The 72,089-nt window shown below is 44.8% G+C and overlaps 1 long non-coding RNA gene and 2 pseudogenes across 1 annotated transcript; 2 read left to right on the forward strand and 1 right to left on the reverse strand.

Moving 5' to 3' along the window:
• The first annotated feature begins 7,958 nt into the window (after positions 1–7,958).
• Positions 7,959–9,854, forward strand: LOC141041492 (ATP synthase subunit a-like; annotated as a pseudogene).
• Positions 9,855–20,936: 11,082 nt separating this feature from the next.
• LOC141041924 (small ribosomal subunit protein uS4m-like) lies at positions 20,937–23,182 on the reverse strand (annotated as a pseudogene).
• A 28,288-nt stretch (positions 23,183–51,470) lies between these two features.
• LOC109785881 (uncharacterized) lies at positions 51,471–54,812 on the forward strand. The gene is made up of 3 exons (XR_002238194.4): positions 51,471–53,200; positions 53,298–54,306; positions 54,394–54,812. It is a non-coding gene; the product is annotated as an uncharacterized lncRNA (long non-coding RNA).
• Positions 54,813–72,089: the final 17,277 nt, after the last annotated feature.

A 72,089-nucleotide genomic window follows, 5' to 3' on the forward strand; every position in this document is an offset into this window, starting at 1 on the left:
AGGAGTACGCAAGAAAGGCAAAAGCACTACGAATTATTGATTTAGGAATGGGAATGGGCTAGAACCCTGGGTTCTTCCTTATATAATTAATGGTCTATTCATTCTAATACTCTATCCGAGAGTTCTCAGTATTTAGCAAAGCTGTTCCTATCTAACGGATAAAAACTGGATCAAATGACAAAGTCATTGTTTGTGGAGAAAGAGGTGGCTTTTCCCGGATGAAATGAAACATTTGATTTGTGTAACAGGAGAAAGATTTCCCACTCCTTAGCCATAAAGATATGTGGCCATGAAAAAGGGAGGGGATTCAGTGGAACAGGATTGGCCGGGCGGTAGAGTCGTGGAAACACTTGTTGATTCCTATTTTGGACCCTAGCTCCATGGAACAATATGCTACTGCGGAAACATGGAAGAATTGCAATCTTAGATCAAAACACTATGTGTGGAAAGCTTGATAAGGGTCAGTTACTTGTACATTTGATTAGTATGAGCCACTCACATCGTTTTTTAAGGATAGGTGGGAGTAGGACCCTACAATAAAGAGAAGATAGCCCACATGAATCATGGGAATAACAATACAAGGCCTTTGATGAGTAAAGGAGAAATGCAAGATTTGGATCCGCGATTTCAACAAGTAGTTCATGCTTCGTCGGCAGGGGAGACTATAGGCCATGAAAACCCACCCCTGTTATCTCCACCTGTGGATTGAGAGTCAAAAAGTGAATTTCGTATGTCACGCTGGCACACGATTTCGATTACTTTTCTTGTTTCCCGTTTCGGAGATCCGATAATGGAATGCTAAATCAATATCTGGGGTCGAGCCAGGGTACTTATCCTCCCGTCTATAAATCAATGACCAATAAAAGACCAAAGCGGTGATAAATCAAGGGGCGGACAGGAGTAGCATCGTAGCTAGGAACAGGTGCTGCACCGTAGCTAGTAGGAAGAAGTACAGCATAGCTACATTCCCCATTGGGTTGGCGCCCCTCTTCTCCAATACAAATTGAATCATAGCAAGGGCTAAGCTATCTTAAAACCTACTATCAGTCTGTTTATAGAACTCAATACTACTATCCATGAGATCATCATAACAAAAACTAGAATTGCCCAGCGAAATAGGAATAGAAAGAAATCCAGGGTAACTTGTATCATGAGATGGGTCCATTCCAATTGGAATTCCGTACGGCTACAACTCTTTTTAAACGAGTCGAAGTCCAGTCTTGTCACTTTCCCATCATCCCTTTCCGCATCGTCCTTCTCTATTGGGGGCTCCCAACACCTCAGCCACACATCTTTTTCGTTCGCTCCCCATTTTATTCTCTAAGGAACCCTCTCCGTAATGAGCGTAGATTGATGGAGATGGCTTTTGTACCGGTCAATCTTTATATCCTTTCTGGCATAGTTTTGTAAAAGATCGGCAGGTGATCCGTCCTTTCTCCTCTGCCGTGGTTCATGCATTCTTCCTTTTTGGAAAGCGGATAGGGATCGGGTGAATTAGAGAATAGACAGACGTCCGTTGGCATTTCAGCCTTTCTTCTCCTTTCAGGGCCTATCCGAAAGAGAATCCAGTCCCGGTCTTGCACCACTCTCATATCCATCAATCAATTTCATAGATAGTTACTATGGTTGTTTCTTCCTCCATTCACTAAAGCAAATGGAGCCTTTCCCTCCTCGAGTCAGCAAGCCAACTCGAGCGTTTTACCCTCGTGTCACTAGCGCAACACGAGCCATTCAAAAAAAAAGTCTTGGAACTAAAGAGAAATCCATCTCTATACAAACTCTTTATGTTCTTGATATTGATTGAGTTACGAGAATGAAGAAGCATAGCACACCTTTTCTCTCAATTCAAGTTTCCATTCAATAAGTGCATCAAGTATTTCATATAGAAAGAAAAGGAACCACTTCTCTTCTCTTAAGTATATGAAAAATAGCTTTTTGGTCCCTTTCGTCCAGAGGTTAGGACATCGTCTTTTCATGTCGAAGACACGGGTTCAATTCCCGTAAGGGATAGGTACTTATTCCCGACCGGCGGTATCAAGAACCCGGATAGTTAGTAGGAAACTCCAATCTGCAAGCAGAACAACGAGTTTAGAAGGCACGTTCTTGAAAGAGCAGGCTGACTATGAAACTCATATAAGGCTCGCGATCGGGTGCATTGTTGACTCGGGGGCGGTTCCATAGGCGGCTACTCTAAGACGGATCAAGTTGGGCTATATATTATGGCAAGTTGACCCTACTTTCCAATTTCGTAGATAGAACAGTTCTAGTAGAAGGTTAACCCAGCCTTCCTAAGAGTACTAGGTTAAAGGGGAGACCTCTAAAGCCCAGAAAGAACTATCCTATCCCTTTAGGAATCCAAAAGCGCCGTATCTGTGGATCACTGACGGCTATACCCAATGAGCAAAGTAGAAAGAGCCTAGGAAAATGCATCTTCTCCCTATTCAGTCAGCAGTTGTCCATCGACTAGTCTTACTTACCGCACCGCCCGACGAAAAGGGATTTCTCAGTGATAGACCCACGAGAGCGTGTGCGCCAGTGACAAAAGAAGTGCGAGACGATCTGGGAAGTGAGGGATGCCCTTCCTGGGTATCACGAGCGGCGAGGCAGGTACGGCTGGAGGAAAAGCAAGGCAACAGGGTGCTAGGTTTAAGCAAGTATTGTCCGTCCGATCATTGGAATCGGCTTAGCCGAAAAAGGCAGATCTGGTTTCACTAGTAGGAAGAACACCCTTGTAAGGTGAAGGTATTCCATTTCTAAGAAGGAAGTTCTATATATTCGAACTAGAGAGAAGCTCTAAAATGGAAATCGAAAAGGAACCCCTTGTCCGTCCAGGTACTCACCCCGCCGGAACTCGCAATCAAACATAGGGTTGGCAAACTAGGAAGGCACAGAAAAGAAGGCAGTTGCGAAGGCGAGCAAGGTATTTTTGAATTTCCTCAAATTGATTCATCAATGAAGTAGTTAAATTGAAGTAAATGTGCCGAAAAAGAAGAGTTTTCGATATGGATATGCGAACAGGAAGAAAGCAAGCATATATTACTATTGCATTGGCAACGAACACCGTCAAACAAAGATAGCTGTTGAGGAGGAAGACCTGGATAGGGAGCTGGTTACGAATAAACCTGGGACTAGGAAACCCCGAACTACGAATGGAAACACTTTTTCAAGCAGGGGTAAACGGATCTGGTTAAGAAGTCGGAGATGGAAGAGAGGGTGTCGTGTCGGATCTTCAATCGGGGCAAACAACGGATGCTCGGGATAAAGCTGGACTTCGATTGGTTTTTGATGGATATGAGCTTTCCCTGAATAAGGATCAAAATATGCTTCCTAAAACAGCATGCGCAATGGTGGGCCGAGTACATAGCATAGCGTATATGAAGTATCCAACGCCTTCCGAATAAGGAATGGAAGCCGACTTAATAAAACTACATCTTGCTGATGTAGGTGTAGACAGGCATTCTAAAAGGAGTGACAATATTGGGTGTAAGGATTCTTCTATGCAAACATTGACCACTCGTATGGTAGCCTCACAACCATCTACAAGGGAGACTTCCACCTCAACCTGAAGTTCACCCACGTGGAGCCTTTACTAGTCGGAGTGGTAAGACTACAACCCACTACTAGGAAAAGGCCTACTAGTGGCGCACCAGTTTTGCCTACTAATGGCGCACTACTGGTGCGCCACTAGTACCACGCCACTAGTATTAAATACTAATGGCGCACCACTGGTGCGCCATTAGTATCTGGTATACTAATGGCGCATTACGCTGTGCGCCATTAGTATGGACCAACATGCGCCATTAGTGTGCCTCCCAGGGGCGATATTTACACATGTGCTTTGCCATACTAATGGCGCACTGCGGGGTGATGCGCCATTAGTATCCTTTGGCATACTAATGGCGCACGTTGGGGTGATGCGCCATTAGTATGTATATTAGGGATTTTTTTCTTTTCTGATATTTGCACAGATTACAAAATATATTATTGGACAGAATATAGACAGCACCACACAGCAACAACAGATTCATCGAATACAATAGAAGATTAGTCTCCGAATACAATTCATCATATTAGTCTCCGAATTCAAAAGACCGAACAAAGATAGAACATTACAAGTCTCGAGACCGCGAGTAGCGAGTTTGTCTTCACATTACAAGTCGATATCGATCATCTAAACTACCATCACATAGAAGAGAGCTGCGGTCATCACGATGAGCATCATCGCGATGAAACTGGTCTTCACCCGGTTCCTCCAACGCTCCCTCCTCTCTCCCGCTAGATAGCGCGCGTATCTAGATTCCGCCTCCGCCCTAGTGGTGTACCCTTTGTAACTGTTACCACTGAAACGGTGAACCTGTCTCCGACACTCCTCCTAGTCGTTGTAGACTCCGGGAACCTTACCCTTGTACACGACATACGACGACATCTCTATGCACTAGCCAAACAACAGACAATACATAAGCAATATATAAGTATGCAACAAAAGGATCGGAAGAGAAAAGCAAGACATTAATAGCACGATTCATGGTCCTACTAATAAATAGCATCGATTACATCTAAGTTGAACGACTGTCCAAACCAAAGAGACATACAAGTTCATTAAAGTTTAGTTACAACATGAGCTAATCGATGTTTCAGAACTACACATAGCATCACTACTTTCGACTCGACTCATGGGACCGGAGCGTGGATGAAGCCGCCATCTATCGTGATGGTCATGAAGTCGCGGGCGTTGTCAGCCTGCATTTGTAGCGTTGTGTCTATCTCACTGTTGGACGGTTGATATTTGAGGTAGAACTGCCCCGAGGTACGAAGGACATCTTGATGGATGATTTCTGCAAACTCCGACTGGATGCGAAAGAATTCTTGTCGGATGTCCGCGTCCTGGATTGCCGCCAAGCTTGCGGCCCAATCTTTGAGATTATTTGGTAGCAGAAGGTGATTATGGTCCCGTACGATCCCCCGCATGTTTAGACCCTCTCTATTGGTATTGGCATTGGCTCAAGATAAAGGACCTTATTTGATCGCTTAGAACTTGATGGAGGGAAACTCACTCGCTCGAGATATGCTTAAGCTAGCTCAGGAAGAGTACTAATTTTATATGCCTTAAAGAGGGGATTCAAAGAGTAGCCTTTTACTAGGGCTTAAGTGACTCGTTTCATATTGCTTACTATGGTCTGGACAGTGAGGAAGGTGAGTTGGAAGATATACCTAGTGTCAAATGAGACTTTCTCCTCACCAAATTGAAGCGTGAGCTTAGCATCTTTCACATCGATGACAGCCCCTGCAGTAGCTAGAAAAGGTCTCCCCAAAAAAATAGGAAAGCTCTTATCCTACATCTCCAAGACAAAAAAATCAACTGGAAATGCGAAGTTACCAACTATCGCAGGGATATCACCCAAAATGTCTGCCGGATCCTGATCAGCAAGGTGGAGAGTGATGCTAGTCGGCCATACATCACCCAATGGTAGTGGCTCGTAGACAGTGAAGGGAATCACAGTAGACCCAAGACCACATAAAGCATGGAAATTTTGACTTCCTATCAAGCATGGAATACTAAAACTGGCAGGCTCATCTAAGTTGAGAGGTAGCTTATTTGAACGAGTGCACTACATTCCTTAGTAAGAGTAACCAGTTCTGGCTCGTTAATGTTTCGCTTCTTTGCGAGCTGGTCCTTAAAGAACTGTGTATACATCGGCACCTGTAAGACACCATCAAGGATGGGGGTGGTAATCTGCATATCTGTCATCATATCCAGAAACTTTGCAATCTGCTTGTCTTCAGTTGACTTCACAAACCGTTCTGGAAATGGCAGCTTCGGGTTGACAGGTGAAGCTGATTGATGATGGATCATTAGGAGCAATAGCTGTTGGTGTAGAAGAACTAGGCTGTGTAGCAGAAGTAGTGGACTGTTGAGGTCCCATGCGGAGAAGGTATTGGGCTGGCTAGGGTAGAAGGCAGGTGGTACATACAACGCTGGCATTGTGTCGTTACAAATTCAGTGGTTGCACCCTTGTGAGCAAGTTGTTGCCGGATTGGATAGGAGAAGTGAAACAAAGCTACGAAGGATAAAAATTAGCTGAAGAAGTTAAGAAGAGCATTAGTGAAGAGAGAGGACGACAAGATGGTTGGGAAGAGGAGGAAGGGGTATTAAGGAAAAAAGGGAGGCTTTATGTGGGGACCGCTGGAAATGCAAGAGCCAGGATAGCGCAAGAACTGCATGGGACAGCTACCGGAGGCCATTCAGGTATACTAGCTTCCTATAAGAGAACTAATAGGAACTTTGTCTGGCCAGGAATGGATGCCTCTCTTGAGGATAGACTGTGACGGTAAAGCAACAACATCAACTCGCAATGGCCCTCGTGCCATGAGACATGGATTTTAGTCGACGTAGATTGGATCGAAAGATCGCACTTCCGCTCTTCTCCTATCGGACTAGTCACTTCCCACTCTCCTCAAGTGAACAGTTTAGCCACTATCCTCCCATATACTCTGCTTTTTCATTGCTTATGAACTGGAACTTGTTGGTGCATGGATTTCACGTTTCAGCAGCACTTTGGTTTGTGCATGGTTGTGAAAAGAAGGCTTTCTATACACTTATATGAACTTCATTGGCGAAAGAAAGAGAAGCTTGCCTTGATAAAGCACAGCCTTTCGCACTCCAATAGGCATATATTGTTACAAGGTTATGCCCAATGGTCTCAAAAACGCCGGTGCTACATATCAACGTGCCATGACTAAGATCTTCGATGAGATAATACATAAGATTGTCGAGTGCTATGTAGATGATCTCGTTGTAAAGGCGGTATCCTATGAAGAAAATCTTCAACATCTCAGAATCGTATTCGACCGCCTAAGGCAACATGCACTCAAGTTAAACCCGTTGAAGTGCGCCTTCATGGTCTCGTCAGGCAAATTCCTATGGTTTGTCATTCGACATCGGGGAATAGAAATCGACCCGAGTAAAATCAAGGCCATACTCGAAATGCCTCCTCCTCAAAACCTTAAGGAGCTGCGTTCGCTTCAAGGGCGCCTGGCATACATTAGGCGATTCATAGCCAATTTTGCAGGAAGAATCCAACCTTTTAAAGAAAAACCAAAAAAGACATTCCATTCTTTTGGGATGAAAACTGCCAACAAGCCCTAGATGGCATCAAAAGCTATCTCGTCAATCCGCCAGTCCTGGCTGCGCCAATACCAGGGAAGGAGCTTATACTCTACACCACGTCCTTGGATGAATCTCTTGGGGCTCTATTGGCACAAGAAAATGAGCGGGAAAGAGAATGCCCTCTATTACCTCAGTTGTGTGCTCGTAGGAGCTGAACATGCATACTCTCCTATCGAAAAACATTGCCTTGCACTGTTGTTCGCTGTCAAGAAGCTACCGCACTACATGATAGCACATTGGGTCACCCTCATCTCCAAAGTTCACCCACTTAAATATCTCATGACAAGACCAATGCTTACAGGAAGATTGGCAAGATGGGGCCATCATCCTTACTGAGTTCGACATTGTGTATGCGCCGCAGAAGGCCATTAGAGGGCAAGCGATGGCGGATTTCCTAGCAGCACTCATACATATTTCTATAGTAAATAAAATATTTCCATGGATGGGATTGCACGTAGTCCATTCCAACTTTATCTATCTAGGTTATCCTTCTTTCTTAACAAAGCAGAATGTGATGATCGATCCCTCTATTATGGGATTTATGTTTATACCAAAGCCTCTACTTTAGATATTTACGCTGATGAAGGAAAGCCTTGTTAAAGACTACTACTTTTGGCTTCCTTTTTCGTACTCTTATTTCATCCTCCTTACCAGAACGCTTTTCCTGGTTCAGAAGAATAAGATACTGAAATTGTGGCTTACATATGGAAAATGCCTTAGTCTTGAAGCTACCAATGCACATCACGGTGAAATCATATTCAATTAATTGTTAGATTCCCCATATCACCCATAGCCACCCAAATCTTTTTTTTGCCTCAAACTCTGCTGCCCTATCACTCCTCGATAAGTGTACTTACTCAGGTTGTGCACTTGGCTGAGCGAGATCTTCCCCTTTGGCATGAGAACCACCTACCTACGCTAACGTAACTAATGCAGATGGCGGAAGTTAGTAGTTCTCCTATGCCAACATGAACACAAACGAAATCGTCGAATTTCGTATAGAAAGAAAAGGAACCACTTCTATTCTTTTTTCTTAAGTATAAGAGGGATAAGTACTTATTCCTGGCCGGCGGTATCATTGCTGCTCCCCGCCTAATGCGGATCATTGTGCAATGCTTATGTGAAATCTCAATCCAAAACTTCTTCGTTTCGTTGGAAAAACCAACGCCGACGTCAAGATCAGTCTCCTTTCCTTTCAAAAGTGAGTGAGCAGAGCTGAAAAAGATGGAGTTACCTGGAGATGAACAAATTCGATTTAATAACATAAACAGTACAAAGCGTCTCTCACGTCCATTCTTTTATTTTTGATTTTTCCCAGCCTGCGTTGGATCCGCAGCTTGTGAACCGGCTTTTGGAAGGGGTGGAGGCACCTACCTCGAAAGACAGGGACCTCCTTTTAAAAATGTATGGAATTGCGCCCGGAAATACACAGGCTTTGCTTTTTGAAATCACAAAAATGGTAGAATCATACATGCGGCAGGCAAAATTGGTTTTGCCACCTGCATACGATGTTACCTGGTTTTGTAACTAGTTTCTGTGCGTGGATTCTTTCCCGGATCTAAGGGATACTTTCGTAGATTTACATTTCAAGGGGCGTGAAAGCTTAACTTGGAACACAGGCTTTGTTAATTTTTATAACGAAATATGGAGGGCCGAAGACTCCCCGCCGGGTAGCGCTGTAAGTGCTCCAAATCAGCTTTTTTTGGAAAACCCATTGGATCAATTTGCCATTTACCCAATAATTGATCTTCATGTGGGCAACTTTTATTTTACATTTACAAATGCAGTCTTGTATATGCTGCTCACTGTCGTTTTGGTCGTTTTTCTGTTTTTTGTTGTTACGAAAAAGGGAGGTGGAAAGTCAGTGCCAAATGCATGGCAATCCTTGGTCGAGCTTATTTATGATTTTGTGCTGAACTTGGTAAACGAACAAATAGGTGGTCTTTCCGGAAATGTGAAACAAAAGTTTTTCCCTCGCATCTCGGTCACATTTACTTTTTCGTTATTTCGTAATCCCCAGGGTATGATACCCTTTAGCTTCACAGTGACAAGTCATTTTCTCATTACTTTGGCTCTTTCATTTTCCATTTTTATAGGCATTACGATCGTTGGATTTCAAAGACATGGGCTTCATTTTTTTAGCTTCTTATTACCTGCGGGAGTCCCACTGCCATTAGCACCTTTCTTAGTACTCCTTGAGCTAATCTCTTATTGTTTTCGTGCATTAAGCTTAGGAATATGTTTATTTGCTAAGATGGCCGGTCATAGTTTAGTAAAGATTTTAAGTGAGTTTGCTTGGACTATGCTATTTCTGAATAATATTTTCTATTTCATAGGAGATCTTGGTCCCTTATTTATAGTTCTAGCATTAACCGGTCTGGAATTAGGTGTAGCTATATCACAAGCTCATGTTTCTACGATCTCAATTTGTATTTACTTGAATGATGCTACAAATCTCCATCAAAATGAGTCATTTCATAATTGAATAAAAACGAGGAGCCGAAGATTCTAGGGGGCTACAGCTGCGCTTTTGCAGCACTGAACATGGTTCCGGGTACTCAAGATATTGCGTTTGTGTTTGGAGAGGTGTAGATTGTAGATTCCAGCCGAGAAGACCAGGAAAAGATAAGGATAAAGAATGTCATATATCTCAGGAGCTAGATCACTTCCCGATGAACAAGTCAGAATTGCCTCAACAAAAATGGATGGAATTGGACCGAAAAAAGCCATTCAGCTTCGTTATCGATTAGGTATCAGTGGGAACATCAAGAGGAATGAGTTAACTAAGTATCAGATCGACCAAATTGAACAAATGATAGCTCAAGATCATGTTGTTCATTGGGAATTGAAGAGGGGAGAACGAGCAGACATCGAACGATTAATTTCTATTTCTCGTTATCGTGGAATTCGTCATCAAGATGGATCACCCTTACGCGGTCAACGAACTCATACTAATGCAAGGACTGCTCGCAAGCAAATTCGGAAATGAAAGAAGGCTACCGAAAGAACAAGCAACGGATTTCGCGCTCATCCCTTGCTAAAGCACGTACGTTTTCTTGCTCCTTGGTACTTGTCTGATCAATCACACTGTTCATTAGTTCACTTGATTTTTCGTTCGATGTCTTGAACCGCTTACTAATCACGTATACGTATAGTAGGCCCCCTTCGCCACTCCACGTCTGGCCCGTCTTGGTCTCGCTCACTTCGCCCGCCTATCGTATCGGCTCGGCTTCGTCCGTCAAGCGACAACTTCTGCCTCTGATGGCTTCACTATCACTCATGACTGGTAGTAGTTGTCTCTATGTAGTAGTCGGCCTTTGTTAAGCTTCGCCAGAAGCGACTAGTCGCTTCCCGAATGCCTCTTTCTTGTACTAATTAATGTGTATGGTCTAGTCTTTCCAATGCCTCCTTCCTTGCCGCCAACGCACGCTAGATGGAGAGTAAGCAAGCTACCTTGCTTGCATTGCATTCGTTAAACGGTAGCTTCCGCGCCCTTCCTGCCTGCTTCCTTCTTCGACATCAATTTCAGTCTGATTAGATATGTCATTGAAACAAATCTATTTTGTCTCTGTTTTCTTTTCGGATGATGAGGATGAGCCAGCCGATCCTAACATAATTTTGAAGGAGCCGGACGACGAAGCCTCAAAATAAGATAAAGATGTCTCCGACGCGACCGGACTTCCACTAGATTTTTATAGGGGCCAGGAGGGAAAAGATATGCTGTTTTCTATCAGTCCCAAGCGGATACTCCCCAGCTTCCACGATCCGCTTACCGAGGAAGAGATGCGGGAGGACCCAGGGCCAGAGCAAGTTGGGTTGGGGTATAGAGCCGTAAGCGCGGTGGGGGTGACAGAGGATGTGCTCGTACGGCTCATAGTTGGGTATGATATTCTCGTGGATTGTTGGGAACGTCCTCTATATTCGAAATATGCCTTTCTAGGAGCATTACGATCTGCAGCTCAAATGGTCCCTTATGAAGTCTCTATTGCCTTGTGAGCACGTTTGGATCCGCGAAGGCAATCGCTCGGATCTTCCCTTAACCCAACCCGGGAACGGACCGGAGGGAACCGCAGCATGAGGAATGTCCGCGTCTCGTCGCAAGGCTCATTTTGAGTTTTGGGTCATAGGGCGGGCAGTGCAGTCCGGGGCACAAGGGTCCTGGTACTACCCAGGTGCGAAGAACCCCGGAGGCGACTGCAATGAGCAAAAATGTAACTCACCGGCCTAAACGACGAGCAAATACTCGAACGTGAGAGCAAGGGATCACCCAACGAATGGACGAGCTCCAAGGAGGGAGGAGAGAGGGAGGCAAGAACCATGCTTTCAGAGAAGTGGCTGTCCGAATCCACTCTGACAAAAGAAAATAACAGACTAAGCCGTGCCGTAAGGGGGGCATTCTCCACACGGGACGGGGCCAAGGCCTTCATGTATGGGTGACAGATCGGCCATAGGAGTACTCCGGGATATACACCAGGGCAACTAATGTCGAGCATACGATGATGCCGCCCGTTTTCATTTCGTGAAAGTCCCCGGCAGAGGAAAGGGCTGTAGGTGATGGCGCGTTCTGCTTCTTAGGGCGATTAAATCGTTCCTATGGGATCATGCGTGGCAGCTGGTATAGATGATGATGAAAGGCGGGCCGCTTGAACCGGGACCTATTCTCATAATAGGCAGCAAGCAAAGCTAAATAGGAAAGGGGGCGACTGATGACTGCCTTTTTCGTCAGAAATCCAAAAGGGTGGAATGTGGAGCTAATATGGCTGGCTACAAGTATAGCCAAAGAAAGATGAGACGAGACGGACTGTCAGAGGACGTAGTGGGACTACCAGGGGAAAGCCCGCCCTCGCTAGCTAACATGGATATCTATTCTCGGTGCGCATATTCGAGATTTAGAATCTCTTTCCGACCAGGCCAGGCCGAATCGGGCCACCACTTGGGATGGGAATGGCTCAGCCCACATGCATCATTTGATGAAAGCACTCAAGTCCAGTCGCCTCCGATCAGTGGCTTGTCAACCACCGGACCGTAGCTCCTCACCAAATGCCCCTGCGTTGGGGCAACACAGCACATGACTAGTTCGCTCAAGGACCACACCCTCTCGAGAGCAGGATGCCGGCCGAGATGGAGCGCCAACCTAGACTTTCCTTGGGCTTGCCTTGCCCCAACATCTAAATAAAGGGCGGGCGCCGAAAAGGAAGCAGTGACGCCTTTTCGACGAAAGCTTAGCTTGGTAGGCGCAGCTTACTCACCCTACTCCCTTAGACAATGCAATGCTCTGAACACAAAAGTTTGCAGTTCAGCCCTCTTCTCCCATGCAGAGTCGCAGGCAGCGCCTCGGATAAAAGCACGGACGAGCCACATGCAGGGAAACTTGCACGTGTGGTTCTGGCCGGGGACCCTGGTATACTGTACTAATATGTGTAGGTCCCTGTAATTCGAGTGAGATTGTCATGGCGCAAAAGCAAACAGGGTCCGGTATTCCCTTGTTCCCCATATTGGTTATGTTCCTTATTCCTCGTCTAGCAGAAACTAATCGAGCTCCGTCTGATCTCCCAGAAGCGGAAGCTGAATTAGTTGCAGGCTATAATGTAGAATATGCGCGGGATGCGATCCTTAATAGTTCACTGTTGGCGGATGCCAATGTCTCGGGGACTCATTCTGACTTAAACAAGGGGTGGGTCTTTACCAACTTCCAAATCCAAGATTTAGGAAAAAAAGAGGGGCAGGGCACTCTTCATTCTTCATTCGAAACTCATGAATGTCAGGTCGGAGGTTTTTGCCTTGTTATCAAAAAGGGGAGTTGGGTAGAGCAAACTCCCTCCTTGGACGAGCACGGGGCTTAGTCAAGTAGAACCGGGTTGCGCTGTTTGATGCTCCGATCGAAAACAAATCAGTGGGGCCATGCCGGTACGACAGAATATGCGTTAGAAAGGTCAATCCCTCCCCCCCTTTTTGATTTTTTAATGAAAAACCGGGCCGAACTTCTAAAAAGCAGCCCACCCGCTTCCATAGAACAATATCGCGACAACGTAGACCTAAGTGGATTTATTGGATCCTGGGGAACCATCACAAGTACGGCCGGCCTATAGAAGGAGAATGTCGTGTCGTCCAGCGGAGCTTAGAAGAAGGTGACTCGGAGCATAAGGAAGGTGACTCGCGTAGACAGCTGACTCCTTTTCAATAGAAAGGAATAGCCAAACCATCAATCTCAGTGATCTTATCGGCCGGCAAAGTGGAGACGGACGACCACGGTCCCGACCTTACCAGCACCGTAGGTTTACTAATCAATGAAGCCCCTGAACCTACTATCTTTTCTTACAAACTCAACCAAGCCTAACCAAACCCCATGCTCACGACATGTTCTTGATATTGATTGAGTTGGAGGGAGTCAGAGACTACCACGGAATCCTTCCATAGTCACCCCGGTGACCTTCGTCACCAAAGCGTCACGGCAGTTTCCAAGACCCCTCATATAATCTCCAGTGGGGATCAGTCGGAGCACGTAGGAATGCCGACCACTACATAAGCCACGTCTGGCTGAGGCGAGCAGCAAGCGGGGGAGAGTATTTTGAAGTACAAGAACGTTGGGGTGGGACGCTAGTACTTAAACTAGGGTTGCTTCTTAGCGCTAATCTTGCGTTTTTCAGCAATTAGTTGTAGCGCGCCTTCCCTCCTTCTCTCATTTTGGAAAGATTTGGCAGTATTTTCTTATGATGACCTGGTCGAGATAGTACGAAACATCGGTGTAAAAGATTGAGTGGGATGGTTATAGTAAGGGGCGAACCAAGTGCTTGCATGAAGAAGCGAATCAATCAGAATGGAGACAAGGAAAGGAATCGAGGCCCGGCCCGGTAGCGATGCCTCTCACGCGGATGGGAGTTACTTTTCTTTATCACCGTAAGCGTTACGAAAGGGACCCGCATTCCCCTTTGCTTTTCTTTTGCAACTAAGCTTAAAAGAAACACAGTAGTCTTTCAAGCCATTAGAAAACTCATTAAGTGCTCTGTTGAGTGGATGCCTGTTGAGAAGCTTAGGTCATACATTTCCAGCTAATTAGAATGCAACCATGAAGGTGGGGTTCGAATGCCATACAACTATTTATTCTGGTAAGTAGGATTGGAATGTAGTCCCTTTTTATTGGATCCGCCGCTCCGTTAAGTTAAATTCAAAGTAGGTGTGGGTCTAGGTAGAGGAAGTCATAAATCAAGTATCAAGTATTGTTATAAATATCATATATAGTAGTTGCCAAACTCACAAGCATCACACACTTCGATCTACTTTATTGAATAACTTAGCTAGATAGAACCGACTCAAGCTTTTAAATGAAAGAAGCAATAATGGCATAATTTCTGTCTCAAGACCTCTTGCAGCTACAGCCAATGCAGCACCTCCTTGATCAACATACCACACAGCCCATTACGCCTTGTTCCAGTCGCAGTATAAAGAGAGACTAGAACCTACCGGGGAGCCCTCGGCAGAGTCCCTATCATTGTTGCAACAATTACACACAGAGTTCCAGAATTTCACATTTGTGAGAAGAAAGGGTATGTGTGTTTGAAAGGAGTGGTGCAAGAACATATTCTGAGCCTCAGTCAACACAACTTGTTTCGCCTTTTCCGAACAACATTCTTATCAGGACCCTCCTTTATATAAACACCTGCCTGTGGCCTCTGATGAATACATCGATAGATAAGAAGGGAAATGCATCATCTAGAAAGGCTTACTGAGGTTTAGGGACGTTCGTGTGATGGATCCTACGCTTACTCATGACGACTTGGCTATTCAATAAAGGACGGAGTCAACATGAGCCTTAGGGTCCAAAAATATTCCATTGGTGTCAGCTATTAGCGATTATTCAAAGTCGTAATGGTATAAATTATTGGTCAATTCCACTGATTCTTCTTTCCCCTTCCTTCACTGGCTGTAGCGCCTTACCTCTTCTGTGACTTGTCCTGAGATGAGAAGTATCAAAAGTGCCGGGGTTTGGGTTTATGTCATGCTAGACTCACGTTTCTCGTTCTTACGCCGGGTCCGCGACCTTACAAGGATACACAAGCTGGTGAAGGTTTCGGAGAAGCAGCAAGCTATTCGGATTCAAGTTAGCTTTGAGCAGGCCTCGGGCGAGGAAATGCTTTGGCTGTGCCAAGAGATAGTCGGCTCAGGGGCTTTTGGGCGGAGCCAAAGTGGTCCACATACGTACCATTTCCATCATCACAAGATCCCCTTTTTCTGTGTGCATAGAGATAAAGCGTGCTCTTATATTTAGATAAGAGAGAGATTTTTCTCAGTGCTTCCCCTTATCGGCTTGATCTTCTTCTGCCCCTCGGTATAGTGAGTCTACTTAGCGAACTGGCAGGACACGGAGATCAATTGATCAATATGCATATCGAGCATCTATAGTTATTTTCTCTTCCCAAAAGATATCTCAAGTCGCTTCCAACGTTTTGATGAGTAAGGGAGGGTATTTTCAACAAGATAACTATGGACGATCATCTTCCAATTTCCAATCTATATCTTTCATTGGGTAAGTAAGGGGAATAAGCAAGAACGGTGGAAAGCTTAAGAAAGTGCTAGTTCCTTTGCTGCGAATGGGTGGAATTGGTATCCCCAGAAGGTTGTTCTCTTAAAACCTCTGGCAAGGGGGTGTGGAAGAGTTCAAGTCTATCCCTTTGGTTAAGCTACTGTTGTTATACATCTCTACTATTATGGGCCACCACTTACTTAAAGGAAGTCGAGTACACATCTCCTTCAACCTGAAGGGCGAGGACCTGCAACGACGTAATGTTTGAAAGAAAAGTAACCAGCATAGGAGAGTGATTAGAAAGCATACGACTCGAGGGAGGGTTGGCTAATCAAATTAGAATGAAGATTCCACTCTATATGATAAACGTTGGTTGACTTTGATATGAAGTGTTGATTGTGTTTTCTATTCGTTCAGACCCTGATAGTGCTTCTCGTTGTGACTGAAGGAAGGTTCATTTTGTGCAAGATATATGCTAGTTTACAAGCATGAGACCCTCCTTTCGGGCCGATAGACAGAGGCCTCAGTTCCAACGAAATGGGGAGCAAAAAGAGGTCGTGTCATACCATACAGATGAAATGAATGAAAGATATTCCTGATGTTTCTGTGCCTATTAGTACTTCGCTCTGACCACATCAAGAGGAGTTGTTTGTTTTTCTTTTGTAAAGCGAGCCCAAGGAAATATATAGGAGAACATAGCTTGTTTTGTAGTAAGTAAATTCAAAGGCTCAAATCGTCTATATCAATGCAAGTATAGCTGGATGGAGTGACTCGTGCTTTCGAACCATAAACTAATGCTGCCTCTAAGGAGCGCGTGTTACTATTCCATTCTCTGGAGCACAATCCAACGGAAAAAAGTATGTTTCCAACCTACACCTTTAGTTGCTCGTGAGGAAGACGACTATGGAATTCAGATTTCCTTTCTCTCGAAGCAAGCCAGTCCTTAATTAATGATAGGGAAGGAAGGAATTGCTCTTAGGCTTGTGAGTCTTTTTATCATATGGATGGGTCGTACAACCCTTACATGGTCTCTTGGCATGAAATTGGGTACTTTTCGTCTATGGCGAGATGGAAGTTATCTGCAAAGAATGCCAACTTAGGACCGTCAAAGTGGAAATCGTATCAACCCACCGAAAGCGCTCTTTGGAATGGAATGCATAGTATTGTGCATTGGAATGGAAAAGTCGAATAATCAAGACATGGATCTAGTATCAACATGACCCAACTTCCATTCTCATGACCCAACTTATTCAATCACTTCCATTATCTTTCTATTGCTACAAATCGACAACAAAAAACATCCCTCGGAATTCCTGTTCGATAGGAAAAAATAGCTCTTCAACCAGAAATAGCAAGCAACATGTTTTTCTTCTCTATTCCGGGCACACACCTTATCGGGTGACGCCACTGACAAACACCCTAAAGGGGAACGCAACACTTCCTATAACAGAAAAAGCAATATCTGAAATCTTTAAGCAACTAAAAAAGACGTATACTAAAAGATATGTGTTGAAAAGGGATGGTCAATAACAAGATGAACCCAATGCCCAATCTTCCCAATAGTATTCCTTAACTCTTGAATTGATACACTTGTTCATGGCATCTATTCTCTATCTTCACTTTTCACCTTCTCATCCTTAACCTCAGTGATCTGTTCCTCCTAGACGTCCTTCTGCGTACAAAAACAGAAGAAGAAGCACGGGCATAAATCAATAGAATAGTTTAGTTTCAGAAGTCTTTTTTGATTGGTATATCAATCATGGTTTATAGGGAAATAGTTAGAATAGGAAAGCTCTGTTAGTTACTAATGTTTGGGTTTTTGTTTACGGCAATAGTAGGTTTCTTGCTTGTCATATTTAGAATATAAGCATCAGTTACATTTGACGTCCAGCCTTTTTATAGAAGAGAAAGGAAGGTTAAGGGCAAGGACGCAGCATAATATATAAGAAAAACTTGATCTTTGAGGGGAAATTTTTCCAACTAGACCGATAAATGAGAAAAAGTACCAGTCATACCAAGAACCAAAGGCGCCAACTTTCATTGATATATATACCATATCTTTTAGCTGAAAAATCTATGGACAAGAACCGGCTCTAGGAGGAGGCGTGGCGCGACAGAGCAATGAAAAGCTGGGATCTTTCCTTATCTTCGGTCGTGACGCCTTTTCCTTTTGTATGAGAAAGCGCTACAAAACATCCTTCTCGCGGGTTGTCTTCTACTCAAGCAAGCTCTCTCCTATTCTTCATCCACCAACTAGCAGGAATGTAGGAGCACAAGAGGGTCATCATCTTCTGAAATGACTGGCTTTTGATCTTCTTTCCAAGAGGTGGTTTCTGACATGACCAGAAAGAGTGGAATTCTTGTTAGGATTGGCATGTCAAGTTGCTTTCTCGGACCCTAACATAAACCACCTTATCCTCACTCAGATTGTTCTTTTGGACTGAGCAGAAGCACGACCTCTATCTGACGTTTTCTCTATCCCTTCTAATCTCTCAATGGCATTTCCATCTCTCGATTCAATCAATCAAGTACCGGATGACACTTGTCTTTATTTAGTGTTTCCCCGGCTATTCAGCCATTACTTGCATCTCCGGTTCTTTGTACCCATTTTTAGTGCCATGCACACTGAGGTTTCTGGCATGACCGAATCTTTTGAGAATATCGCTTATTACGTTAATTTCTTCATCTTGATGTACTCAATCCATTCAAATTCCATAATTCCAATGCTATAATCCCTATATTAAGATGAAGTAAGAAAGCATCAGTCCTCTTATTTTCTGTCTTCTATGAAAGAATGTAGCTCGCTCTTTCAACCCGGGGCCCCCTCTGGGGAACTGTTTGAGTTTTAGCATCGACCCCATTTCCTTTTGATCGTATTACGCTTGACTCGCTGCAAAACATTTCGCTTTCTGCGCCACGCTCGTACGTGGTTTACACTCCTAGCCTTACATCTAACTTTGCCATCGAGCAATTGTTTGTTTTCAACTGGATTGGATTCCGAACCAAGAAAGATAGGCAACTTTCACTTGAAAGAAAGGAGCTTCAGAACTCTTGTATTCCACCGAATAAGAATAAGAATAAGAATAAGAGCAAGAAGGGGCTATCTTTGTGAAGGGACCGGCACCAGAAAGTAGATCATATGGCCTTTCTTTTGCCAAAATCAAGTAAAGCCCCGGCCCAAGAAATGCAGCAAAGCAAGTCGTCTTTGGTTTGGAGCTAAATTCCCGGATGTATAGGATTGATCGAGTGCCTTACCTGAAATCGACGATATAAAGTGGGCTCTTTAGCTTGCTCTGACAGAGGTCTCCTTCTCCCTTAGCAGCGAGACCAGTCCCTACCTCTTTTCAATCAATCTTTCATACCGTATGCCTTTTCTACGCCTAAAACAAGTTCATGTCTCTCCTCTCTGAAGTCGGACCTTATTGAAAAGTAGTACGCTTTCTTTCGTGGTGTTCAGGATCCCATGCTTTGTAGTTCACGCATGGCTTTCTCTAACGAAGCTAATGCCGAAAATTAAAGACCTTAAACGGAAAGACACAGGAGGTGGCGAAAAACGAAAAAAGAGAAAGATCTTACAAACTTCTCTGAACTCGGTAGCCAGCGGAGCCCTTATTCATGGGTTAGGGACTAGCATTGAACAAAGTTGGTGACAGCCGAAGACAAAGTGAAAGGGCAAGTAAATAATCTAAACATGCGGGTAAGCAGCAAAAAAAGAATAAAAGTAACGCGCCCTACCTGTTAGTAAAGTAAGGCCTTCCAGAGCCTATCTAACACAGACATACACGCGGATGAGGACACAGAAATAAATGGACGTCGATCCGGTACTGAAATTGCATAGCAAAAAATGCAATATGTTCATACTTGATGAAACGCAGATCATCCAATTCATGATTTAAGAACAAGAGAACGAGATATTGACTTTTTTTACATCTGTAACTACATTCTCACATTTCTTTTTTGATCTCATGAATTTTTGTGCGATCGGAAAACGAATGAAATCAGAAAGATAGGCGGACGACTTGACCATAAGGTCGGATGTTTCCGTGAGCAGTAAGCAGCGGATCTCCCCTTTTTGGGGGAAAGCTGGTTAAACAAAACTAGGGATAGCTAGCAGGTATTTTCTAAAGGTTCAAAAAGAAGGTATTTCAAAAGGGCTTTGGCAAAGGAGGTTCACCTTGCCTGCTTTCCTTGTCCTCCGTTCATCGATATCCTATACTGGATACCTTTGCCTTTTCCGAGTGGAGGCAGTAGGCTATTCTTGTTCTTAGCTTTATACGCCGAAACATGCCATTGCGTAGGCTCGTAGGCGTAATTCGTATTCGTATTTGTTATTGGCGTACGTAATTTCCTTACTACGTCTATCGCTCGTAGGAATATCTCTAAATAGGAATCGTAGTCCTCGTATGTACATCTTTCGTATTGTGATAAAGCACCTATGCCGCTAGAAATAGTAGCACCTTAAAGAAGGCGTTCCAGGTTCTTTTTCCCCTGGTTTGTATCAGAGCTGACCACTGATAAAAGGAAAAATGGAACATTTGGTGTGTTTTAATTCATTCTCAATCTTGTTTCCCCTTGCGCTCCGAGGGAACTAAGGGGGAAATCACTGATTCATTTGGAGCTGTTTTCTAACTGACTCATTGACATGAGAGATTGGATGCGATGCGCCAGTCACTCGTACTACAGTGGACAAAGGTCACAGGCAAACGACCGTTCCATAATGGAACCTGGCACTACTGTTTGCCCTAAGGGCCGACCCACCTTTTCAGAGAAACAGACACATGAAATCACTATATTACGCATTTTCGAGATAAGAAAGTGGAGAATGCACTCTTCCCTTTTTTTACATTTTAAACTCATGTTCATGGTCTGTTTTATTCCCAATTGTTGCCCGTGTGAAAAGAAAGAAGAGAAATTGGGCCATGTTTCCCGAGAGAGACTGCCTTCTCTCAGGCCAGCAGTCTTATACTTATAGTCGACTGCTCTATGACGATCTGACCTCTTTCCTGGGCTCTGCTTGCTCGTCTACGCTCCGACCAATTCAGTCAAAATCGAAAAAACGATGTTTCCTTGAAAAAGTCTAAGAAATAGTAGTAGTAGTCAAAAAGTGCACTTTTTCCATATATTTCAATTTATAGGGATCCCTATCTTTATCTCTATCCACAGAGATACCTATCTATATATAGAGAGATTTTTCTCAAAATTGATCTAGACTATCCTCTATCTAGATAGATATGTCCCTATGAGCGACTAGGCCGATCTTTTTTTATATGTTTTGGCCACGTCCGTTTCCGCTCCGAAGAGGATGGTTTGGATCTTTCAATCTTATGTCGTGAGGGATGTGACCTATGTTAGGTCCATAAGATACCACAGCTTTTAGTGTTCTATGATTCACCTCTGAATAATGAGTAGGTAGTTCGATCCTTTTGATTCTTATCTTCCTAGTAAACGGGGATCCGGAGCAATAGGTCGAATTACTATATAAAGAAGACCTTTCTACAAAAGGACTTATTGTTTGAGTAGGAATATTTCGGTTTTTCTCCTTCCCTCTTTTCAATAAGAAGAAGTATTTGAAATGAAACAAATTCCTCTTCATTCTCTTGTGCTCAGCAAAGGAGCTGCCTAAGCATACTTTTGCGGATCCAAACTTCTTTGTTCTTTCAAAGTCTTCTTCTTGCATATAAGAACGCAACTTTTGCAATTCCTTGGATTTGAGTAGTAAGCGGCATCCCCTCTGAGTTGTGAGTAAGCGGAACCATTCTTTTTTTGTTCTTCTCCAGATTCTGGCCGGTAGGAATTTGCCTCTTCTTTTTCCAACTGATATGGCCGATAGGAATTTGCCTATGATTTTTCCAACTGATATGTCGATATAGAAAGATCTCCTTATTTCAAAACCGCGGGTTCTCGCATCATTTTCTTTAAAAGATATTAGATCACCGTGGGAAACTTTCAAATGAGTAATGGTTACCAGTCCATTATTCAAACAAACCCTTCGATGACTTATCGGCTGCCTTGCTTGAGGAAGAGTGTCACTAAAATGGAGACGAACCGGAATCACGTCCGATCTTGTTTCCTGATTGAGTAAAAAAGGGATATATGAAGTTCGTTCTCTTCCTCTGTGCATCTCCCTTATGGGTAAATCCCCATAATAAAGAGATAACTTTCATGTAGTTTGTGATTTGATGTTACTGTTTAGATTTTCTCTCCGAGAAAGATTTCTTTTAATGGATCTCCTCTTGTTCCTCAATCTTCAGAGAATACGGCGTTGGATTAGAGAAAGTTCTATGTTCCGAACATTTCCTGGAAGTAGACGACACGTTTTAAATCTTAATGCTGGCATGGCATATTTCGTTGAATCAGTCTTTTTCGCCACATCGCGTATAAAGGGAATCGAACCCAACTCTTCCACGAACCCCCCACGAATGGCCCTCCCTTAATTCAATGAACTATGGGAATTCCTTTTTTGGTTTTTTTCTTTTTAGTTCTCATAAGTCCTTGATATACTAGCAGAAACTCAATACTTGACCGACTACGTCACAGTGCTCAGGTAAAGTGGCAGTGGTTGAAAGCGAGCGGAAACGTCAGTGTTTTCTGTGCGTTACAATAGTAGTGGTGAAAGAAAATCCAATTCAAATATCTCAACGTAAAAGGAAAATCGTTTCACTTTGAAAGGAAAGCTAGCTATATGAGATCGAAATCACTCTATCTACGATATTCATTGCACCGTGATTGAAGGACAATGAGGGGCAGGTTATATTCCCTTTCTTCTGATCGATTGAGGAATCGCTGATAATGACACCACATCTGTAGCATCTACTGCTATTGCAAGGCCCCACTCGATCTATCCCCCATTCACTTAACAATTCCTCCGGCTCTCGCCGACTATTATTTGTCATTCCCAAATCCATTCTTGTCAAAGCTGCTCATGGTACTACTTTTTTTATTTTGCGTTATTTTATTAGGCGGAAGATCAGGAAAATTAGGTAGTATCTAATATGTCCACGAACTAAGTATAATCTCCGAAACCCACCTTAATCCATTTTATATAGAATATGTCTCCTTCCGTAATCCATTCCTCCATCCCACACTCTTCTTATAGTTATGAGTGAATCTGAATCCTCAAAAATAAAAATACCGAAGACAAAGAGAAGACATCAAGGAGCGGAGAGAGAAGAGAGCGGTTGTTGGAACAGCAAGCCCTACTTCCTTCACTGGGACACTGGCACCAAACAAAAACAAAACTAGACTGCCCGAACAACAAGTCCTGCCCTTCCTCCCGGATCTGCACGTTGAACAAACAAAGACACTCCCCCTCATCCGATAAAAACGAGTATTATTTCTCAGCTGGCAACAAAGAAACGCCTAGCAGAAGAAAGTAGTTATTCTTGCATCTCTGCTACTAGGAAAGTAAGTCATTAACAAAGGACCCAACCCTTCTGAATTCGCTGAGCGAGACCTAAGATCGGAATGAACAGCAGTCGAAACCCTGAGCCCATCGTGTCTGCCAGCTCTGCAATGGCTCTACTGGAGATTCCGTAGGGAGAGCAGTTGTAACACCCACGATGCGGCTATATCTCCCACGTGTCGAGGCACGACTTAGAGGCATAACCGCATTGTGGTTTTGTCGCAAGAAGGGTCATCTTCACACAATCCCATGTAATGAACAAGAATGGGATAAAGAGTTGGCTTACAATCGCCACTTCACACAATACATAAATTAAACATACATCATTCAGAGTACACACATAGGTCCGAGTACGGAACCAAAAGAAAAGAAGACAACCCAACTGCTAGATCCCTGATCGTCCCAACTGGGCTCCACTACTGATCAACAGGAAAAGAAACATAGTAACGACAAAGGTCCTCGTCGAACTCCCACTTGAGCTCGGTTGCGTCACCTGCACTGGTATCCTCTACACCTGCAACTGTTTTGGAAGTATCTGTGAGTCACGAGGACTCAGCAATCTCACACCCGCGAGATCAAGACTATTTAAGCTTATAGGAAAGGATGGGGTAATGAGGTGGAGCTGCGGCAAGCACTAAGCATATATGGTGGCTAACATACGCAAATAAGAGCGAGAAGAGGAGCAACGGGACAGTCGTCAACTAGTAATGATCAAGAAGTGATCCTGAACTCCTACTTACGTCAAACATAACCCAAAAGCCGTGTTCACTTCCCGGACTCCGCCGAAAAGAGACCATCACGGCTACACACGCGGTTGATGCGTTTTAATTAAGTCGAGTGACAAGTTTTCTACAACCGGACATTAACAAATTCCCATCTGCCACATAACCGCGGGCACGGCTTTTGGAAGATAATATCCTGCAACTTAGCCCATTATAAGCTCTCATGGTCAACGAAGGATATTCCTTCTCCCGGGAAGACCCGATCAGTCTCGGAATCCCGGTTACAAGACATTTCGACGATGGTAAAACAAAACCAGCAAAGCCGCCCGATGTGTCGACAATCCCGATAGGAGTCACATGTATCTCGTTCTCAGGACACACCGGATCGCGAAGCGTACAGGTACCGACGTAACCCAAGTTAACAAGGGATGGTCCCGCACGGTGCTCTAGTTTGGACCAACACTTAGACAAGCACTGGCCCGGGGGGGGTAAAATAAAGATGACCCTCGGGATGCGCGACTCCCAAGGGAAAAAGGCTAGGTGAGGCAAATGTAAAACCAAGGTTGGGCCTTGCTGGAAGAGTTTTATTCAAAGCGAACTGTCAAGGGGGTCCCATAAATCACCCAACCGCGTTAGGAACGCAAAATCAAGGAAATAACACCGGTATGACGGAAACTAGGGCGGCAAGAGTGGAACAAAACACCAGGCATAAGGCCGAGCCTTCCACCCTTTACCAAGTATATAGGTGCATTAATTAAATAAGAGATATTGTGATATCCCAACAAAGTTAATAATATCCATGTTCCAACAAGGAACAAACCTAATCTTCACCTGCAACTAGCAACGCTATAAGAGGGGGCTGAGCAAAGCGGTAACATAGCCAAGCAACGGTTTGCTCGGAAGGGTGAAAAGGTTAGAGGCTGACATGGCAAAAAGGGAGGCATGATATAACAAGTGGTAGGTAGCGCAACATAGCGATAGAGCGAACAAATAGCAAGCAAAGATAGAAGTGATTTCGAGGGTATGGTCATCTTGCCTGAGATCCCGCAAGGAAGAAGAACGAGTCCATGAAGAAGACAAACGGACGTAGTCGAACGAATCCTCACAACTCCGGAACGAAACCGAAGGTAACGAGAGAAGCAAGCCGGAAAGAAACAAACAACATAGTAAACACACAATCATAAACATGGCATGATGCACAATCAAGTATGATGCATGTCCAGTTTAAAAAGGCATGGCATGGCAAAGTGCAACAAACAATACTACAAATTAAGTGGAGCCCAATATGCAACGAGTTGCATCTTGACGAAACACCACATCAACTATTTAGTTCTCTCTCGTTTAAGTACCCGACAATATTAAAAGTTATTAACCATGGCAAGAGGTGAAGCATAATTAAACAACCTATCTAGGCAAGTTTAAATGAGGCCGGAAATAACAAATAACAATTCCAGAAAATCCCCATATGTCATTTAGCAATTTAAAGCAAACAACAATTTTAAACGTTTAAATGTTATTATCATGATGCGGATGACATATGCAAGTTTTATGCAATTTATGAAAATGTTGACATAAGCATGTTATGAAGCATTTGTCACCGTGGTGGAAGAAAGGGGTACCACGGCAACGAATCTGAAAATGATGCCACGGCAACATATCGGTTCCGGTAGCTCATGGAGATACCGATGCAAAAGGAAGCGTGGCGGGAGCGTGGCGTGAGCGTGTCATGCAAGATGGTGGGGTGATCCCGACAACCGGGTCCCCATGACAATGGCAAGGCAACGAGGAACGTGCAAGGAACAACTCGGACACGATGCAAACACGAGCATCTCATACAACATCCATTCGTTCCACGGGTGATCGTCTCGTTGGTTATACCTTTGAAGGGTGCATTCGGGGCGAAACGCATCGGTGCGATGTAGAGGAATTAGACGTTCTCGCGACGGTAGCAGAAGTAGTGGTTCACGTCTCGGAGAGGGACTTGACGGATACAACGCCTTCGGGGCGACGGTAGTGTACACGGCAACCGAAGTCTAACTTGAAGGGTCGTCGATGTCGTGGTACTTGTTGACATGCACGGGATGGTAGTTGTACACGTTCGTATACTTCCAGTGTCGTTCGTAGAGGTACTTGACGTCCAGTGCGGTACTTGGTGAATCCCAAATGTAGAGGTACACTTGTTGAAGCAGAACTTGACGAAATCCCTCTGGAGGTAGCCGTCCGTGGTCGTACTCATGTTGACATGCAACACAATGGTCTTGATGGATCGTAGTCGAACTTGGCGGCAGAGATTCTTGTGCTCATGAAACAGCGAAGAGACACAGCAGCAGCGGACGAGGGACTCCGGGACGGCATGGAGGTCGAGGATGATGAGCTCGAGGCGGCGCTGGAGCATGGCGGCCGGACGAAGCAGGGAGGCGCGATGGAGGTCTACGGTGCGGAGAAATCGCAGGCGAGGTGCGGCGTAGCAAAGGAGACGAGGCGGCGCTTGGGGCTCGGTGTCGCGGGGAAGGAGCAGCTCCGATGCTGCGGCGCCGGAGACAGCAGGGGAGCGACGTCCTGGGGCAGCGCGGCGAGGCGAAACCCGGCGGCAGCGAGCGGGCTCCGGTGGCCGGCTGGAGGTACAGAGGCGACGTGGCGAGCATCTGGATCGAAGGCGGAGGAGGAGGCAAGATGGTGCTGCGGTGGAGGGGAACTCGCGGGCACACCATCGTGCAGAGGGCGGCGCGGGGCTCTGCTCCTCTCTGCGTGTCGTGGCGCAGGAGGAGGACGATGGGGAGAGGGGATCGGGCGAGGCGAGACTCTGCTCTCTCTCTCTCTCTCTCTCTCTCTCTCTCTCTCTGACGGCGCATCGAGGGAGGAGGGGATCGAGCAGGGGAGGCTAGGGTTTATAGCGGGGCGCGGCTGGGCCTTAGAGGCCGGCCCGGTAGAGAAGGAAGTGGGCAGAGGCCTGGCTGGGCTCTCTTCTCCCTCTTATTCTTTAGCAGAAAAGAATTAGAGAGAAGAAAAGAAAGAGAGGGTTAGGGAAAGAATTTGCCCATGCGGACAATTTTCCCGGGCTCATAAAAATGCGCTTGATCCAGGAAAAATAGAAGTGGCCTGATTGAAAGATATAAATTCAAATGCATTTGAATTTAATTCAAATGATTTGAATAGGAAGTGAGGGTTGGGAAGGTACAAAAATGTTCAGATTTTTGGTGGAGCTCCGGAATATGATGAAAAAATATATGGCAAGGTTGGAGACCAAGAATTAAGATAACAAAGGCATTGGGATAATTTGCAAGCGTGTTATGGTGATTCCAAAGTAAATGGAATATTTTAATATAGCTCCCTAATAATATCGGGAGATTTTTATATGTTGTAAAGAGAAATCACCATGTGCATTTCCCTCGATTTAAATGGATCAAAGATCCATGCAATTTATTTAGTTGAGTTTTTAAAAATTAAATGACATGATGGCATGATGACATGATGCAATGCAAAAATAAAAGAGTAAGCACAAATGAAACACACAGTGATCACAAAAAATATGGAAGTCTTCTGAAGCATCGGTCTTGGGGCGTTACAACACTCCACCACTACAAGAGGATCTCGTCCCGAGATCTAGGATGGCACCAGAGAGAAAAGCGGAAGAGGAAGAGGTAAAACAAAGTTGCTTCATGACAAACGAGTGAAACCAAAGAACCTTGGAAGTTGAACAGCTCGAAAGAAAAGACACAACGGAGATAAGCGAATTGAGAGCACTCCATAGTAAACGGAAACAAGGAACACCATGAGAACCTTGAGGTTAAGTGAGACGATAGATATTTAAACCACTCCGGTTAAAACAAGATAGGAAGGAATAAGAATGATATAATTTGGGCAGCACTCTGACTGTAAATGGAAGGAATTGAACATGATCTTGACAAGATGAGAGGGTACTCGATGAATTTAACAACACACTGCCTCCGTAACTAATGAAAGAATGGCACAAGGGGTAAGAAAGATTTCAGACAGCCCTCCTGTTGAGGAAGGAGACAAAACTTGATAAGATTAGAGAACTCGAATGAAAACACGACACTCCAGCTAAACGGATAAGAAAGGAAAAATTACATGATCTTGACAAAACAAGATGATTGGTCGAAGAGAGCAACATCACAACGCCTCCGGAAACAAAGCATGATAGTTAGATAGTTGGAGTTAATAGAACGAAGAAGAAGAACATCTTCTACTAGAAATGAATTTTAAAGAGCATCCTTACGAAGTAGGATTGAATGGAGTTGTTGGAAAACCAACAACGAAAAGAATAAGCTTGTAGTGGGCTTATGGAAACATCTCAAAATTATGAGGTGACAACCCGCCACTAACGGAAACAAATGCTTGCTTGAGATCAACGAAGAGATGAAAACTTCTTCCACCAAGAGGAGAAGGAGCAAACTTGATCATTGATAAACTCCACAAATAGCTACATTCCTTAGGGAAGGCTATAGGTGAAATATAACCCAATACAACTCCAACAAAAAGATTGATTGGTTGAAAAGATCTCTTGAACGAAGATAAAATGATGGATTTAAATATGTCACTCTTGAAAACTTTGTGAATCATGAAACCCGAAGGAAAATTATCGAGAATGACATAACACCACATCAAAAGATAAGGTAGGAAGAATTGCACTACGGAATGCAAGATGAAGAATGCTTGAACTCCTCAAAACAAAACATGTGTTGAACACCATGTTTATTTTATAGTATAGCTTGGCGGATCTTAACTTTGAGAGAAATCTTGAAGAACAATTGAAGAATGAAAGGCATCCTTGATGAGCCACCATGTTGATCCTCCATGAAGAACTCCGATAATAAAAGAATGATCAAACGAAAGGTAAAGTTGAAAAGAACTCCGGGAGAATCCTTGCAATGATTAGATGAAGCTTTGAAATGATATAATTGAAATAACTTGGAGCTCCGAAAAGAAAAATGAACAAATGAGATCAAGAATTTTGCTGAATCTCCGGAACAAGGAATTAATCACTTGGATGAAACAAGAATAAGAATTACATTATGCTTAGCCTTCACCAATTTAGATTGATGACAAGCAACGGATTTTGCATACTACTTATTCCCGTAGAAAGGATTAAGAGAGATATAGCGCAAACTTCAGAAGGTATTGATGGAACCACCGGTGGGATTGAAACAACGAATAAATTGATATGATAATGAAGGAAGAGAAAATCTTGAACGAACCACCGCGAGAATTGAAAACAATTGAAGAAAAGAGGACGAAACACCGTAAGAATTAAAGAACGCGCGAGAATACTCAAGGGAAATTAGATACATGAGAACGAATAGATAAGAGCTGACTAGAGGATACTTGAACGATGCACTGGGAGAATATGGAGATGAACGAAGAGACATCAATTTAGAATAATTGGAGAACGAAGCTGAAAACTTAGAACGAAGAAATCTTCTGAAATGATGGCCTTTGGATGATCAAGAAATGAAAACAACTCTAAAATGCTCCGGATGGGTAAGAAAAGAATTCTCACAATCGAAAACAATTATGAGAGGATGGCATAAGCTAGAACTATGAATCTTCAAGAGAACGGACCAAGATTTAGGAGAAATTCTTCTTCGGTCTTCAAATGTTGAGAATGATGATGAGAAACACCATCAAGAATTATTGAGGCACTCCGGAATGAAAATTGGAAAGGTTGAACCAACGACGAAAAGAATTTGAAAGATCTTGGAGAAAGACATTTGACTGATGATAATTCATTCTTACGTCAAACTTTGCAATGAATTTGAGAATAACTCCAGAAAAATTAGAAGAGTCAGGTAAGATCCTGGGAAAATACCTATGGGTTAGGGCCCACTCAAGAGAAACACCGTTGAACAATTTAAAAGAGAGATTGCGCCGGTTGAATTAAATGGCTTGAATGAGATAACAACCTCGAAATAGCTAGAATTTATGCGGAGTGGAAACACGAATCTTCAAAGATATCTTCAGCACTCCGGAACAAATGAATGGCGAGAGCTGAATGATTACGAGCTGCATCGGCATGAGAAAGCATTTGAAACAAGGAAATGAATATGATCAACACCGCAAGCTTGAATTGAAACCACCAGAGAAGAAAGAGAACGAATAATGATGAAGTTAAGGCGCCGTTAGTATCTTCATGGATAATCATCGGATCAGAACATTGATTGAGAAAAAAAATGGAGAGACTTCCCATCAGTAAAAGGATACATGATTGAGAAATCTGAGTCCTTAAAGAAAAGGGTGGGAGGGCGGGAAAAACAAAGGCAACTTGGGGCATATGGAATAAACACCGTTGAGAAAAAGCTTCGAATTGATCTTGCGAATGTTGGAATGACTGGATGCACTTGAAGAGAAACACGCCAGTTGGAAAAGAATTAACATGACGACCTCGATGATCAAGAAGGATTAGTATTCACATAGCAATATGAGAACACCATTTAGGAAAGGTATGGATTCAACATTTGACTTCGAAGCAACTCGAATACCACAAATAAAACAAAACAAAGGATTGGCTTGCAAAATAAGCCGGAACAAACATATGATAGAGATTTCATCCGAAGTTTTTGTGGTGGGGCCCACACGGGCTCAATCGTACAGCACCATCATGTACAAGGTAGTGCACATGACATACGAAGCGTCCCCGAGTCGGCATAGCCAAGGACTCTTTAAGACACTACGAGACCACTGTAAAACCAACCGTGGAAAGGCGGACCACTAGACGTCGAACCCCAATCTCATATCATGCATCTGTCGGAAAGATATCCTAGGAGCTACTTTAATTCCCACTTATAAACTCCCAAAACTTTCTGGTTATGCAATCTGGTGTTGGGGATACAGGGGACACAATATATCTCACCCAAACTAACAATACCTAGATCCAGCTGTATCCATCCTTCAACACATAACCAAGAAATCTTCGGAAATCGTTTACCTCAACCTTCGAAAAGCATCCGTTATACGAGTTATGGCAATATCCTGAACTCCGGCCCCAGTACTGGGTGGTGTTGAGGAGATCTCACCAACAACTGCATAAAAGAGATTTTCGATGTCGGCGAAACTCAGGTACTCCAGAACTGCAACAATAAAATTGTGACGACAACACCTCGGAGCTCAACTCCCCGGGACACTGCCACAACCCCTAAATGTCAGGAGGCACCAAGAACAATGTTCTCGTCACAAAACCATCGGAACGATTCCAAGATACCCGCGTGATCCTAAATTTTTTTAGTGAAATTTGAGGAGAGAAGAGTCAAAACATCTACGTCAGGAGACCTCACCAGAGCGATGAAGGGACTGAGGAGTAAAAAGAATCCTACTCTCCGATATATATAATCCTAAGACTCAAAACTTTTTTTTCTAGACTCAACAACGCCAGCGATTCGATCAAGCAGGGGGCTCCTAAGTCGGGGATGGCTCTGATTACCAACTTGTAACACCCACGATGCGGCTATATCTCCCACATGTCGAGGCACGACTTAGAGGCATAACCGCATTGTGGTTTTGTCGCAAGAAGGGTCATCTTCACACAATCCCATGTAATGAACAAGAATGGGATAAAGAGTTGGCTTAAAATCGCCACTTCACACAATACATAAATTAAACATACATCATTCAGAGTACACACATAGGCCCGACTACGGAACCAAAAGAAAAGAAGACAACCAAACTGCTAGATCCCTAATCGTCCCAACCGGGCTCCACTACTGATCAACAGGAAAACGAAACATAGTAACGACCAAGGTCCTCGTCGAACTCCCACTTGAGCTCGGTTGCGTCACCTGCACTGGTATCCTCGACACCTGCAACTGTTTTGGAAGTATCTGTGAGTCACGGGGACTCAGCAATCTCACACCCGCGAGATCAAGACTATTTAAGCTTATAGGAAAGGATGGGGTAATGAGGTGGAGCTGCAGCAAGCACTAAGCATATATGGTGGCTAACATACGCAAATAAGAGCGAGAAGAGGAGCAACGGGACGGTCGTCAACTAGTAATGATCAAGAAGTGATCCTGAACTCCTACTTACGTCAAACATAACCCAAAAGCCGTGTTCACTTCCCGGACTCCGCCGAAAAGAGACCATCACGGCTACACACGCGGTTGATGCGTTTTAATTAAGTCGAGTGACAAGTTCTCTACAACCGGACATTAACAAATTCCCATCTGCCACATAACCGCGGGCACGGCTTTCGAAAGATAATACCCTGCAGGGGTGTCCCAACTTAGCCCATTATAAGCTCTCACGGTCAACGAAGGATATTCCTTCTCCCGGGAAGACCCGATCAGTCTCGGAATCCCGGTTACAAGACATTTCGACGATGGTAAAACAAAACCAGCAAAGCCGCCCGATGTGTCGACAATCCCGATAGGAGTCGCACGTATCTCGTTCTCAGGACACACCGGATAAGCGCAGCGTACAGGTACCGACGTAACCCAAGTTGCCAAGGGATGGTCCCGCACGGTGCTCTAGTTTGGACCAACACTTAGACAAGCACTGGCCCGGGGGGGTAAAATAAAGATGACCCTCGGGATGCGTGACTCCCAAGGGAAAAAGGCTAGGTGAGGCAAATGTAAAACCAAGGTTGGGCCTTGCTGGAAGAGGTTTATTCAAAGTGAACTGTCAAGGGGGTCACATAAATCACCCAACCGCGTTAGGAACGCAAAATCAAGGAACATAACACCGGTATGACGGAAACTAGGGCGGCAAGAGTGGAACAAAACACCAGGCATAAGGCCGAGCCTTCCACCCTTTACCAAGTATATAGATGCATTAATTAAATAAGAGATATTGTGATATCCCAACAAAGTTCATAATATCCATGTTCCAACAAGGAACAAACTTAATCTTCACCTGCAACTAGCAACGCTATAAGAGGGGGCTGAGCAAAGCGGTAACATAGCCAAGCAACGGTTTGCTAGGAAGGGTGAAAAGGTTAGAGGATGACATGGCAAAAAGGGAGGGATGATATAACAAGTGGTAGGTAGCGCAACATAGCGATAGAGCGAACAACTAGCAAGCAAAGATAGATGTGATTTCGAGGGTATGGTCATCTTGCCTGAGATCCCGCAAGGAAGAAGAACGAGTCCATGAAGAAGACAAACGGACGTAGTCGAACGAATCCTCACAACTCCGGAACGAAACCGAAGGTAACGAGAGAAGCAACCCGGAAAGAAACAAACAACATAGTAAACACACGATCATAAACATGGCATGATGCACAATCAAGTATGATGCATGTCCGGTTTAAAAAGGCATGGCATGGCAAAGTGCAACAAACAATACTACAAATTAAGTGGAGCTCAATATGCAACGAGTTGCATCTTGACGAAACACCACATCAATTATTTAGTTCTCTCTCGTTTATGTACCCGACAATATTAAAAGTTATTAACCATGGCAAGAGGTGAAGCATAATTAAACAACCTATCTAGGCAAGTTTAAATGAGGCCGGAAATAACAAATAACAATTCCGGAAAATCCACATATGTCATTTAGCAATTTAAAGCAAACAACAATTTTAAACGTTTAAATGTTATTATCATGATGCGGATGACATATGCAAGTTTTATGCAATTTATGAAAATGTTGACATAAGCATGTTATGAAGCATTTGTCACCGTGGTGGAAGAAAGGGGTACCACGGCAACGAATCCGAAAATGATGCCACGGCAACATATCGGTTCCGGTAGCTCATGGAGATACCGGTGCAAAAGGAAGCGTGGCATGAGCGTGTCATGCAAGATGGTGGGGTGATCCCGATAACCGGGTCCCATGACGATGGCAAGGCAACAAGGAAAGCGCAAGGAACAACTCGGAAACGATGCAAACACGAGCATCTCATACAACATCCATTCGTTCCACGGGTGATCGTCTCATTGGTTATACCTTAGAAGCGTGCATTCGGGGCGGAACGCGTTGGTGCGATGTAGAGGAAGTAGACGTTCTCGCGGCAGTAGCGGAAGTAGTGGTTTACGTCTCAGAGAGGGACTTGACGGATACAACACCTTCGGGGCGACGGTAGTGTACACGGCAACCGAAGTCTAACTTGAAGGGTCGTCGATGTCGTGGTACTTGTTGACATGCACGGGATGGTAGTTGTACACGTTCGTATACTTCCAGTGTCGTTCGTAGAGGTACTTGACGTCCAGTGCGGTACTTGGCGAATCCCAGACGTAGAGGTACACTTGATGAAGCGGAACTTGACGAAATCGCTCTGGAGGTAGCCGTTCGTGGTCGTACTCATGTTGACATGCAACACAATGGTCTTGATGGATCGTAGTCGAACTTGGCGGCAGAGATTCTTGTGCTCATGAAACGGCGAAGAGACACAGCAGCAGCGAACGAGGGACTCCGGGACGGCATGGAGGTCGAGGATGATGAGCTCGAGGCGGCGCTGGAGCATGGCGGCCGGACGAAGCAGGGAGGCGTGATGGAGGTCGACGGCGCAGAGAAATCGCAGGTGAGGTGCGGCGTAGCAGAGGAGACGAGGCGGCGCTTGGGGCTCGGTGTCGCGGGGAAGGAGCAGCTCCGGTGCTGCGGCGCCGGAGACGGCAGGGGAGCGACGTCCTTGGGCAGTGCGGTGAGGCGAAACCCGGCGGCAGCGAGCGAGGTCCGGTGGCCGACTGGAGGTACGGAGGCGACGTGGCGAGCATCCAGATCGAAGGCGGAGGAGGAGGCAAGATGGCGCTGCGGTGGAGGGGAACTCGCGGGCACACCATCGTGCAGAGGGCGGCGCGGGGCTCTGCTCCTCTCTGCGTGTCGTGGCGCAGGAGGAGAACGATGGGGAGAGGGGATCGGGCGAGGCGAGACTCTGCTCTCTCTCTCTCTCTCTCTCTCTCTCTCTCTCTCTCTCTCTCTCTCTCTGACGGCGCATCGAGGGAGGAGGGGATCGAGCAGGGGAGGCTAGGGTTTACAGCGGGGCGCGGCTGGGCCTTAGAGGCCGGCCCGGTAGAGAAGGAAGTGGCCAGAGGCCTGGCTGGGCTCTCTTCTCCCTCTTATTCTTTAGCAGAAAAGAATTAGAGAGAAGAAAAGAAAGAGAGGGTTAGGGAAAGAATTTGCGCATGCGGAGAATTTTCGCGGGCTCATAAAAATGCGCTTGATCCAGGAAAAATAGAAGTGGCCTGATTGAAAGATATAAATTCAAATGCATTTGAATTTAATTCAAATGATTTGAATAGGAAGTGAGGGTTGGGAAGGTCCAAAAATGTTCGGATTTTTGGTGGAGCTCCGAAATATGATGAAAAAATATATGGCAAGGTTGGAGACCAAGAACTAAGATAACAAAGGCATTGGGATAATTTGCAAGTGTGTTATGGTGATTCCAAAGTTAATGGAATATTTTAATATAGCTCCCTAATAATATTGGGAGATTTTTATATATTGTAAAGAGAAATCACCATGTGCATTTCCCTCGATTTAAATGGATCAAAGATCCATGGAATTTATTTAGTTGAGTTTTTAAAAATTAAATGACATGATGGCATGATGACATGATGCAATGCAAAAATAAAAGAGTAAGCACAAATGAAAGACACAGTGATCATAAAAAATATGGAAGTCTTCTGAAGCGTTGGTCTTGGGGCGTTACAGCAATCGCTAACCTTTCCTTCGGTCAATCACGAGAAATTTGCGAATCGAATCCGTTGTCATTAGAGTGATCAACTATATACGCTAATTATTCAAACAGATGCTCTCCGGTGGAAATGAACCACGAGAGACTAAGCCCTGCCGATAGCAGTAGAAGCGTTAGCCAGAGAGTGACATTTTAATTGACACCCACTAGTGGTCAGTTTCTACTTCCAAGTTGACTGGACCAGGTACCACATTTACCATAGGATATGCTTATCTGACGAGGTCCCTCGAGTCATCTCTGCCACTTGGAATTGCTTATGAGCTATTCTTAAATGCTCTTCAAAGTACTCAAGCTTCAAACTCCTTGCTAACCGATATAAGGAATCAAACTTAAAGGACTATATGACTAGCTCTTCCACATCCTCGCCACCATTCATAAGGCTTTCAAGGAATATTGAGATATGTACAGAAAAGAGAAACAAACATTCTCAGTTGGTCCACTATTAGCGAGGCCTAAAGTCTTCACTTCATCAGTCTAGGAATAACACTAAAGTAGCACCCCTCACTACATTCTTGTTCACTGAACATAGATCTATAAAGAACAGTGCACTGGTACACGATATGATCTGTCGTCATGACCCATGAACTGAGCTTCTCACTAATCGAAATGGTCCTCTCAGCATGTTTCAAGGGAAGCAAGAGATCGTTATCTCAGGATATTAGTCACCCAATCTTCCCAATAGTATTCCTTAACTCATGAATTGATACACTTGTTCATTCTCTTTCTATTTCCACTGGTTTCTTTTGTTCACTTGCAATGCGGCATTTGAATCCATTTTACTCCACTTCTCTCTCTTTTCTTCTTGATGAGGGTGATGTACTCCGGGTACCTGATCATCATGACTGGAATTCAAGAGGATTCCTTGAGTACTCGTTACTTCGAGGTCAAATGGTGCGATGGTATTCATCCAAAATAGGAAACTGGTAGCGACTTGCATTTGATGGACTCTTCCTTCCTGTAGGAATAGGGGAGAGTGGTAACGTGAGCCACCTTTCCTTTATACAGCAGTAATAGCTCATGCAAGTTCCTAGGGTCTATATAGCTAGTCAAGGATCATAAAACAATTAGCAAACCTCGTATGTACTTCAACTAGGAGGTTGTTGATATCACTCTAGATTCTCGAAAGGATATTGGATTGATTTCAAATCAAGGAAACTATTGAAATCGGGTAGGGAACCTATTGTTCCTTATTCTTTTGTCCTCCTCGGCTCTAGTTGAACAATGCACACACCCCGCTTTAGCTGCACATAATAAGGTGATCCGTGAGGCGGCTAGCTATTAGTTAGTGCGATGCGAAGTTCAGTAGCAGACCAGAAACAAATATCGACTTCTACTCTCCAAAGCAGACCAGAAACTAGTATCGACTTATCCTCGGGGGGAAGAAGTATTCATTGGGCCCATTGTCAAATAGCTCTGAGGAAAAGGCTGCACTGAACTAGAAACCACTAGGTTCGCCTTGCCCGGGAGGACTTGATCTTCTTGATTCAGCAGATCAACGCATCCCACTATCTGAAAGAAAAGAAGGAACGCAACCTTTCGCTTCTCCAGAACTGGACGGGGAGAGTAGTATCCTGCACTAACCAATTAGAAGCAAGAGCTATGGGCATACTTAACTAGAACTCCCTCTTACTTAACTTCACTAACCAGCCCTAACTTAATGGAACTTACCTTAGTACACTATTTCTATTATACAGAGCAAGAGAAAGAAAACGATCTTCTTATCTTATCAATCCTAAGCAGGAAAGTCCTGTTAGTGAGTGGTAAAACAATAGATCCGACTAAACTAGTCCTCGTAGATTCAAGTAGTGGATCGGTACAATGGTTGTCTTCTCCTTTTGTCCGTAACAGGTCCAAAACTCAAGACTTTGCGCACCCACCATTCACTAAATTAAGGAAGAGAAGCGGGTTGTGAAGCCCCTACTTTGAAGGGGCTATTCTGCCCTGCCTTTTTGTCACTCATACACGAAGCCAGTAGTGAAACGGGTTCCCCTACCGTAATCTTTCACTAGCCCCAATGGATACGCACATTCGATAGAATCATAGTTTCCCCTACTTTCAATTGCTAATCGACGATGAAGCTCTTTCCCCTTTCTTTGACCTCCTTCCTGATATCCCTTAACTACTACTTGCCCACCTCCTCTCATTGAGCACTGTCTTCAGCAAAAGCAGGTTTCTAGTTTGCTTTGTTTGCGGACAAGAAGGGAGAAGTGAACTACTGACTAAACCAGAACTCATACTAGCCCATTCCTTCCCAGAACTGCATCGACTACAAGATGTATGAACCTATCGATCCACTTGTAGGGCGGAGATTGTATTTCTCTTTCCAGCGTTCAAAGCTCCAAGTGCTAGAATCAATGGATGCATGCCCAGCTCCAAATACAGATGCAAAGCCTCCAGACGGTGCTGATTCGGGAAGTAGTTGCGGTCATGTTTTCTTCTGGTGGATGGTATCGATCAGCGTTTGAAGGAAGCTCTATTTTCCTATCAGCATTAGTCAGCTTTTGAGTCCTTCAAGCGAGTGCCGCAGGGAAAGGAAGAGTATTTCATCATGGCCAATTATTAGGACTACTTGATAAGTTAGGACAGTTTCTCTAAGGCTAGCTCTTGAGTTAGTCGGTTCATAGGTTGTCGTAAAATATGGGTGTAGGAAGCCTGGACTCTGATTACCGATTATGAAAGCGAGGACTCTTTTTCTCTCTCCCCATTAACGGAAAACTATCTTAACCTCCTTCAGCAAGTTCATTATCTACAAGTAAGTTAGAGAATTCCTGTTGTCAAGCTAGTTATCTTATACAATACTTTTCTAAGCGGCATCATCCTGATTCAAGCTATTGATCAACCTTCACTTTCACTTCCCGAAGGGCGTTCGAAGCACCCAATCAAGGGTACTTCTCTCTAGCTTACAGAAACAATCACTTAGGCTGACGATGAGAAGTTTCGCCCCATGGCGAGTATGATGTTTTCCAATCCATGGGAATGAAAGACATAGATAGCGAGCGGGCTACCCACTCTAAACCCACGCCAATCCTTACCATTGGTAACTCTAATTACAAGCCTAATTTGGAATAGAATACCGGTATTTTCTTTTGATTCAAGCACACAAGTCCGATCTCCGGTTAGTCAGATCCATGCATCGAAGATGGGAGCTAGCCAGGAACTAGATATGGTATTCTCTTTACTGCGCGCGATAGCTTAGTAAACTCTTTCCTGATCTGTTCTATTGGGCTCACTTCTGCTTATTCGCGTAGAGAGGCATATTTCATTCGATTTGGCTTTAGTTAGTACTTTTTTAGGGCAAGGAAGTGCTTGCCTTTCACCTGCTGATTGATTCTTATCTAAAACGATTATGCTTGGTCCCATGTAAATAAATGTCACATGCTATGTTTTTCTATGGCCTAGAAACGGCTTTATCCACCTGTTGTAGGGAATGCCTCAACGCATGTGTCTACCCACTCTTTTGTGTAATATGTTGGGACTCTCTCTCACCTCGAAATGCCATTTATAGATAGTTAGAATGTGCTTGCTGATATCGAAACACTCCTGGGGACGCCTGACCAACTTGAGATGTTCTTCTAGAAAGAACTCTATTTTGATCTAATCACCGGAACCGCAGCTTTAGGGCAGTATCCCACAGCTGGCTAATAAATATGCCTTTGCAGTCGTTATGAGCGATATCTTGGCGTACCATTAAAGGGAGTCAGTGGGCACCGTAAGTAGTAATCGAGCACTTGATGAACATACCAACCAGTATGTGAATCCGTAAGTGGAGGGTTTTTAGGCTATATCTAGCTTTCCCTGCCTGGTGAGCCTAGTCTTTCCATGATTTCAGTTCAGAAGGACTATCTGAATGCCATATACCAATCTTCCTCCAGCTAATAACCTATCACACACAGTGTGATATCTCCCTTTTCTCCATCTGCAGAAACTCCCTTCCCTATGTGACTTCAGCTTTCACCGGATGTGGAATTCTCGTTTTGTCCTTGGCTTATTCTTTCTCATGTCTCTATATAGGTATTCTTGTCTCTCTGCTCTGTTGAGCCTTGTTGCCATTTCTTATCTCCGGCTATGTGCCCAGCCCACCCGATCCTATTGACCAGTGTTGTCTGACCGAAAGGGAAAGATTGGGGAGAATACCATGAGCTTGCCTTTTCCTTGGATACTCAATGGATTTCCCACGGCATTAAGGATTTCCTATTTCCCCGAGTCAATCTTCCAGTTCCGGTTCAATGAAGACTATGCTTACTTTCCTTTCTCTTACCGGTCTATGTTCTATCATGGACCTGTATTCCGTTCCTCGAATCCAGACTTTCTTTTGGTATGATTTTGATACGAGTTTTCTATCAAAACTCTATGCCATCAATCACTATCCCCGGGGATAGAATCCAGCTCCCGGCGTACCTGATAAGTACGCTCATATACGTCAATTCATGGAAGATGCTCAGGGGAACGAATCCATATAGGAAACCCCTCTAGGGGAAGGGACAACTGGTTAGTTTGTGTTAACATATCAAGGGATACCAATCATTGCCAGGTATCGTGGGAAAAAAAGCAACCTATTGTATTTTCCTTACTCCAGTGGGCTTTAACTAGACCTGTTTACTTAGCTTGATCTTTGTGCTCTCAGCATAGGTAGGATGTATCTCTGGATTATCCATGGTATGCTTCCATTGTTGCACCTTAGCCCGGTATAGTAGAAGGCGATCCATGCTATTCATGAGTTGATAAGCTCCATTCCATCGATAGGGATCAACCCAGTTGCATAGCTTTAAGATCCTAAGCTACACCACAGCTAAATCAACCAACGTCAGGGATTCTAGCTCAAGATCAGGAAAGAGCTTCGTTCCCTCCCGCCTGCTGGCTAGAGTTATACCATCCACTCTTGCTGTTGACTGTGAAGTAGCGTAAAACCCTCTATCGCGTCTGTTTGTTTGCCGTTGTACGAAAGTCTATCGATTCAAGAATTTGCAAATCCCTTGGGTTCTTTGCCGAGGTTAGCCTAGCATTGGAAGCCCTGGTGGATAGCCTTGCTTTGAAGATGAGGATTATGATGTAATCACTACAAACAATATGGTAGCAACCACTTTCCATTTCACCAGAAAATTACAGTACTGCTTTAACATTCTTTAAAGAGAATTTGGAGAACCAACCCTTTCCCCAGATACGAATAAAGGAGACTGCTTTCTGTATAATTGTGCTTATGCAGCTAGAAACCCATTTTCTGTTTCTGTCATTTTCCCAAATGCTTGCAGCATGTAGTAACAACAACCAACTTGGTTGGTATTATATGCAGAGATTACCTCATCAGCTAGATGCCTCAGCTAGTGCTTATCAGCTAATAAGCTACTTTGGAAAGACCAGATACTGGAGAACATGGTGGAGGAAGCAGCAAGTGATTTCTTCAAGATTGCGCTCTTCATTGTTGCAGCTGGATCCAATGACATATTTTGGAGTATCTTTCGCCTTCAATACCGTTCTTTGGACGAGAGAAGCCTTATCCTTCAGACTTTCTGGACGTGTTGGTGTTGGTTTCCAATCTGTCATTTTATCAGAAGGTTCCGCCAATTTATCACTACTGTAGTTTGGTGTCGCTTGCTCTTGTTTGCTGCAGACCTCTATTTTCTTTCCATCGATTAAGAGGCTAAATGAACAGGGTGCTCGAAAGTTTGTTGTGTCCGACGTCGGGCAACTCGGTTGTATACCGTACGTTCGTGCTCTGGAGATACGTACGATATCGTGACGGAGCTCATTCTGCACTACCGTCAATACGGTACACTTTTCTTCCTTGCTGCTTCCCGCAAATGATGTGCTTCAGACTTCTGAACACGAAATGGCAATACTTAGAATCCAATTCTTGCCTTGTATTAACACCTCTGGACGTTACCTGAGCTGACTGTGCATATGAAGAACCCCAGTGGTAAACGAAACTTTTGTTCATTGACTACATTGCCTGGTTTTCATAATGCGCAGGACCCGTGCAGCGGCGGCTGCTTCCCTCCGTTCCTCTGCTTTGGCACAGCCAAACTCCTAACTCTTCCTCGTCAATTTCATTGCCTTAATGGCAGCAGTCTTATCCCTTTCTTCGATAAATGGAGCCGTGTGACAGCGCAGGTAGTCGCATAGTTTCATTCCCTGGATGGCTAATGCTTCACACTGGTCAGATACCATAAGTTATGGTAGTGCTCGCTCGGCAAATTCTATCGGTTCAGCAGCGTGCTTAGTAGGAGCGGAAGGGATGTAGCGAGGAGCCGAAACCTACCGTTACGGAACCGTGGAAAAAGCCGAAACCTAGGGTATTCCCTGATCTGAACTTCAATAACAACCATTGCCTTACGTACCATTGGCTGGGAAAGGAAGGTGCTGTTTGCCGCAAGTAGATCTAGCTGATTGACTCGTTCATAGTCGAAAACTAATGCATCGAACCCTTTGCCGATGAAAAGATTAGGAACCGTCCTCCTTTTACCGGATACCCTTGCCGAACAAGGGTTGTAAATATCTCGTACGTATATTTCCTAGGATCTACTACATGAAAATGAAAAAGTATTGGCTTGAGTTCTTTCGCGATAGGCCCTTGCAAGAAAATGCTTTGAAGATGAGGATTCGGTGGGGATGACATTATCGCCATACGCTATTGGATTTCTCCCGGGCTTTGCCTTTGCCGAAACTGTTCCGTTGACATCCTTTGTCGTAGAACTTATCTTCTTGGAAAACGGAGGATATTACCTTTGATTTTGTTAGAGGAGGTAGGAAGCCGAGCATTGGGAACTAGCCGTTATAGGGTTTCGGAAAAAAGGGTTGATAACTCCCTTTGCTTTGTCAATTAAGAAAAATAGAATGTGCTTACCTTCGTGATATTCCCTTTTCTGTGACCACCACCAAATTCAAAAGAAGAGGTGAGATCACCCTGCAAAAATCCTTTGTAGCTCTTAAAATATGGGCCAACCTCTCCATTAATATTGATACTCACTGCACCTCCTTCTACCACTTGTTTAATCCAACCTCTCCACTTCTCACTAAAGAAAACCCTTTTAAGCGAAACCTCTTGTAGAAAATCCCAATTCACCCTGTCATATGCTTTTTCAAAGTCTAGCTTTAGTATGACCCCCTCTTGTTTAGTCCTCCTAAGCTCATGAAACACCTCATGGATAGTGACCACCCCATCTAAAATATTTCCGTTTTTCATAAATGCCGTCTGACTCTTACTCACCACCTTATCTGCAACTCTCTCAAGCCTATTTGTCAGTACTTTAGTCACAATTTTCTAACAAACATAATATAAACATATTGGCCGATATTGCTTGATAGTTGCAGCATCTTTCGTTTTAGGAATCAGAGTAACCACCCATAATTAAGTCTTCTAAGTTGCAACTCCTCAGCATGCGGGCTATCAAGCATTCTTTTGACCATCTCTTTAACCATCTCCCAAAAATGTTTCTAAAAGATTACTGGTAAGCCATCTGGGCCAGGAGCTGTATTGGTTTTCATCTCTTTAACTACTAACTCTATTTCCTCCATAGTGAAAGGCTTAGTTAACTCTTCATTGTCTAGTTCTGATAGCATGTGCTCTGTTGACCAAGGGGCTTCCACCAAGAGATATGTCCCCCCTGTCCTATGAACCAAATAGTCTCTTATAGTAACTAGAAATGTGTTCTTGCAACTCTTTCTCATCTTGTATAACATTTCCTTCATGTTCCAAAGAAGCAATATTACATTTTATGTGTCTTCCATTGGCAGCACTATGGAAGAATGAAGTATTTGCATCTCCCTCAAGTAACCACTGACAAACTGACTGACAATGTGGACTGCATGAGCAATGTCAGGCCGGGTCACAGTGAGGTACACAAGGCTGCCTACAAGATGACGATAGCGAGTGGTATCCCTCAAGAGGAGTACCATCACTAGGGCGCAATTGGAGATGGAGCTCCATGGGTGTAGCGGCAGTGTGTGTATTAGTAAGACCTGAGCGTGAGATCAAATCCTGAGTATAGCGATGCTGAGAGAGATAGTAACCATCATTAGTTTGATCAACCTCAATTCCCAGAAAATAACTGAGAGAAAATCAATCTGACATCTTGAATTGCTCACTCAACTTTTTCTTCACAAAAGCAAGGTACTTCTGATCATCTCCAGTGATCAACATATCATCAACATAGAGAAGAAGCAAGGTACGACCGCGGTCAGATGTATGAGTGAAAAGTGCAGGGTCATGCTCACTAGAAGAGAAACCAGCAGCTTGAACCACAGAGCTGAACCACTCAAACCAAGCACGAGGTGGTTGCTTTTTTCCCATAGAGGGCCTTTCGAAGGCGACAAACATGACCATCAGGAACTTCAATACCCAGAGGTGGCTGCATATAGAAAAAACTCATGTAGATCACCATGAAGGAAAGCATTTTTGACATTCATTTGAGAGATTTGCCAAGATCGAGCTGTAGCCACAGCAATCAGAATACGAACAGAAATTGAAACAACGCAACCGTACTATCTATTTACGACAATTTGATTGCTGACAACACGACAACATCATGCTTCTCTTTCTTATTCTTATTTATATAACTGTCACTTTACCGGGCCGGAAAAGTGACACCGTCACATCTCAGGGTCGTATGCCTGGAACAAGAAGGGTCGTCGTACAATTTCGGCGATTACAAAAAAGAAGGAGGCGAGCTCCCTATCCCTCTTTGTCTTTCCACTTCCCTCGTTCAGGAACAAACACTTCGCCAAATTCTTTTGAGTCCCGGCCCAGTTTTTCCCCACTAACCAATTACGTTACGACCACTGAACAAACTTGGTTGACGAACATGGTTCATGCGCTGCTAATCTAGCGGCTTGTCGAGCATTTGACAAACTCACACCATCCATTTCAAATGGGATTTGTCCCGTGGACACACGAGTAATCCAATCCATCGGATTTCCTTTTCCTCTTCCCATTCGAACTTCTCCGGGTTTCCCCGTAATAGGAAGATCTGCGAGAACTCTTACCCATATCTTACAATTTCTTCAGAATTGTCCGCTCATAGCACGATGGAATTGTCCGATTGTAGCCCGACGCGCTGCTTCAATGGCTCGATATGAAAGACGACCAGCTCTACAACTTTTGGTGCCATATCTTCCAAAACCAAGTTGTGTACCATCCGGTTCGCGACCCCTGCTACATCTGCATTTAAAATATTTACTATATTTCGTACGTTTCGGATATAGCACGTCCCTTCTTATTTTGACTATATGAGATCCGCACTTCGACACCTGAAATTCCGTTACGAGTAGATACTTCCGCGGGAGCATAATCGATTTTCTGGTTAAATACATTACAAGATGTTTTTCCATACTTTCTGCATTCAGTTCTAGCTATTTCCGCACCCCCTAATCGACCAGAACAACAAATACGTATCCCCTCCACCCCTTTTGGCATTATTAATGGAATATCCTTCACTATTTTACTAAAAATGGAACGAAATGAGATTGGATTGTTCCTCAGTTGAAAAGAGATGTCTTGAGCAATCAGAGAAGCACTTTGATAAAAAGATTTGATCTTTACCGACTCAATTAAGGTATTAGTGTTTGTTCTATTAGACAAAAAAGATCGCATTTTTTTCACTTCGTTCAAATAAGAGTTGTACCCGTACGGAATTATCCTCTTTCTCAGTATAATCTCTATCATCATCTCTATTCCCTTTATCAATTTTCCTATCCTACCTAGGTCTATGAATTTCTCTATCAATTCCATTACCTTATCCTTACCCATGAGGTTCCTACATTTGATCCTAAATTGAGCTAGGAGTTGTTTCCGGGCATATTCAAAAAAAGGGTTATTATACACCCCAACCCCATCCCTTGGAAAAAAGAAGGTAGCACTGAAGAAAGGAAAGAGCGATATGGTGGTTTTTGTTGTTCCCGCGAAGCGAAGATCATTCGCTTGGCGAATGAAGTGGATCAACCTCTTTTTGGCTCGGGCCAAACACTTTTTCTCGCTGGTAGAGCTTTCTAAAAAAAAGCGATGCGAGAGCGTATTCTCTTATCTAAGCTTCCTCCCTTCGCTCCCCCCATCGTAGATGGTTCAGCCACACCCGGTGCCACGAAATGATTGAGAACTAGGACGGGGTCGAAATGCATTTTATTCTTAGTATTAAAAAAGTATTGCATGATCGAATAATTCAAGGAGGGCCGCACAGCGGGGAAGGTCCTTTTTAGTAGATGACTCGTCGGGCCGTCAGAGCGGGACTTCTTTGGTAAAAGTAACTTGATTCTATTCCTTTTTAGTAAGGAGGCGGCATTTCCCATAAGGAAAGGTATGTCATTTACAACCCCGACGTATTGAGGCCGCTTGAAGGACCCGCTCATGTGAAGTGATTTATCAAAATTCTTCTTTCTCGATGGTGATCGGTCATTGTATCCATAACGTTGCATCTTTTTCGGCCAAATCCGGATTTTGTTTTGCTTCTCCTGGTCGATCGACTCGACTCTTTTCCCTGCCCCCCGGCCTCTCACTTCGTTTCGTTCTTCCTCTGTACCCTCGCTTGAATGAAGACACCCGATCGGCCCGACTTTCTGAACTGTTGGCCACCAGCCCTTTTCCTGTAGTACGGGCCTTGATTTCTTGTGTTTTTTGAGTTTTAGTCGTGGTGATCGCCCGGGAAGAAAGAAATGAATGAATGTCCTTTTGGGAAAATGTAGAATAATACACCTACCGAGACGAAAGCCAAGGGCGAGTTTCGTAGGTGGACGTATCGAACTAAAATATGATCTAAGATTGATATCTTGATACAATGATTTACCATAATAATAAATAGAGTCAATGGTGACCGAGCTGTGGGAAGAGCCGCTTCTTTTTTGCAGCGGAGGCTTCCATTCACCAGCGCAGACTACATACACGTGCTCTCTGAACCGTGCTAGATAGTCACCCATCACACGACTCTCAAACCCAACCTGTGGTGGATCCCGGGGGACAAAGCAAAGTCAAAGCGCTTGATCCTTTGCCCCATACTTTGAGATCTTCCTCCCCGCCGATCAAGCAGCAACGCAGCTCGTGATAGGCTTAGCTTATGCCGCTAACGTTCGGTTCGGATAAGTAAAGTCCCTTCGGTCGGTTCGCTCAGGTGGTCTTCCCTTATTTTCCATAACATTCAGAGTTGTTCTGGTTTGAGAAAGGAGCACCGCCAAGTCCACTAGGGGTGCCCTGAATGAATAAGAAATGGACAGCTGAGGTCAGGCTTGCGTGAAAAAAGAAGATAATAAGTTAGATGTACACACCTAAGGTTGGTAAGAACTGAGGGACAATGCCCCCCTCACTGGGCCCATCAGCGAAAGCAACTGCTACTTAATCGTAGGTTTTCTTTCGTGCAAGGCCCCCGCTGCTGGAACAGGCGGTTGTCATTTTCAAGTAAATGCCTCGCCCCCTTTCTTTGCCCGCCGGCCGCCTAGCTCGTTATTCTTTGAGATCTGGATAGAGTCTCGCTTCGGGGCAGGGGAAGCATGGATTCGATAGATCTATCGAATCCATGCTGCAAGCAGCAAGCCTAGGCTAAAAAGGCAATAGTCTAACGTTAGGGTAGGGCGCGCTAAAACAACCGGGGGCCCCTCCGGGGTCAGTACAAAAGTACTATATTCTTTCCACTTACTTTCATTGGCTAGCTGCCTTTTGTAGCGCGCGTACTCTGATCCTCTTCTATGAATCTACAACTCTCTTTACTGAGCGAGACTTCATCTATATCCCTCAAAGTGGATTTGGATTCCCATTTATTCTTTGAATGACAGCTTCAACTAGGCTCCACCTTAGAGAGGGTTTTCAGTTTGAATCAAGATAGGGTCAGGGGCGCGTCGGAACGGTAGCTGCTTAGTCTCATCCGAGAGTCCAATCTCTTTGTACTGTGCTTGCTTTTGTGTCTTTGAATAAAAAAGAAAGAAGGGGGTCGATTTAGGCTCCTTCCCTTCCACTGCATAGCTGCGCTATCAGGTACTACGAGCCCTCTGCCCCACGCATCTAACCAGCTCGCGTGGTTCACCGGTTCCACCGAAAACTCTCATTTGTTGAAGCGGAGCATAGTGTGGCGTCGAGCGAGAAAGGTCTCTTTTTTTAGTTTATACACTGATCAGAAATGAAACTTAGCACTTGTTTTTTTATTGATTCCTGGGGCTAAGCGTTCGTAGAATCAGTCTATCCGAACCACAGATGCACTTTTCAGATCAGTGACGGCCTCTCCAGCAGAGCTGGGCGCCGGGGCCCTGGATGCGCTAGCGATCGGCACATTAGGGGAGTACTTTCTTGAGTTTCTCGGCCTGGTATCCTTATCCTCGCATTCATGATATCTACATTCAACTCTGCCCCGGAGACACGGTCGAAGCACGCCCGCCCCGTGTGCGTCTTTCACGACATGCTCTGGTCCCGGGTTTCTTCGTGTGGTCTTCTAGCGTTAGAGGAAGTCGTGTCCGTCTCGGACATCTGCAACGTCCTCTCACGCCTTTTTTGGGGGGACAAACAAAGATCAGGAAAAGACGGACTGAACCCATTCGGTGACTTTCGCGGTCGCCCTCACTGAACCGACTTGGATCTGACCTACGATTCAGATCAAGTCTTACTGAAATTGGATTTCCTTTTCCTGCCATATGTCGCTTAGACTTTACTTTTTCCCCTTTCCGCCCTTTGCTCTATTTGTTCGATAGGGTCTTCGTCTCCGTGTAAAAGCAAACTCTCCAAATTTATGACCAACCTTTCCTTCAGTGATCTTACAACGAACAGGAGTTTTTCCATTGTAAATGAGTACGGAGCAATCAACGAATTCCGGCGAAATAGAAGATCTACGTGACCAAATTTTCCTGCTCCTCAGACTTTCTCTACTATGCCTTTTTTCGTGAACTACTAAATGACTCCTCTTGCTCCAAGCTCCCTTTTGTTGCCTTCTCGTTCACATCCTCGTTCAATTGAAACAAGCTTTCAATCAATATCTGCAGGCACATTATATAATTCCTATATCGAAATTCATTTGCGGAAGACCTCCATTCAAACATGAGAAAAGCTTCTGGCCCCGTCCAAGATGGGATAGGAGAAAAAAAAGCTAAAAAAAATCTGGATTGTGCATTGGTCGGGATCTCCGTAATAAGTAGGTGAACGGTGATGACCAAAACCAGGAGAAAGATCTAAAAAAAGGGGACTTGGATAGGATTTTGAACACGATCAGAAGATAGGATGGGTTCTCTTTCTTTCATCGCCGTCAAAAGCAAAGGCTACCAAAAAAACCTTTACTATCACGGAGATCGTTAAAGAAAACATGGATCCAAATTCCAAAGGGGAAAATGGTGGAAAAGCTTCTCAAGGCCTCGTCCTCCTCACCGCGCAAGCATGGGAAAAACGTTATGTGCTATCGTTGCGGGGAGAAGGGTCATCTTGCGGAGATCTGCAGAAAAGAGGCGACCCGCTTCGTTTGTGGCGCCTTTGGCCACAGATCCTTCTACTGTCCTAGGCGAGGGAAGCAAGGTAACCAAGTAATCCTCTTTCTTGTGCTTCAGCCCTATGAGGATATGGTGAGAAACGTGGAACATTTGAGAAAATGTGTTGTGTCGTTTAGGGGAAGAGCTTTTCTTTTGAAGGCATCTTTCTGAAGGAAGAGTGTCCCCTCCATTTGGATACAGTTTCTGATTGTTAGCTAGAATATATGGGTGTATTGTCATCCAAGTTCTATAGATGGTGTCTGTCTCACTATCTGTTTGAGTGCCTGAAGGCCCCTGGAGGAGTCGTTCTGTGAGTTGTATTCAAGCTCGCCCTTAGACCGAGTCAAGTTAGCGATAAGAGTCAGCTACTTTGGCCTTGTCATTCGCTTTGTTGCCATATAGATAGGTTGGAGTGCGGGTGGCCACTAACCCAACGAACGAACTTACGTGTAGGTGTGATCCTATCTGCTCTTCCACTATAGGACTAGAAATCTAGTACAACCATGTCCCTTTCTTAGGGGAAAAGCCCTCTTTGAAGGAGAATCCACTTCTGAGCACCAAAGGCGGGCATCCGACGTCACCAAAAAGAAGGAGAAAGGCATTCAGGCACCGCAAATCCAAGAAACTCCGAATACAGGCCGGCACAAAAAGCAAAATGACCAAAGGGATTGGGGCTGTTTCGGCACCAAAAAAAGTGTCACTATGCTAAACACATCGAATATCCGTCTCTTTATGTGGGAGCGAACCATCTTCGCTTACAGGTCTACCGATCCTATAGCTCCGATATAGATTTAAGTAACTTGGCAGAAAAAAATGCGGAAAAACGGTTTTGGATGGAAGAAGTAGATGAGAAGGACTTTCCACTTAGAGTCAGTAGAGTCCCACGAGTCAATCGACAAAAGCGAGAAACGAGGTTGTTCGACAAGGCTACGGTCTAACTTTTTCTTCCTAGCGGAGTTCAATACGAAAATAAAGGCGCTCCGCGTTGGGAATGGCGTACTACGTACGGGTGGTATTTCAGGTATAACTGATCAGGGTTGTTCTGAAAGCAAGTCAATTGGTGCTTTGGAAAGTGAGTGCCAGAGGCTAGTCACTGCTTGGTTTACAGAAGGGAAGGAAGAAAGAGATACCGAAGCAGATTCAGTATAGAAAAGAAGAAATTGATACCATTCATTCCAGTTTATTTGATACCCACTTAAAGTTTCTATCAAACCATATCTTTTTCTTCGAACGTCAATCTCGTAGGAATTTCGATTGGAAGTGTGGTATTGAAGGGCGAAGACTTTACTCTTTGACTTGTTTCTTTGAATATAACATAATATTGACTACGCACTTCGAAAGATGATGGTGTATTCCGAGGATCAGTCCGTTTTTTATTGAATTCGCAAATTGATAGATCTTGATGATTCAAAGAATGATTCTTCCCTGGGTATTTCCCCAGTACCATTATTTAAATTGGAGCTTTTCCATTCCATTTTTCAGATTGAGGTGAGGGTTTAAGACCGCTCGTAACGATTTTTTTCTTTTATGGCTGGGTGGGCAAGAAAAGGATTTGACTCTTGAAGATATCAACTCATACGCCTGCTCCATACATTCAAAAACATTTTTGGTACTTTCTATGAGAATGGATAAATAGAAATGGGTACATTCCTCTTTCTCTTTCTGGCCAAACTACCCATAAAAAGAAGAGAGAGAGCTGTAAGAGCGGTAAAAGCAAGCTCGGTGGCCCGGTTTCACTACAGGTTGATATATCCTTTTGAAAGAAAAGTAAATTCGCTATGCTATAAGGTACCAATTCATCAAGGTATAAAACCACATCTACAGTGGGAGTCCCTATCTACTTTCGATTCCCTTCTTACTGGCTTTGCCAGTACATCATACTGATTTGACGCTTCCTTACGCTTTCTTTCAAGCATTGCTTCCAGGACAACGGAGAGTATTCCAAGATAAAGAACCAGAACTGAGGTTGACACTACTGAAAGATAAAAGAATGGTGGATAGATGGATTCGCACCATCCCAAAACCGAAATACAGACAGACCAAAAAAAGACGAAAATAAATACTCCACCACCAGCCTACCTACTAGCATGTATTAAGCGAATAGCTTGTATGGTAGTTGTTAAAGAAAAGATGTATGTAGTCCCGGAAGAGAAGCAATTGTCATACGACCTGTAAGCGTCACTTTTGACTTCCTTGCCGTTTGTGAATTGAGTCAATCGAGTTACGTTTGAAAAATGAATGGAATTCTGGAGTGGACCAAATATCCATGGCAGAACCCCAGACTGGCTAGGAACTGGGCTGCACTAAGCCCGACACTTTTTGGGCTTCTTCATGAATCTAGTTTTCAGGTAAGGTCAGAGCATCTTATTGAATAGATATCTGAAAGAAAGCAAAGGAATGAATCGTTTTTCCAATTACCTTCTCTCGAAAACCATAGATCTTCTGGTTACCATTGACTATCCGGCACTTTCGTCTGTAGAGCGAAGCAAGAAATTGCATGGAAGGGATTTTATGCTAATATCAGCCTTGTTTGGAACAATAGATGCAATCCATTTCATTGTATGTCACTGAGTTCACCATTGCAGTTGAGACGTCAGGCAATTGAGTGTTCCCTAGAGTTTGGTTCAAAGGCTAAGGACTCCCCGCCGCCTTCATAAGGGCACTAAGGCGGAGCACGGAAAAGCAAATTGGGCACCCATGTTTTACCAGTCCCGGATCTCAGGGCCGTTTTGCCAACCGCCGACATGAACGAAATCGAATTTCATTGCGGGAAATTAGGATTTCATGAGGGAGGAAAAGGGGGTGGAGAGTCGTACTAACCGGCCCCAATGTGGATTACACCTGATCTTCGAAAGATGAACTTGGCTTTAGGGGGAGATTGAAGAAAACAGATCGATGGATTCAATGAAGCAACTAAGATATGGCTAGCCTGTACCTAGTTGGCTCTGAATAAATAGTTTTGAGTTTTATCTGCTTGCATATATTATAATCATGTAATTCTCCAAAGTTTAATGTGTCAAGGGAAAAGTTGAGTGATACTTAATTGATTTATGTTCGTGTTCTTATCATTTTTCTGTCGTATATCTTCTCCTATGCTCATGTCGTCCTATTTGTGGTGTTGGAAGTGTAGCTGAAATATATGTGGAGATATGTCCGAATTCTGAAAATGACGAACACGACAGGGAGTCAAGCAGTGATGTTGAGCTTCTGATGGGCCAAATAATGCTAGTAGTGAATCAGGGGGAGCTGCAGATCATTTTCTCGCATTGGCTAGTTGTCCACCTACAGAAAATGATTGTGTTGCAATCACTTCTGGTAACTCAAAAGAGCCTGAAGGGGAAAATTCAGGGAATGAAAATGAGAATTCAGAGGCTGCAAATGAAAATTCAGAGGAAGATGAAGACAAGGATAGCAACGAGAGTGATTACTGCCTGGATGATGACATCAGCTCCGATGAAGATGAAGAGGCTGTTGAGATCAACAAGAAATATATAAGGAGTATAAGGCAAAGATGAAGGCGAGACAACTCGAGCACCTTGATGACGCTATGCTGGATGGTGGTCCTACAATAGGGTCATCAAATAAGGTGGGGGAGGAAAATGATGGAAATGATACTGCATATGAAGATAGTTCTGATTTGTATAATTCTTTCGATGAGATTGGCAGTGAAGGTATAGAAGGTTCAAGGACAAAGGGGATGTACCAGAGTTTACTCTTGGTATGAAGTTTGATGGCAAGGAAGATTTTAGGCAAGCAATTATCCGATATGGTCTGCATCACAAGAAGCTTATCAGATTTCCAAAAAATGACAAGGCCAGAGTTAGGGCAAAGTGTGATTGGCCAACATGTCCATTTATGCCCCAAAAGGAAGGACAATAAGTTAGTTAACTCAACAAGAATTGCTGCCAAGTATGACAAGCTAATCAGATCTAATCCAATGTGGAAGATTTCAAGCTTGAAACAACATATTCAGGAAGACATGTTTGCCAATGTGACCACTGCTCAGGTGAAGAGAGCTAAGAAGATTGTGATGAAAAAGTGGCTTCATGCAGGAAAGGTCAATATAGCAGAATATTTGACTATCAGTTGGAGCTGTTAAGGAGTAACCCAGGTAGCACAGTAGTGGTTAAACTAGAACCAAAGCAAGTGAAGCCTATCTTCCAAAGGATATATATATCTGCTTAGATGCATGCAAAAATGGTTTCATGGCTGGCTGTAGGAAGGTTATTGGACTTGATGGGTGTTTTGTTCTTTGCTTTTTAAAGATGTGAGAGTGCTAGATGGTGAAGGTTGTGTGATTATATCAGATCAACAAAAGGTAATTATTATATGCTAGATGCCATAACTTGTCTACTTTTGCACTCTGTTGCATGTTATGTATGCTGCATGTTATAACTTGTCTCTCATGATTGCAGGGTATCATCACTGTTGTTTAGAAATGGGCAACAAGGGCTGAACACAGGAATTGTGCCAGGCATATTTACGCCAATTGGATGATGAAGTTCAAGAACAAGGAATGTCAGAAGCCACTCTAGGTTTGTGCAAAGGCTGCAAGTGTATGTTTTTTCAACTATTGCAAAGCCAAGCTTGCTCAACTTATAGTCCTTGGATCGAGAGCAATGTTAAAAACCGATCCAAAGCATTGGTGTAGAGCATGGCTCAACTTAGGAAGCAATTGTGATTCTGTCGACAATAATATGTGTGAAAGTTTTAACAAATGGATTGTAGAGAAGCTAGGTTCCTCCCAATTCTTTTCATGCTAGAGACAATTAGAAGAATGGTGATGGTCAGAATACAAGAGAACAGAGACAAGTGTGAGAAATAGGATGATCCTATATGTCCCAATATAAGCAAGAAATTAAGCAAGGCCAACGATGTTTCTGGTATATGTCAAGTAATGGAAATAACTGTTTTGAGGTGCCACGTGGATCTCAAAGGTTTACAGTTGACCTCAACCAGATGACCTGTAGCTGTAGGTATTGGCAGTTATCTGGTATACTTTGTGCTCATGTTGTATCTGCAGTTCATCAACACACCAATCAGTTACATGGTTATGTGGCTAGTTGTTACTCTGTGGAAGCATTCAAGAGAACATATGCACATTGCCTGCAACCAGTTGAAGGACCTCAGGGCTGGCCAGAATCAGACGAGCCTAAACCACTAGCTCCTGGATATGTTAAGATGCCAGGAAAGCCTTGGAAAGAGAGAAAAAGAGAGGGCACTGAAAAACCAAAAGCTACCAAAGTTTCAAGGGTTGGAACTGTGATTAGATGCAGGAAATGCAAGTGTACTGGTCACAACAAAACAACATGTCCAGGGAATGCCGCTTCAGGTTAAAATGGACCGGCTACTATTGGACAAAATGCTAGATCATTATCCAAGTCCAGATGCAATGGAAAGGACTCCAAGATGTCTACTTCCAAGGTACAAAAGCCTATATTACATAGTTGCAAACATTTCTTGTTCTGTTAAATGCTCGTGATGAATTTCTTTCTTCTGCTGTCCTCTTAGGCAAATGTGCAAACATCTCAACAAAGCACTAACTGAAAGAGAGCTGCTACAAGTGATGAGAACCATCCATCCAAAAGAATGTGCTCCACACTTGCTCCTGTGCAGAAAAGATCATCTAAATCCCTAGTATTGCCTAAGTAGAAGATGAAGGCTTCTTCCAATATTGCTGTCAAAAATGAGACAGTAAATGTGAACTCCAGTTCATCCTTTACTGTCAATGTTACCTCTGGCCCGGCAAGTTCCCAAGTTGGCGAAAATAAAAGAGCAAAGAAAGTGCCAGCAAAACTACTAGACTAGTGCTTGTTTGCTGTTGTCTAGATCCCTAGAATTCATGTTTGTCCTTGATTGTAAGCTATATTCAGTACTGTTTCCCTTTGCCGTTTAGTACTTTGTCAGACTATGTTCAACTATATTGGGTTCAGACTCAGGCTGGACGGAGCGAGTGGGCTTTTCGGCCCGCTCGTGGCCCGTTCTAGACCGGACCGATCGGTCCTGGCCCGTTGAAGAAATTGGCCGGTCCGGTCCCCAAATTTCAGCCCGAAATTTACTTGGTCCGGTCCGGTCTTTAACCGGTCCGACCGAGCGGACTGAAGCTGCAGATCATTCCTCGACGTCGCAGCCGCCGGCAATGCACTGGCCATGCCCCGCCCCATCGTTGTTCACCAGAATAAGTGTAATTCAGTCAATTGAATAGATAGGAGCAAGAGGTACAAGACTCTGGTCGCGCGGTGAAGTTTTCTTTCCTATTATTCAGTCCAACAGAAAAGAGAAAGTACAAGAGAAACGGGATTAGATCCGATAATCACGGCACCATCCCACGTCTAACTCCACGCTGCCGTTTCCCCTTATTCCGCACTGTTGTTTCCTTTTATTCAATCGAACAGAAAACACAAGGAAACTCTTATTCCTACTTAAGAGGCTTACCAAATCTATACGTGCAATGACGATTCAGTTTCGTCAGAATCTTCAGTATTTTCAGTTTCGTCAGTATTTTTAGAATCTTCAGTATTTTCAGCAGCGTAATATTAGCGTAAAAGGATGGAGTTTCTCTGCCGTTTCCCTTTCCATTCATTCAGCGTAGGAGAAACAGAAAGAACGAGAAAGACGGGATCGATCTGATACGGCCATTTCCCTTTCCTTTCATTCAGTGTAAAACATTTTTCATTAATGATCCGGCTTATACGTCCACTACGCCCACGACTAGGACTCAGCTCCACGTTAGGTCTGATCCACTAATCACGGAGGACTAGCACACACAAATTTGTGCTCTCCTGCACGTGCTACCTTATTTGCATGCGGCTAAGAAAATGCTAAGAAAAAACAACAAAGACATTCACAAGATATGCTAACAAGATCTGGCACCGGACACATAGCCCGCGTCGTTGGCTTTCTCCCGCAGGACCCCAGCGCGCGCGTGTGTTGCTGCTAGTGCACAGGCACTTCGCCGGCCACACAGTGGAGGACCCCGACGCGCGCGTTGCTGCTGCCGCCAGTGTGCTGTTCGTGGCCGCGACGGCTCGCTCCCGTGTCTTCCGGCCTCCATGGTCGCTGTGCAGAAGCTCACGACCACCACATCCACATCCTGACGCCCCCGCCATGGTAACCTCATCCGTCTCTTGCCGTCGTTGCCGATGCCGTGGTCACCACGACCTTACTGGTAGAAAACTGGGCTTTGGTCCCAGGGCAATATTCACATTAGTCCCGGTTCAGTCACGAACCAGGACTAATGTGAGCATTGGTCCCGGTTCGTGCGGCCAGGGGCCTGCCGGGCCTCGTGGGGGCATTGGTCCCGGTTCATCCGGACCCTTTGGTCCCGGTTGGTGGGACAAACCGGGACCAATGGGCCACGCTCCTGGCCCACAGCCCTTTAGTCCCGGTTCATACCACAAACCGGGACTAAAGGGCTGGTCCTAGTTGCGGCCAGTGTTTAGTCCCACCTCGCCAACCAAAGGGCGCTCACACCAGTTTATAAGCCCGTCCCTCTCTGCCTTGTTGAGCTTCTCTCACAGTGAAAATAGATGCCCTTATACAGGAAATTTGACCTAAATTCACAGTAAATTTCTTTGAATTCATAGAAATTTATTATGAATTTAGGTTAAATTTTCTCTATAGGCGCATCTATGTTCTTTTTTATAGTAAATAAATAAATAAACCTTAATAAAATAAATAAAAATAAATAAACCTTAATAAAATAAAATAAAATAAACTATAGTAATTAAAATAAATAAACCTTAATAAATTAAATAAAAATAGCAGCAGTAAAATAAATAAAAATAAAATAATTAAAGTAAAATACATAAGTAATTAGAAATAAAATAAATAAGTTTTTTGTTGTAAGTAGAAACAAAAAAAACAAATAAAGCAAAAGAGAAAACAAAAAACAGAGAAAAAAATTATGCCACCTACTGGGCCACCACGGCCTGAATACGACTGAAAACCCATCCATGGGCCAGGATTCAGGCCCGTAGAAGGCCCAGTAGGCCCCACAGGCAAAGAGAACGGTTAGGCCCGAAAGCCTGCAGTTGAGAGGAGCTCGAGAGGGTGGGCGCAGCAGCGCTTATAAACCACTCTCGAGCCCTCTCAACTAGCGAGGTGGGACTAAACTTTTGACGCGGGGCAGCACAAGGCCTTTGGTCCCGGTTGGTGCCACCAACCGGGACTAAAGGGGGTCATTGGTCCCGGTTCGTGGCACCAACCGGGACCAAAGACCTTTAGTCCCGGTTGATGCCACGAACCGGGACCAATGAGTTCCCTATATATACCCCATCGCCACAGCAGAGCACTCCACAGTGCTCTGTTTTTTTTGTCCGGCGAGGCGAGGGCATTTGGGTGCTCTAGCTCACCTCATATGCACATGAGGTGTTCGATGAAATGTCTGAGCCACACTAGTTAATCTTTCTCCTCTCGAAACTCGACCTCCGAGCTCCATTTTCCCCGAGATTTGTCTAGGTTTAGTGGTCCGTCACGTCCCGTCCCCGTCTTCACCGCCGTCGATCGCCCGCGCCGATCTCGTCGCCAGCACCACCGTGGTGAGCCTCTTGTTCTTATCTTCTTTTTGAAAGGAAAAAAATATTCTTACTTTAGATAGATACTTGTCTAATTTTGTTACTTTTATTATTCCTTCTTATTACATAGTGCGATGGTTTTGGTATCCGCCCCCGTCGGCCCTCGTCCTGTCTATGATTCGGATGTGGTATATATTATCTTTTTATAACAATTTGGTTCATTTATTGTTTATGACAAATATACCGACCAACGTGACATAGATTTTATTTATCTAGGAGGTGGTTGAACCAGAAATTCTAACCGACCCTATTGTCGAGAGGTTAAATTTAGTTGAAGAAGAAAACAATTACTTGAAGGAAAAAATAAAAAAAATTGAGGAGGAGAAGATGATATTGGAGTTGCATGTTGCGGATGTCGTCGATGATCACAAGATCAAGATGGATGCAATGCGCTTGAAGATTAGAAAGATTAGAAAGTATGCCATTCATACCGAGGCTTGGTATCATTATGCCGTTGGATCAATTGTTACCTTGGTTGCGATTATGATCGCATTTGTTTTCGCATTGAAATGTTTTACATAGTTTCAATGTATGGTTTAATTAATTAGATGCTCTGGACAGCTATATATATGTTGTTAGATGAGAACTATGTATGTACTTTGGTTTTAATGTGATGATGAACTTCTATTAATTTGGTCACTTAATTATCTATTCATGATGTTCTGTAATGGTTTTTGACACACTTAATTATATATAATGCACGCAGATGAACCGGCAATGGATGTACGGTGACAGACACACCTCCGAGTACATTAAGGGCGTGCATGATTTTCTCGAAGTGGCTGAGGCAAACAAACAGAATGGTTTTATGTGTTGTCCAGGCCCTATATGTGGGAATACGAAGTCTTACTCTGACCGGAAAATCCTTCACACCCACCTGCTTTACAAGGGTTTCATGCCACACTATAATGTTTGGACGAGGCACGGAGAAATAGGGGTTATGATGGAAGACGGCGAAGAAGAAGAGGACGATGACAACTATGTGCCCCCTGAATACGGTGATGCTGCAACGGGGGAAGCTGCTGAAGATCAAGAGGAACCAGACGATGTGCCCAATGATGCTGCAAGGGGGGAAGCTGCTGAAGATCAAGAGGAACCAGTGCCCGATGATGATGATCCCCGCCGGGTCACTGTCGATGCAAGGACGCAATGCGAAAGTCAAAAGGAGAAGCTGAAGTTCGATCGCATGTTAGAGGATCACAAAAAAGGGTTGTACCCCAATTGCGAAGATGGCAACACAAAGCTCGGTACCGTACTGGAATTGCTGCAGTGGAAGGCAGAGAATGCTGTGCCTGACAAAGGATTTGAGAAGCTATTGAAAATATTGAAGAAGAAGCTTCCAAGGGATAACGAATTGCCCGACAGTACATACGCAGCAAAGAAGGTCGTATGCCCTCTAGGATTGGAGGTGCAGAAGATACATGCATGCCCTAATGACTGCATCCTCTACCGCGGTGCGTACAAGGATCTGAACGCATGCCCGGTATGCGGTGCATTGTGGTATAAGATTAGACGAGATGACCCTGGTGATGTTGACGGCCAGCCCCCCAGGAAGAGGGTTCCTGCGAAGGTGATGTGGTATGCTCCTATAATACCACGGTTGAAACGTCTGTTCAGAAACGAAGAGCATGCCAAGTTGATGCGATGGCACAGTGAGGACCGTAAGAAAGATGGGAAGTTGAGAGCACCCGCTGACGGGTCGCAGTGGAGAAAAATCAAGAGAAAGTACCGGGCTGAGTTTGCAGCTGACCCAAGGAACGTATGGTTTGGTTTAAGCGTGGATGGCATTAATCCTTTCGGGGAGCAGAGCAGCAATCACAGCACCTGGCCCGTGACTCTATGTATGTATAACCTTCCTCCTTGGATGTGCATGAAGCAGAAGTTCATTATGATGCCAGTTCTCATCCAAGGCCTTAAGCAACCCTGCAACGACATTGATGTGTACCTAAGGCCATTAGTTGAAGAACTTTTACAGCTGTGGAATGGAAACGGTGTACGTACGTGGGATGAGCACAAACAGGAGGAATTTAACCTGCACGCGTTGTTGTTTGTAACCATCAACGATTGGCCCGCTCTCAGTAACCTTTCAGGATAGACAAACAAGGGATACCACGCATGCACGCACTGTTTAGATGACACCGAAAGTATATACCTGGACAAATGCAGGAAGAATGTGTACCTGGGCCATCGTCGATTTCTTCCGACCAACCATCAATGTCGAAAGAAAGGCAAGCATTTCAAAGGCGAGGCAGATCATCGGAAGAAGCCCGCCATGCGTACCGGTGATCACGTACTTGCTATGGTTAATGATTTACACGTAATCTTTGGAAAGGGTACCGGCGGACTAGCTGTTCCGAATGACGCTGAGGGACACGCACCCACGTGGAAGAAGAAATCTATATTTTGGGACCTACCCTACTGGAAAGAGCTAGAGGTCCGCTCTTCAATCGACGTGATGCACGTGACGAAGAACCTTTGCGTGAACCTGCTAGGCTTCTTGGGCGTGTATGGGAAGACAAAAGATACACCTGAGGCACGGGAGGACCTGCAAAGTTTGCACGAAAAAGACGGCATGCCTCCGAAGTAGTATGAAGGTCCTGCCAGCTACGCTCTTACGAAAGAAGAGAAAGAAATCTTCTTTGAATGCCTGCTCAGTATGAAGGTCCCGACTGGCTTCTCGTCGAATATAAAGGGAATAATAAATATGCGAGAGAAAAAGTTCCAGAACCTAAAGTCTCATGACTGCCACGTGATTATGACGCAACTGCTTCCGGTTGCATTGAGGGGGCTTCTACCGGAAAACGTCTGATTAGCCATTGTGAAGCTATGTGCATTCCTCAATGCAATCTCTCAGAAGGTGATCGATCCAGAAATCATACCAAGGCTAAGGAGTGATGTGGCGCAATGTCTTGTCAGTTTCGAGCTGGTGTTCCCACCATCCTTCTTCAATATCATGACGCACGTCCTAGTTCATCTAGTCGACGAGATTGTCATTCTGGGGCCCGTATTTCTACACAATATGTTCCCCTTTGAGAGGTTCACGGGAGTCCTAAAGAAATATGTCCGTAACTGCGCTAGGCCAGAAGGAAGCATCTCCATGGGCCATCAAACAGAGGATGTCATTGGGTTTTGTGTTGACTTAATTCCTAGCCTTAAGAAGATAGGTCTCCCTAAATCGCGGTATGAGGGGAGACTGACTGGAAAAGGCACGCTTGGAGGGGACTCAATAATATGCAGGGACGGATATTCTTGGTCTCAAGCACACTACATAGTTCTACAGAACTCTACCTTGGTGACCCCGTATGTCGATGAACACAAGAACAGTCTGCGCTCCAAACACCCGGAGCAGTGTGACGACTGGATTACATGTGAACACATCAGGACTTTCAGCAGTTGGTTGGAAACACGTCTCAGAGGTGACACCACTGTTTGTGATGAGTTGTACTCGTTGTCCAGGGGACCATCTTCGACTGTATTGATTTACAAAGGATACGAGATAAATGGGAATACATTTTACACGATCGCCCAAGATCAAAAGAGCACCAACCAAAACAGCGGTGTCCGCTTTGATGCAGCAACCGAGAGGGGAAAGGACACATATTATGGTTACATAATGGACATATGGGAACTTGACTACGGACATGATTTTAAGGTCCCTTTGTTTAAGTGCAAATGGGTCAATCTGTCAGGAGGCGGGGTACAGGTAGACTCACAGTACGGAATGACAACAGTGGATCTGAACAATCTTGGGTACACTGACGAACCGTTCGTCCTAGCCAATGATGTGGCACAGGTTATCTATGTGAAGGACATGTCTACCAGACCGAGAAAAAGAAAAGATAAGGAAGCGAATACATCATACGATGAGCCAAAGCGCCACATAGTTCTTTCAGGAAAAAGGGACATTGTGGGAGTGGAGGGCAAGACAGACATGTCTGAAGATTATGAAAAGTTTCATGAAATTCCTCCCTTCAAAGTCAAGGCTGACCCAAGCATCCTGATAAACGATGAAAATTATCCATGCTTACGGCGCAATAAGCAAATGACACAAGCGAAGAAAAAGTGAAGACTTTCTCCCGCAACTATTACAATGATACCATGCCAACTTTGTAATAGACGAGTATGATACCATTGTCCGTTTTGTACACGAAGTGCATCTAGTGTTTGCCGTAACCCTCTCAACGTTCTTGCACATGCTATGTGGATGAAATGATGATACCATGCCAACTTTCAACCTTTTCAGAGTTCATTTGAAATGCTTTTCAATTTTAGGGTCTTATAGCTCAAAATAATTAGTAAATGCATGAAAAATAACAGGCCAAAAATTAAAAATTATGCCACCTACTGGGCCACCACGGCCTGAATACGATTAGAAACCCATCCATGGGCCAGGATTCAGGCCCGCAGAAGGCCCAGTAGGCCCACATGCATGTACAGAGAGGTTAGGCCCGTAAGCCTGCTTTAGAGAGGAGCTCGACAGCTCAGGCGCACCGCACCTTATAAACAGGTGCGGCTCTCTCTCAGCTAGCGAGGTGGGACTAAACTCCCACCACCACGCCGCTGTGCAAGGCCATTGGTCCCGGTTGGTGGCACGAACCGGGACCAATTCCACCCTTTAGTCCCGGTTGGTGCCACGAACCGGTACTAATGAGGCTGTGGCCCCACGAGCACCTTTACTACCGGTTCGTGGCACGAACCGGTACTAGAGTTTCTTACTAAGCAGTTTTTTAGTCCCACCTCGCTAGCTAAGAGGCACTAGGAGCGGTTTATAAGCCCTGAGTGCAGAGACGATGAAGAAGAGGCGCAATGCTCACCTTCACGTTGCTTAGCTTCAAGCCTTGAGGAATAAGGTAGACTGCATGGAGCTATGTGCAGTGCAGTCTACACTATTCCGAAAGGCTTGAAGCTAATCAACGAGCATTGCGCCTCTTTTTTATTTTTAATAACTTATTACAACTCCGGACTTCTTGTGTTACGACAAAATAAAATAAACTTTAATAAAATTTATGAAACTAAAATTAACAAAGTATTTTCTGTTTAAAACATTATAAGAAACCTCTAGTATTATTGAAACTAAAATCATATAAAATTGATGCAACTAAAATTATCGAAGTATTTTCTATTCAAAATCATTAAAAGCAAAAAGAATTTTCATAAAGAACTTTTTTTGATAGAAACTTTAATAGCAAAAAGAATTATCATAAAGTAAAATAAATAAGTAATTAGAAACAAAATAAAATAAAATAAAATAAATAAGGTTTTTGTTGTAAGTAGAAACAAAACAAAATAAATAAAGCAAAAAAGAAAACAAAAAAACTAAATACAGCAAAAAGAATTTTCATAAAGAACTTTTTTTGGTAGAAACTTTAATAGCAAAAAGAATTATCATAAAGTAAAATAAATAAGTAATTAGAAACAAAATAAAATAAAATAAATAAGTTTTCTGTTGGAAGTAGAAACAAAACAAAATAAATAAAGCAAAAAAGAAAACAAAAAACTAAATACAGCAAAAAAAAAGTTGGGGCGCTGCCCGCTGGGCCTTCCAACCCTCGGGTTTGCAAATACAGGCCCAGAAGGGCTAGAAGGCTCAACGGGCAGCGCACCAAAGTTAGGCCCAGAAGCCTGCTATAGAGAGGAGTTCGAAACAGCAGCCGCGCCGGGGCTTTTAAACTGGTGCGGGCGCCCCTCGGCTAGCGAGGTGGGACTAAACTTCTGGCCGCGACGCGGGCAGCAAGAGGCCTTTGGTCCCGGTTGGTGCCACCAACCGGGACTAAAGGGGTGCATTGGTACCGGTTCGTGGCACCAACCGGGACCAATGCCCCCCCTTTAGTCCTGGTTGGTGCCACCAACCGTGACCAAAGGCCGCCGCTTCCCGCCCTTTGGGCTGCTGAAAAGAGGCCTTTGGTCCCGGTTGGTGGCACCAACCGGGACTAAAGGTGGGCATTGGTCCCAGTTGGTGCCACGAATCGGGACCAATGCTCTCAGTATATAAGAAAGCACTTAGCGTTTTTCAGATTCATCTCTGCATCAGTTCCCCCGCCCCGACGACGCCGCCAGGCTGCCCGAGCTCGCCCCGTCGACGCCGTCGCCGCCCTCTGCTGCCTCGTCGACGCGCAGCCGCTCCTTCCCCGAGCACGCCGCCGGCGGCCCGCCCCGACCACGCCGCGCGCCCCTGCCCCGACCACGTCGCCGTCGCCCCAGCTGCCCCGACCACGCCGCAGTCGCCTCTGCCTCGCCCTGCCCCGACCGCGCCGCCGACGCCTCTGCCTCGCCCTGCCCCGACCACGCCGCCGTCGCCTCTTCCCCTGCCCCGATGCACCGCCGTCGCCTTGGTCAGGGCCGGCACTGCCCCCTTCCTCCCTGTCTTTTTTTTGCATTTTTATAAAAATGTATATATGTATGTATATATGTTCTCTGTGTGTATATATGTTCTCTGTGTATATATATGTTCATGTATATATGCAAAAGATAGATTTTTAGAAAAGTTAGGATTTTTTTCTGTTCATAGATTTTTTTGGTGATATTAATTATTGTAGAATATGCAAATGTTTGTATATTCATATGAACAATGCATTAGGCAAAACCTTTACTTTTTTCGAAATTTTGTATTTGAACATTTTTTTATGAATGAGAGGAAAAAGGAAAATAAGAAGAGGAAGAAAGGAGAAGAAGAGGAGAGGAAGAAGAGGAGAAATAAATAAGAAGAGGAAAAAAGAAGAAAAAGAAGAGGAGAAGAAGAAAGGAATAGAAGAGAAGAAGAAAAAATAGAAAAAATTCTATTTTTTCTTCTTCTCTCCCTATTCCTTTCTTCTTCTCCTCTTTTTTCTTCTTCTTTTTTTTCTTCGATCTTCTCCTCTATTCCTTTCTTCTTCTCCTCTTTTTGTTTCTTCTTTGTTTTCTTATGTTTTATCGGGTCTGTCGTCGTCGATATACCCCTCTCCCGATAACTTCAACACGAGGGGGGGTCGATATACCCCTCCCCGATAATATTATTTTCCCATGTACGTTCATTGTCGTTGTCGATATAACCCCCTCCCGTAACTTCAACACGTGGGGGGGGGTCGATATACCCCCTCCCCGATAACATTATTTTCCCATGTATGTATGTCGTCGTTGCCGATATATATAACTCCCTCCCAGATAACTTCGACATGATGGACGGTCGATATTTATACCCCCTCTCGACCGTGATAACTTATACCACGGGAGCACCCCCCCGGCCCTCTCGCTCGACCAAAACTCTCGAGGACACCCAAACCCTAGAAAAAAACGATGTCGGTCTCCTACCCCCTCCCGCCGCGCACCTACCCTTGAAGCGTTGCCGAGGCCACCCCAAACCCGGAATAAGCTAGGTCTACGTTTGCACTAATATATCCACCTGCTGTCATGTTTGTGTAATAATTGCCATGTTGTAATATTTGCAGAAACAATGGAGCACGGACGAGACGAGCAAGCAGAAGAGGTGTTGGGGGACATAATCTTAGCCGGAGGTGATATCTTGTCGTATCTTAACGACAATGATGGTCTGGAAGAACAGGGTGAAGAAGCAGGCTACGGTGAGCGAAGAGTGGAGGAGGAAAGACATGATTATGATGGCTCCGGTGACCCAATGCTGGTGCAAGAAGGAGCCCGTGGTGACGGCTCCGGTGACCGAACATAGTCCGGCCAGGTAAATATATTAGTTAAGCCTATGCTGACTAGCTAATTGATGCATTCATTGTTTTGGTATGTACACATATTAATTAACACTCGTCTTTCTTCTTTTTTCTAGCCCTCCGGATCGAGCACAACTTCGGTAAAGAGACGAGGCCCGAAGAGAAAGTTGCACTCGGATGAAAGCTTTGTGATCACAGCAATCGCGCGCGACGGCCAACCGATTGAACCCATCCAGACAAAGGATGCATTTGCTGCTCAGTGCGGGGTTCTAGTTAGGGACAAGATCCCGATCAGCATCCAACAATGGTATAAGCCTAAGAAGGAAGACCCTGAGGTGTCTTATGTCAATGATATGCAGAAAGATGATCTTTGGACTGAGCTGAAGGCAAATTTCACCCTACCGCCAGAGGAGGATCCGGAGAAGCTAGTTAAAGAGCAATTAATCAAGTCTCATGCTCTTAAGAAGATGGCAGACCTATCCAGGAGGTGGAAGAATGAGCTGAAAACATTTGTCGACAAAGAAGAGACACCAGAATTCATCGGCCGGTATGAGAAGATCAGAGATCACTGGCTCGCATTTGTGGCCCACAAGACATCAGAAAAGAGTAAGAAGATGTGAGAGACAAACAAGAAGAATGCTGCGAAGAAGAAGCTTCACCATCGCACGGGGTCAGGTGGCTACCTCAAAGCCCGGCCTAAGTGGGCCAAGGCTGAGAATGATCTGCTTGAAAAAGGGATCGAACCACAGACAATGAACTGGACAGACCGTTGCCGGACTTGGTTCTTCGGGGCTGGCGGAACCTTGGACCCTGTATCAGGGAGGTGCGTTTGGACGAACGAGCTTTTGAGAATACCAGTCAAGAAGATTCAGCAATATATCGATGCAGCGCAGGAAGGGACGTTCGTTCCAGACAGAGAGAAAGACGAGCTCACAATGGCCCTCTGCAATCCTGAGCACCCTGGACGGACACGAGGCACGCCAGGCTCTGTTCCGTGGAAGGCTGGTTTTCTGGACGCGGGCGGTTACAAAAGCCAGGAGAGGAGGAAAAAAGTGGAGCAGATCCAAATTCAGAAGCTGCACAAAAGGGTTCAAGCGCTAGAGGAACGAGACGGCAATCGACATGCCAAAACTACCCCCGAAGCTACACCGCCATCTCAGCGGAGAAGCAGCGTGGCTTCCACCGAGTTGCTTCAGCCGGAGCATGTCTTGACGGCTCCTGCTAGCTACCCCGTGGATGCTATCACGGAGTCTCAACATTGCCACCTTATGGCGCAATGGCAGAACTTCAAAGTCAAGGCGGCTGTTGGCTTTGTTTTACCTCCTGAACCCGGCGCAACCTACCACTGCCGGCCGATTCCAGAAGGATATGCTAGGGTGATGGTGGATGAAATAACGGAGGGATTTGAGGACCTCCAGCTTGACCACCCTACAGGTGAAGGGGAGACTCGGCTGGGTTCTGCTCTGAAGACTCCATGCCTATGGCGGAAGGAGCTCATCAACCTTCCGAACTGGACGGCTCCGGCGAGTAAGGGCACTCCGCCTCCTCCTCCGCCTCCTCCTCCTCCGGCGAGTGATCAGGGCACTCAGCCTCCTTCTCCGGCGCATGACGGCACTCCGCCTCCTCCTCCGGCGAGTGATCAGGGCACTCAGCCTCCTTCTCCGGCGCGTGGCGGCACTCCGCCTCCTCTCCGCCTGCGCCGGCGCGCCAGAGCAGCCAGCCTCCTCCTTCTCCGCCTCGTCAGGAAGGGCGGAAGAGACCCGCTGAAAGAACATGCGGTGCCCCCATGTTTGGTTTTGGTAATTGATGACAATCTCTATGGACTAATGGTTGCCTTGAGTTATATTTGAAGGATTTTTCCATAGGCATTTCTTGAAGTCCATGTGTTGGTTTCAAGGAGTTTATGTGCTGACCAAGGTGTTATTAAGGAATTATCCAAAGATTGGTCATGTGAGAGTTGAGCTTATTGCAAGCATGTCTTAAAGAAGAAGATTGTGTGATCATTCATGTTTACCTTCAAGGCATCATCCAAATGAAGAGAGTTTATGTGGTGACCAAGGTGTTATTAAGGAATTATCCAAAGATTGGTCATGTGAGAGTTGAGCTTATTGCAAGCATGTCTTGAAGAAGAAGATTGTGTGATCATTCATGTTTACCTTCAAGACATCATCCAAATGAAGAGAGTTGGAAAGAGTCAAGGTTGATCAAGACTAAGTCAAGAGTGAATCAAGTTGATCAACACACAAAGCGCACAAGATGTACCGAGGGATCAAGCGATCCCATGGTATGGTAAGCATTGTCAATTACGCTTTGTGTACTAACCCATGGTCTTTGTGAGAGTTCTTTGTGGGGTTAGGTTGCGGTGTGCAAGTTCAAGTGAAGCGGGCAAGTTCAAGTAAAGCATCACGAAGAGATCAAATGCTTGAAGCCATTGTGGTGACAATGGACTTGTGAAGATGTGCGGAAGGGTGGCTCACCCATAGTGGAGTATGGGGGAGCAATCAACTAGCCTTCATCGAGCCAACGCAATCAAGAAAGGTGGTCCATCTTTAGGGAGTCAAGATCGTCATCATCTAGCTCAAGTGGACCATGTGCAAGGCAAAGGTTTGCTCTTGATAGGTTGGGAGACCGGGTTATAGGATCGATTGCCGTACTATCAAGGGGGGCTCTCGATGAGTAGCTTGATCATATCATTCATAGAGAGCTCAAACCATTGCATCCTTGCATCATATTTCTTGGTTCTTGTTTGATTCTCTTTGTGAGTCTTAGAGCTCGTGGTCATCTTGATGACAAGCTCGAGTTCATTGAAAACGGAGTTCACATGCTTCTTCTATGATGTTTTCGATGTTGGAGGTTATGCCGGTTCTTCTCGGTTGGAGGTTTCATTCCTCTATTGGTTGGCATACCTCCCCTGCCTCTTCCTCTATCCAACAAGCTTGAGTTTGCTCAATTCGGAGCTCATATGAAGAAGTTTTGGCAGTTCTGTTTTTCTCCCTGCGGTAGTACCGCGGTGGCAGCGGTAGTACCGCTTGTAGCGTCAAGCGGTAGTACCGCGGCGGCAGCGGTAGTACCGCTTGTAGCGTCAAGCGGTAGTACCGCTCCAGTACCGCTCTACTAGCGCCTCGTTTTTGGGTCTGCTCTTTTCTTGTCGGGTTCAGCGGTAGTCGCACGGCAGTAAGGCACGATAGTTCCGCCTATAAGCGGTAGTACCGCTCCGGCCGAGCGGTAGTACCGCTGTGGTGTGCGGTAGTACCGCTTATAAGCGGTACTACCGCCCCAAGGTTCATGTTTTGTTGATCCGTTTCCCTGCTTCTTCCGCCCGAGCGGTAGTACCACTCGTGGAGCGGTAGTACCGCTCGTGTGCGGGCTGAGCACATAACGGTTGGATTTTCCCCCTCCTATAAAAGGGGGTCTTCTTCCCCACTGAACCTTATCCTCTGAGCTCGTGTTCTTCCCCCATTGTTGACCTTCTTCGAGCTTGCTAACTCTCAATCCCTCCATGGATTCTTGCTAGTTTTTGAGGGAAAAGAGAGAGGAGATCTATATGTATTGACCCCCTTCTTCAAATTAGATCTTTCAGATGCGTGATGAACTCCTAGCACCAGATCGTATGCGAGGAATTCAAGAGGAATTGGCGGCATTCTTCCTTGACCACGTGATCGCTGAAAACGGAGAATACTATGTGGACCATGTGTTCTTACAATTTAATTAGGAGATTATATTGTAAGAGATAATTATTGTATATATGTAGCCGGTAGTGTCAGATAGGTATACGAGAACTTGTTGTTCGACCAATCTCTCGGAGAAGGAGAGGTGGTCGATATCACTTCTCTCTGTATCCATATGTTCATGACGATCTTCTGTTTCCTTCATTTGCTTACTAGCTAGCGTGTCTAGTCCTCTCCATACGTATATAGTACGTAGCGTCGACCAAGCACGGAGATAAGAGAGGACACTTCTCTCTATTAATTAGCTAGCTAACACAATATATGAAACACCTAAATTAACCCCCCAAAACCCCCCAACCTCCCCCTTTAAAAAAAACAAAAACCCCAGCCGCTGAAATGCTGACGCGTGGATGCCTATTGGTCCCGGTTGGTGTCACCAACCGGGACAAAAGGCCATGCCTATTGGTCCCGGTTGGTGGCACCAACCGGGACCAAAGGCCCCCCTGCCTGGCCCGGCAACAGCGGCCACGTGGAGGACCTTCTGTCCCGGTTCGTGTAAGAACCGGGACTAAAGGGTTAGGGCTTTAGTAACGACCCTTTAGTCCCTGTTCGAAAACCGGGACAAAAGGCCCTTCCAAACCGGGGTAAAAGCCCCTTTTCCCACTAGTGCCTCTCCATGGCCGGTCCTCTCGGTCCTGTCGGTCTGGCTCGGGCTTCATCGCCGCCGGGACGGTCCCTGAAAACAAGACCGCGAGGCTGGTCGGTCCGGTCCGGCTCGGTCCGCCGGCGGCCGGTCCAACTGGCGGCTCGGTCAAGGCCCGGACTGGCCCGGACCGTGTCCACCCTGAGTTTAGACTATGTTCAGACTATTTTCAACTAAATTTGGTTCAGACTATGTTCAACTAAATTCAGTACAATGCTCTGAAATGTCCAAACTATGTTCAGTTATATTCAGATTTTGTTCAGTTATATTCAGTTCTGAAATGTCCAAAGCTAACAAACCATCTATTGTTTTGAAATTAAGAAGTTTTCGTTCCTCCACCATTGAGCAGGGCTTTAGCAAGACTGTGTCCATTTGGAGCTGCTCAGACAAGCGATGATTCTTTGTTACAAATAACCAGAAGCATTTGTAATCGGTATACTCTACTGTAAAGTCTGGGTTGTCAATGTTACTCTAGCGTAACGCTGTTGGGTTTGGAATAACAGCAGGGAATTGTCAGGTTATATATTTCCTACCAATTGGGGTAGCAGTATTAAAATAGTTATAGATTGTATTGTACACAGGAAAGCGTCCATGCATCACTAAAATTTAGAGATAAATGCACATCTCAACATACATATGGATTTCAACTGCAGAATTTGAACTTCGAAATTCATTAAAGCTGCTGTTTTGATGCTACTCATCTTCCTCTATCCAACAAGCTTGAGTTTGCTCAATTCGGAGCTCATATGAAGAAGTTTTGGCAGTTCTGTTTTTCTCCCTGCGGTAATACCGCGGTGGCAGCGGTAGTACCGCTTGTAGCGTCAAGCGGTAGTACCGCGGCGGCAGCGGTAGTACCGCTTGTAGCGTCAAGCGGTAGTACCGCTCCAGTACCGCTCTACTACCGCCTCGTTTTTGGGTCTGCTCTTTTCGTGTCGGGTTCAGCGGTAGTCGCACGGCAGTAAGGCACGGTAGTTCCGCCTATAAGCGGTAGTACCGCTCCGGCCGAGCGGTAGTACCGTTGTGGTGTGCGGTAGTACCGCTTATAAGCGGTACTACCGCCCCAAGGTTCATGTTTTGTTGATCCATTTCCCTGCTTCTTCCGCCCGAGCGGTAGTACCACTCGTGGAGCGGTAGTACCGCTCGTGTGCGGGCTGAGCACATAACGGTTGGATTTTCCCCCTCCTATAAAAGGGGGTCTTCTTCCCCAATGAACCTTATCCTTTGAGCTCGTGTTCTTCCCCCATTGTTGACCTTCTTCGAGCTTACTAACTCTCAATCCCTCCATGGATTCTTGCTAGTTTTTGAGGTAAAAGAGAGAGGAGATCTATATGTATTGACCCCCTTCTTCAAATTAGATCTTTCAGATGCGTGATGAACTCCTAGCACCAGATCGTATGCGAGGAATTCAAGAGGAATTGGCGGCATTCTTCCTTGACCACGTGATCGCTGAAAACGGAGAATACTATGTGGACCCTGTGTTCTTACAATTTAATTAGGAGATTATATTGTAAGAGATAATTATTGTATATATGTAGCCGGTAGTGTCAGATAGATATACGAGAACTTGTTGTTCGACCAATCTCTCAGAGAAGGAGAGGTGGTCGATATCACTTCTCTCTGTATCCATATTTCATGACGATCTTCTGTTTCCTTCATTTGCTTACTAGCTAGCGTGTCTAGTCCTCTCCATACGTATATAGTACGTAGCGTCGACCAAGCACGGAGATAAGAGAGGAAACTTCTCTCTATTAATTAGCTAGCTAACACAATATATGAAACACCTAAATTAACCCCCCAAAACCCCCCAACCTCCCCCTTTCAAAAAAACAAAAACCCCAGCCCCTGAAATGCTGACGCGTGGATGCCTATTGGTCCCGGTTGGTGTCACCAACCGGGACAAAAGGCCATGCCTATTGGTCCCGGTTGGTGGCACCAACCGGGACCAAAGGCCCCCCTGCCTGGCCCGGCAACAGCGGCCACGTGGAGGACCTTCTGTCCCGGTTCGTGTAAGAACCGGGACTAAAGGGTTAGGGCTTTAGTAACGACCCTTTAGTCCCTGTTCGAAAACCGGGACAAAAGGCCCTTACAAACCGGGGTAAAAGCCCCTTTTCCTACTAGTGCCTCTCCATGGCCGGTCCTCTCGGTCCTGTCGGTCTGGCTCGGGCTTCATCGCCGCCGGGACGGTCCCTGAAAACAGGACCGCGAGGCTGGTCGGTCCGGTCCGGCTCGGTCCGCCGGCGGCCGGTCCAACTGGCGGCTCGGTCAAGGCCCGGACTGGCCCGGACCGTGTCCACCCTGAGTTCAGACTATGTTCAGATTATTTTCAACTAAATTTGGTTCAGACTATGTTCAACTAAATTCAGTACAATGCTCTGAAATGTCCAAACTATGTTCAGTTATATTCAGATTTTGTTCAGTTATATTCAGTTCTGAAATGTCCAAAGCTAACAAACCATCTATTGTTTTGAAATTAAGAAGTTTTCGTTCCTCCACCATTGAGCAGGGCTTTAGCAAGACTGTGTCCATTTGGAGCTGCTCAGACAAGCGATGATTCTTTGTTACAAATAACCAGAAGCATTTGTAATCGGTATACTCTACTGTAAAG

The sequence above is a fragment of the Aegilops tauschii genome, chromosome 2, assembly GCF_002575655.3.
Source record: "Aegilops tauschii subsp. strangulata cultivar AL8/78 chromosome 2, Aet v6.0, whole genome shotgun sequence".
Taxonomy (NCBI): Eukaryota; Viridiplantae; Streptophyta; class Magnoliopsida; order Poales; family Poaceae; genus Aegilops; species Aegilops tauschii.